The sequence below is a fragment of the Notolepis coatsorum genome (genome assembly GCF_963971535.1).
Source record: "Notolepis coatsorum genome assembly, chromosome: 13".
NCBI lineage: Eukaryota > Metazoa > Chordata > Actinopteri > Aulopiformes > Paralepididae > Notolepis > Notolepis coatsorum.
In genome coordinates, this window is record NC_140177.1 from 25433351 (window position 1) to 25505439 (window position 72089).

The following is a 72089-nucleotide window of genomic DNA, read 5'->3' on the forward strand; positions in this document are numbered from 1 at the left end:
ACTCAGGCCTACGCCTACATTACTGAAGACGCTTACAAATTTGATTATATAACAGAGTGCATGCAGTGTTTCCATTAGCCAACAATTTACAATGTCACTGTGAAATCCCTTTCATTTAGAGAAACGACAACTTTTCAAACACTTCCCGACAGTGATAATGGAGGCATCACACTAAATAACCCGCTGGCCAGTTATGATTTTCATTAGGCTATATGCACTGCTCGTCTTAATTCCTCCTCTCTCTCTTATCAACCACCTTCACTTTGGAAGCGAGATGATGTGCGCACAACAGTGGGCACTGAGCGAATTGGACCCTTTGGAAAGACTGCAGGTCATCTGCATCCATCTGTCATCGGTGTGAAACAGCTTTTATTAAACATTGTTTTGTGAGCGGTCATGTGGCGTAGCGGAGATTGTGCTCGTCACCAATGCAAGAGGCTGCGGAGTCAGCATTGCCTTGGCTTGGGCTGATCGCTATACTAACTCGTTTGGCTGAGTTAGGGGGAGGGGAGCCGTGGGTGGGTCCTGGGCGTTGTGGACAGCGACCCCTACAGTTCGGTCGGGGCGCCTGCTCAGCGAAGGTAGGATCTGGTGAGAGGTAGTGCGGCCTCCCACACGTTACACTCTCCCAGTGAGAATCTGCGCGGCCAGGCTGGCTGCTGGCTGGCTGCACATGTGTCGGAGGAAAGCATGCGACAGTCTCCGGCCTCTCGGACCAACAGTAGGGGAAAGTGCGCAACAACCAGGAAGGGGGTTGGGAATTGGCATAACGACTAACAGTGGGATGGGAGAAAAATCGGAAAAAAAGAAGGAGGGGGAAAAAGATAAAAAATAAAAATAAAAAATACATTGTTTTGTGGATGCGTGCGATCATGAAAAGGCACAGGGCTGCCGAAGGGCCGTGGCAAGCCCACATTATAATAGACACGCCTCCGGACGACGTGACGCACAGCCGACTAGGCGGTCCTTCAATGTGGCCAAGGACGCTTTTGGGTTCACACTGCCAACAGAACGTGGCCATATGTGACCCAGACCACCTCCCAATGTGGTCTGAGCTGTCGGACCTCAACGCCTCCTCAACTTGTCTTAGTGCCAGGTGTGAACTGGGCCTCTGAATCACTCGCCTTCCCTTTTGGTAATATGTCTGGCTTTAATCCAATTGCTGCATTTTGAAAACACATCCCCAAAACACTGGCTTTCCATAAATAGGCTACTCCTCAGGGTCCCGCAGGGGACATAGATCAGGAGGACATCTTACTGGGACAATATAGGATGCGACAGGCAGCCTACATACTATTTGACTTGGCAGTGTACCTGTTAGGCTAGGTCACGCAACAGTCGAGTATAAATGTACAGGACGGGCGCATGAGGGGGGGGTGGAACAGACAGGCATCAGCCAAATCTGTTCATTTGCAAGTGTAGTCTTTATTGTCTTTCTCTTCCACCCATTACTTGTGTATGAGCCCCGCTGGGACATGCTGTCAACACGAATGGTCTCTGATGGCATCAAGTCCCTGTCACAAGGCCACAGGAGTTCTGGGAGCCTGGGCCATGGCGGCTCTCTGTTGAGGAAGAGCTGTCATCACTGTCCCTTCTCCAACGGCGAACGGCGACCACCACCACAATCACCCCCCACCCCTTGAAATCCCATCCATCTGCCGCATCAGCGGGGCAGGGCAAGTGCAAGCGATGCACTTTCCTGCCCATTCACTGTCGTGCTTCCGCGCGCCCAGCTAGTGGCGGCGGGTGCTCCCCGTGTCAACAGCTCCACCTGCCACACAGTCTGCACGCTCAGAAAACCGGGCTTGTTTGCTCTCTCTCCGCTCAAAGCAAACCAGCGCAGTATCGTCACCCCGTCTAGGTACACAGTCGTGAAGCCTAGGTAATGCCCGTCACATCTCTGCACCTGTAAGTACACATGCGCACGCACGTTCCAAGTGCTCCGACTGCCAATGGGCTTGTACGACTTGTGTTTGAACTGCGGCTGGCGAAGGCTTGGACAGCGATCCCCCAGAGAGAGACGGGAGCTAAAAGAGATAAAAGACGGAGGGGGAAAGCTGTGGCATTGAAACGGCTCAGATGAGGAGAAACGAGCTAAAAGACGTGCAGTCATGAGGCCACTCTGACAACACTCCAGCACGGGGGGGGGGGGGGGATTGGCATTCGCCTGCTGAATTCTAAATACTCTCCATATCACAGATCTGCTGTTTTACTCTTGTAAGCTAAACTGTGCAGGCCTGATAGTGAGTGATGGCATTTCAAGGCCAGAGTGACGTTGGTTGCTGTGTTTCACATCGGAAGACAGAAACGCTGCCCATCATCAGTCCGTGTGGCACAACTGACATAAACTAGATACAATGCTCTTCAATACAACCGGGGGGCATTCGGGCCAAGCTCAAGTGTGAGGCCGGGCTTACCGCTTCTACAGTACCTCACACTCGTTTAGCCGGTAACCCACAATCGTTTAGCCGGTACGACTCTGGCAGCTAAGAGTAACAGTGTTCAAACACTCAAACAGTGTCGAACTTCAGTGCAACAGCCATGAGTTATAGTAGTATATTAGCCTAGTAGGTAGTAGAAGTATAGGCAAGGTAGATTACTTAGTAGCAAAGTGCATACTAGTAAAAGAGTACGGAGGTTAGTAGTTTTTTTCTCAGATATTGATTTCTCCCTTTATTTTGTAACGATTAAGTCCATCTTGGCAACACAGTGCACTGTTTGACCTTCACATAACATTCATGTGTCAACGTGGGCATGGCCTGCCTGGCTGCGTGCATATGCATGCGTGCGCATGCGCGCGTGTCTGCATGCGTGCGTGTGTGATATGTGTGTTCTGATTAGAAGAGGCCCAGAATAGAATGGGTTGACAATGACGAGCGAAACAAATGACGCTGTCCAGCGAGCCGCTGCTCCATTTGTCCCCATCCAGTGTTGTCTGAAATGAACGAGTATGTTATATGCTCACTTCTGCTGACCAGGCAGATGCACAGCCAAGGCAGTGGGCCCTGACACGCATGTTGCATGTTCCTGTCGTTTCCTGGTACAACACTAACAGTTGAGGTGACCCTCCTATCCATTAAAAGTCAACACCTTTCTCTGCACGGGACAATAGTGTGTGTGTGTGTGTGTGTGTGTGTGTGTGTGTGTGTGTGTGTGTGTGTGTGTGTGTGTGTGTGTGTGTGTGTGTGTGTGTGTGTGTGTGTGTGTGTGTGTGTGTGTGTGTGTGTGTGTGTGTGTGTGTGTGTGTGTGTGTGTGTGTGGTGTGGAAGCCCCTCCCACATCAACCAGTCAATGGGGCAGAAGTAGCCTTGTTTGAAGTGCAATCAATACAAAAGTAGGTCTGTGACATTATTGTAAGTTAATTTGTTAACACATTCCTGGCCAACCACGTATACGTTATTGGGCGCCATCCTTAAACGGCCAACCACGTATATATACGTGTTACCACTCGGTTTTGCTTTTATTCCATTTTAATATCCTACTCAATGTCACAGAGCTGTATGTGTATCTTTTGTGTTTGTTGATCAAACGTTTTAATCAGATGGCCAGTATGGCAAGAATGTGGGGCCATCTGGGACAATGTGAAATGATAAGATGACCGGGAAGATTTCTACATCTCACTGCAGATTCTGACTCGCATACGAATGAATGGTCAGCTAAATGCACAGTGTGTGAGTGATATTGCATAGGCTATATTAGTTATCAAGAGAGTTAGCCTTCATTTGTCACAGCTTTGTCTGAGCGGAAAAAGCAAGTCCATAACAAAACTAAATAAAATGTCAAGTATCAGTCTACAAGTATCTGCCAAAGGTATCCATCTACAAGTATCTGTCTACAAGTATCTGGCCTAGTTGTTGACACGTTTTTGGTCATAGGTCCTGGCGTCTCATGTGACAGTGGTTTAACAATTGGATTTTGAAGTTGAAGTTGACACTTTTATTTTATAAAGTTCATACTTTATACTTGCTATACTTATTTTATACTTATCTATTTTTGTCTAGCACAGTCTCTGGAGCGTAACAGAAAGAAGCATTTTGTATAAAAGTATTCTGTACTTCTGTATGACAACTAATAAAGAAACTTGAAACTTGAACAATTATTTTGGAATTTTGGAACATGTGTGCATGGATTTGGATTTCACTGAAACTAAAGTTCATGTACACCAGGGGTCTCAAACTCAATTTACCTGGGGGCCGCTGGAGGTAGAGTCTGGGTGAGGCTGGGCCGCATCAAATATTCCACAAAAAAAGGGTTTCAAGTATTCAAAAAAAAAGTACAACTGATCCAATCTTCTCAATCTTTAGCAATAACATTTCAGAACATGAACAGTTCTTCAGAACATGAACGGTTCTTCAGGCTTCTCAGTGGTGTCAGTGGACTCATCCACAGCTATGGAAATGCACTGTGCATTTTTTTTTATTCTATCACAAAGCTGTTTATAAAAAAAATAGGTAAAAACCATATTATGCGTTTTCATCATTAACACTTTGATCGCCATGGGTTAAATTCATAATTTACCATCCCTCGCCAGCTCTATTTGTCTATGGAGAAGTTCCCCTTCTTTGCAGGGCTATAACTTTTTAAATTCTATTGCTAAATTGCCATTATTATGGCCCATTCAATGTCCTATATGTATTGTTCAGGGTGTAGCAACGTTAAACTTTTTCATTCACATATTCATACTAAAATATGGTCTAAAGTATAAGTATGTTTTTATCGTTTTCTGCAGCTTTCTCCAGAACTTGATTTATAGCTCCAAATGCATTATATTGATGATGAAATACAGTTTGATAGCAATCGGCGCAAGATAAAAAATTTCAACTGGACGTGGTTCTAGAAGTTACTATGTGTCATCTGATGATGACCGGATGGGCGGGGGATCATTTCTAATTCCGTGGGCAGCGTTAGATGATTCATCCAGAGTGGGTCATATGTTCATCATAGCAGTTTATATGGAACACGTTAGAATATAACGCTGAATCTTACCGTGGCTTCCTCGCGCCGCTGGCAGATGAGCGTGGAACAGAATTTTTTCTATTATGGGATGGAGAAATGCCCGATCCATTTCCAGGTTGTATAATAGTATATACGTCCAAATCATGTTGTTTTTTCGAGTTATTTGCACCGATCGATGTTCACTGTGTCAAGACGGAGTCTCTCTAACGATAGCGAGTGCCCGGACCACATATGGATGAGCACTACCGGTTCAAAGGCTCATTTCCGGTTGGCGATCTGCCGATCGGCCACCAGATGGCGCTCTTGAACCGCTAGAGAGTTGAGTGGAGCTTTGCAGTGTGTCTCAGGGCTCCGGAGGGGAAATATGATTTCGGTCACAGATTTTTGAAATATTGACATCAAAGACGAGTTACGGCGTCTTCGGCAGAATGAGCATGGCTAGGAATGACGTCTTAACTCGTCCCCGGCGATCATAGTGTTAAATAAATGCCCCAAATTTTTTTATAGATTGGGGGCCCCACATTTTTTAATAGATTGGGGGCCCACAAATTGATTCTTTCATGGGGCCCAGAATCTCCAGCTACGCCCCTGGCTGGGACTTTTTCCGTCCATTCCCCTTTGAATTGCAGTCGACTTTTCTTTTACTGACCATCTTTGAAAATGCCATATTTTTCTGCTGGCTGCCTGCTGGCGAAAATAGGCTAATAGCTACATTTATCTCACAGAGATAAAACTGGGAGTGAGTTTACTGTAGATGCGCTGTCAACTCTGCTCCGACTTGAACTGAAAGAGAGACGACATGCAGTCCGTGAAGACCCGCCCTACTCCCCTACTCTGCCTCTGATTCGCAGACTGTGGGTGAGGGGGAAAAACGCTGACGGGACGCGTATGTGATTGGACCAGACTCGTACACAGACAGACGGTGGCAGTGCAGGCGGACAGCGCGCAGCACTGCTCGCAGAGGAGAGAGATAGCGAGGATGCATTTGCTTCCACTTTACTTGATATCATATCACTCCGGAATCACGTTTCAACCAAGTCACTAACATAACGTTGCTGTCATGAGCCTGCGCTATGCTAGCCTACAAGTGATCAAATAAATAAAACGTCCAACTCTCGCGCAACGACTCGGCAAACAGTAGTGCACGGGCCGCATTAACACTACACTTTGATGTCCAGTAGGGGGCCGCAAAATATCATCCCGCGGGCCGCAATTGGCCCGCGGGCCGTGAGTTTGAGACCCCTGATGTACACACACCGCAGAATTTGAATTGAACACATGGCAGCACTAAATTCAATTTAGTGAAATTCAAAGTCTCTTTATATTTTCTTTACTTTCAGAAGCTTTCGACCAGAGGACACCCTCCTGGCGAGTCGCCTGACATTCCCTGGGTTTAATTTCTACGTCTTTCAATTCAAATTCCAAGATCAACTTTATAGATTCAAATGTAATTAATTTCATTTGCCCAAATAGAATCTAAATCAACCTCCGCCTTGCTTTCTACGTGTGCCCTGGAGCTGGTCGGTGGGCATCAAGATGGAGAAGTACTGCCCATTCCTACAATGAGCCCCAAACGATCTACTTCATGTCCCCCCTTGTATTCATTACCGTGTCCCGGCACGTGCAACAGCAAGCTGAAGTTGGTTTGCAAGGCCACACCATCAACCCGCCCAGCCCCGACCTCTACGAGCTGCGCCATGCGGCTCTACCTCTCTGTCTTGTGTAGATTTCGGGGAGGGGTGCTCGACTACAACACTCTTCCCGAATCTGAACGTATCTGGATGCCTCCAAAACTGTTATGCTCATAACACACACATGCGCGTAACAAACCCTCACTAGAGGGTTTGATAGACAGCCGGCTCGTTCCAATCATTTGACTTGATAGTTTGTTTGATTGGATGCCGTTATTTTAGCTCCAGCCACTTACCGGAATTTTTTAATGTTCCGAAAATCTAAAATGTTGCCAAAAATCTGCCGCCTATTGATCCTTTAAGACCGCTTGCAGAGACTACCGGTAAGCACCGAGCTGGAAGTTTTCACTAAACGCACTAAAGACGCCGAGGGAACATAGCTACAACAAAGTGAAACGAAGTGTGTGGAGAGAGAGAGAGACGTCTGTGTCTACTGGGCCTGGATTTTGGGGGGTCGTTCTGTCAAAATGAAAACCAGACAGATCATATTAACCTTTGATTCAACCCTCCTCTGTCATCAGTAGCGTTAACATAATCACCCCCCCCCCCCACCAAAAAAAAAGAAGAGAAAAGAAAATCACACATGTGGGATGTCTAAGAATAGAGCTCTAGGAGTGGCTAGGGCCATTTTAGGGTCTGCCGTCTGTTTCCACTTTCCCCGGTGCAGAGATGCCCTGTAAAACATCAGTGTAAATGGTTTATAATGCCACCAGTGGACTCTGAAATGGGGGACCTGGTTTCAATCAGCAGTCAAATTGCTCCTGCACTGCCCTCCCAGACAGAGTACTAAATCACCCCTTCACTCCACGCTGACATTAAGAAACAGGCATTGTTAAAAAATAAGAATTCAATCCGCTGAGCGTGGCTACCGAGAGCAAGCACCCTGCTCTCGCGCTGCGGGACAAGCACGATAGCAATCCTACTGAGGAATCCTACCGGACAACCCAAGTGAGACGTCATCCTCAGGTCAGAGAGGAAGTCAGAGTGTCCTCTATGCACTTAACACAAGTCCCAGTGTGTCGCTCAAGTAGCTCAAGCCATGCAGTCTACCCCCCCACCGGCAACCATTTGATGTACATGTTGCTCAAGTCTGGCTTCTTTGTCACCCGTGCCCAAGAGCCCCATCAGAACCAGTTTGAACCAGTTCTCCTGGTTAAAAAGAGTTCTGGATTTCTCTGTGCCAACGCCCTGACAGCGGACCCAGTGAGGCATCTCGGAGCACTTATAATCCCAATAAACCCCAGAGACGTCCATCCCACCCACCACAGACCAACACACTATGGGCAAAACCTCTCATTAGAACTCCAGGGCCCTGAAATTACCCAGATTCTGCCCATATGGAAAGCATGAGAACGCGTCAGCTGGGAGAGGTTCACGCCGAGTGGTTTTTCAGCGTGTGGCCGCAGAGGGCTGAAGCTCTTAAACAGTGCCAATCAGCCGGTCCCCAATGCCAGGGAGCACCGGCGAATGAGGAAGCAAAGGCAGATGCTCTGGCTACCAGCCGCGACCCGCCAGGAAAAAGGCCTACACAAATATATAAACCAAGAACATGTGCATACTTCCAAACACGACTGATCCACCGCTAAAACTGTGGCAAAATCCCCGTAGTATTTTATAACCTATAACCTACTTTCCTCAGACTTGGACTTTGAAAAAGGTTTACATTGCGGCCAGTGAGATCTGTTGGACTGATAACCAAAAAGTGATGATGGGCTGCCATCGACTGCATAATGATGTCGAGGCAAGCAATATAGCAGCCTATACGTTCAGCAACAGCAAAGGATTCTACTCCTGCTCCTTTGGATTGTGATTTAATAAAATATGAACCGAGATATGAGATCTTCATGTCACACAGGTCTCTTTCTCTCTCTCTTTATGATGACACTGTCTGACACTGATGACACTGCATCAGGCTATTCAAACACTGCAGTATGCCAGTGGTGCTCAAACACCCCCAGAGGTCCTGGGAAGGGGGGGGGGGGGCACTAATATATTCATTAATATAATTTGACTAATTAACTCACTAGAAATTAGTACAGTGAGAGTATGTGTAAGAATGACTATTCTGCTCTCTCCTCTGTTATCTCTCCACCTACAGTATAGTCACTTGTGGAAATCTGGATTAAATCATATGTGACATCATCAAAGATCTCCTCAGATGGGTCCCTGGAACAGCATATTATCAAATAGGGGTCCGTGGCCAATCACGTATCAATGTGGGGGTCCTTGACATGAAAAGGTTTGAGAACCACTGCAGTAGGCCAATCACCCTGAATTAAAACAAAGTTTGCCTGAGGGAAGCAACAGTTGTGATTGGAGGATCAATGAGAAGAGGGCGGGGCTTGAGATTTGAGGTCCATTTCAATATCCAAGAATCTGGTACTCTTGTGCACTTGACTTGACTTACGTTTGGTTAAAGGATTTCTGTTCAAGCACGTCCAAGAGGGTCAGGTATGAGTCCAATGGAATGGATCCGTCGCAAACCACACCCTTTTCTTGACCCTCCAATCACAACTGTTCCTTCGAGGGCAGGGTGTGAGACGGGTCACTTCAGACACAGCAGCTTGAGAAGACAGCATGATATAGAAGATGGAAACTCAAATGTCATCATTACAGACAGATATTAATTTAACCTATATAACATTAGATGTAATCTCAATTGCTCCTCTCCCTATTTTGTTGCAAAAAATTTACGGTGACCTACCGTCAAGGCTAATACCTCACGTTATCTTGCTATGACTTTACAGGTGAGCTATCTAAATAGCCAGGGTTGAATAAATGTGTGTGTGTGTGTGTGTGTGTGTGTGTGTGTGTGTGTGTGTGTGTGTGTGTGTGTGTGTGTGTGTGTGTGTGTGTGTGTGTGTGGCTGTGTGCGTCTCTGTGTGTGAGTGTGTGTGTGCGTCTCTGTGTATGTGTGAGTGTGTGTGTGAGTGTGTGTGTAAACACAACTACACAATGAGTGGCAACATAAGCTACATGATGGACCCCTTGCTGCTTCAGCATCATAGCGCCAGAGAGGCAGCTCAACACAATCTCAAGTGATCAAATATGCAGAGCGAAGATACAGGAGACGCAGCAGATCGCCAATGTATTTTGGCATCGTTCCAAAGGCGAGTCAAGGAACGAGTCAGCAGCCTTATGAAATAGCCTAAACGTCCGTCTCCTAAACGCTTTTGAAAGGAAATGGCCGACACGCCCAGGCCATTAATCTAATTTTTCAGGTATGCCGTTATTCAGACGCCTTGCAGAGAGACTGTATGCTATATAGGGCAACAGAATATCACATTACCCAGATCAAGCACACAAAAAAGGCCCAGTCACTATATTGTGGGTGAATCGGGAGCGGAGGACAGCTATAGAAACCAAAACAATGCGATGAAAGCCCAAGACTCAAACGCATAAAGCCTCCTGATGCAATTCCAAGAAACTAACCCACCCTCGGCCATCCCATTAGTTAGTTGTTGACTCACTGTCAGGTTACTTCATATCACTCAGCATCAACACTTAAAACGTGTCATGTAGGGTATTGATGAGGTGGGAGGGAGGCTTCACAGTGTCCCAAAAAAAAACAGTGAACAGTGCTCCAACTGGCTGGGTAGCGCTTTATATCCATCCGCTCATAACAGTTCCCCAATTTGAGATCTGGTCAGACTCGAGGATGGAATTAGACTAGAGGCAATCAGGAAGAAGGAAAACAGCAAAAGAACAAATCTGTGCAGGATGTCACAAAAAACAGATATTCTCTTGATTATACTAATAAGAATAAATGCTTTTAGTTCAACTCCAGGCAGAAAATCCATGATTTCAAACCCTGTCTGCAACGCTACTAGATATGGGTAGATCGGAATAAAAGAAAACGTGACATGAGGTGCATTTGCAATGGCGTGTATGCGCAATTAGCCTACTCCAATAACTTTAGCTATTGAATAAAATGAACCAAAGCCTCTGTTCTTGCATTGTGTATTGGCACTTCACGCATGCATGCGTATAAACGCAAGCGTGAGCGACACACACACACACACACACACACATGAAAGGCTGCCACTATGAGAAATGGGCATTAATTAACGTGTAAGGACAAACATGAAGAGTAGATGAGATAATAATGAGTGACGAGCTCAGCAAAGACCAGTTAGCTCATATCGCAGTTTTTCCATATGACTGGAGGAAACTGCATACTCACTTTTCGAAGAGAAAATAAGCTATGCATAATATAAACATATCACATGCATTACCCCCCCCCCCTCAGATACAACATTGGCATTCATCAAATCTGCACAATGTTTTCAAATAATGGATAAAGAGGAATAATAATGTCTGTATTCATTTTGTTTAAGACATTTGTCTCTTTTGTTTTGCACTGCTTTTCACAAATGCCCGTCATTTGGCTTCTCGCACCACTGCATGCATTTCACAATGACTCCATCCAACACGGGGTACAGTACAGGTCTAATTTGATAATTACAGTTTCTCAAGTTGGAACTGGCAAATACAAATTCAAATTAAAACAGCAGACTGCATGCGTGGCTGTCTGATTAGCTAAAGCCCGATTTGGTCCGCTCCAGGTCGGCGTGAGTGAGCCATGCATGCAGAAGACCTGACCTTTATCAATATTTAGACGAATTAAAAACAACCCCCGCGACATGTCTCCCTTAATTATAACTCGCTACACAATTAGGCAGCTTCGTTAGCCGCAAGCATGCTATTAAAAAAAGCGCTGGCAAGTTCAAACAAAATAGCGAGAGAACGTTTGCGTTTCAAGTTCAATGGGGGACAACAAGCGAAGATAACACGGTGCACACTTACTGAATCTCCCCTTCGTCGCCGCTGTTGGCATTTCTCTTCTTCTTCTTCTTCTCGAGTCACTTAGTCCCTTCCTCAATATGTCGCGTGGAAATCCAAAAGAGTCAAAACCAGCCCACCTGGGAGAATTACTACTCGGGGAAAGGGTAGAAAAAGAGGAGCACGCGGTACTATCCCGGCGACCAGGCTCGTGGCTACAGTTCTATTCGTGGCAGCTCGCGCTGCTGTAACGACTAGTTAACGTCGGACTCGTAAGCGAACCGGGTTTTTTGTGTGTTGTTGTCCGAATAGCTCAAACGACTAAACGTTTTCAGTTAATTTCCTCCGACCACCCGTGTAAGTATAAAGTAATTCGAGTTTTCTTTCGACAACACACTCGCATTATTCTCCGAAAGCTGTAGAAGGTAAGGAGTTCTTTCTCTCCCCCCTGACAGTCATGCCTCTGCCCCTCTCTCTCTCTCCCTCTCTCGCGCACACACACACAGGTTGGTCAGTCACTGGGATTTTCGCATTCGCTCGGCTACATTCGCTGCTGTAGTCACTCTACTAATTACTGTTTTCAACTATTAAAACCTACCAGAATACATGTAATAAACACACTCATTTAATAAAATGGCGAGAGGGAATATTCGGGAGTGTTGCCCACGTTTTTGCATCGTTATTATCCGGACAATAGACACAATCCGAACAGAGTCTATATTAGAGAAGACTTCTCCTCTGTCTGTCACCACCAGTGCACCTTGTGGAGGTGCAGTGGTTTTTCCGATGTCGAGACAAGTGTAAGTAAATACAAGCCAACTTTCCCTGAAATGTGTTATTATTAGTTTATAGCGCTCGGTTGCCCCTGACAGCGGTCAGTTATTTCTCGATAACGGACCGCTGCTATGGGCAACGCGCAATAATGACCACGGGTAACACAGCGCTATTGACCAATCACAATCAAGTATTTTGGTCGCAGACAGTCACGAAAGCTAAGCTCAGCATATGCACAGCTGCACTCATCAGGTAATCATACCACACACCTGCCGGCTGCTGGCGATGACAGAGGAGCCACAGAACAACTGCGTCTGCATTTGATCTCGTCTTGTCGATGGTGTAAAATGAATTAGGTATATTGTTAGTAAGTTAGCCATGTAATAAGCAGGCATGCGTTGTTCATGGGACGGGGTAGCACGGTGTGCAAGCTCACTCGCTATTTGCATATCAATAGTGCCGGTCGTCAGGTGTGTTAAATACGTTCTCAGACACATTCACACCTAACTTGTTGTGAAGACGTGTTACATTCCATTCGTAGAGGCAATTAGGCACTGTCTTTAGTCTGTGCCCAAGCGAGGGGACATTAAATGCGCATTCGCGGGAGCGCGCGCACGCGCCGGGAGCGCGCGTGCACGTGGTGCGTGTCACCCCAGATGATTTCAATAACGCACCACTGGTAATAAGCAGGCATGCGTTCTTCATGGGATGGGGTTGCACTAACCCCAGATAAGTACTCGCTATTTGCATATCAATAGCGCCGGTCGTCAGGTGTGTTAAATACAAGTTCAAGTTCAAGTTCAAGTTCTTTAATAGTTGTCATACAGAAGTACAGAATACTTTCATACAAAATGCTTCTTACTGTTACGCTCCAGAGACTGTGCTAGACAAGATAGTATCAAATAACATAATAACATAATATAGCATGAATTTAGAAGAAGAAAATGAGGTCACAGTGTTCGGTATAGACATATGTACAATGTTCTGAGTTACCATATAATATACAATACACAATACTATGCAGTGTACTAATGTACAGTACTATCTAGTGCAAAGCAGAAATGGGATGAGGTACAATTTTAGGTACAATTTACAGTAAGGTGTACGAGTTGTAGTGCAATCCTTCATCCATAAATATAAAGTGTGGGGAGTGGGTGCTACAGTGTGTTTGTTTAAAGTGGGTGTGTGCTATAAGTGTGTGGAGTGGGTGCTACAGTGTGTTTGTTTAAAGTGAGTGTGTGCGTGTGGATGTGTGTGCTATGTGCGTTTGGTGGTTGTTGTTGTGTAGTGTTCATTCATTGTTCGTTTAGCAGCCTGATGGCCTGGGGATAGAAGCTTCTTCTGAGTCTTTCTGTGCTCGCCTTGAGACTCCTGTATCGCTTGCCTGACGGCAGCAGTTCAAAGAGGCAGTTGTTCGGGTGGCTGGAGTCTTTAATGATTCTCTTAGCCTTGCCCTTGCAACGCTTGTAGTAAATGTTCTGGAGGGTGGGGAGCCCCCCTCCAATTGTGCGTTCGGCTGAACGTGTCACTCTTTGTAGTCTGCTTTGGTCTTGTGCAGTGCTATTCCCAAACCAGGAGGTGATGTTGCCGGTCAAGATGCTCTCTATTGTACATGAGTAGAAGTTCTTAAGGATCTTCTGGCTGACTTGGAACTTCCTTAGGCGCCTGAGGAAGTAGAGGCGTTGTCGTGCCTTCTTCACAACACTGTTAATGTGTGTGGTCCATGTCAAGTCCTCGGATATGTAGGCTCCGAGGTACTTAAAGCTGTTGACTCTCTCAACCGGTGCCCCGTCGATGCTGAGGGGGCTGTAGTCCTTGACCCCCGACCTCCTGAAGTCCACAATCATCTCCTTTGTTTTGCTGACGTTCAGGGAGAGGCTGTTTTCCTGGCACCATCCCGCCAGGACCTTGACCTCTTCCAGGTAGGCCCTCTCGTCGTTGGCAGAGATCAGGCCCACCACCACTGTGTCGTCAGCAAATTTGACGATTGTATTGCTACTCCGCTGAGCCACACAGTCGTGTGTGTACAGGGAGTAGAGGAGGGGACTCAGAACACAGCCCTGGGGGGCCCCTATGTTGAGGGTGATGGATGAGGAGGTGCAGTTGCCTGCTCTCACCACCTGGGGTCTGCCAGTCAGGAAGTCCAAGACCCACTGGCAGAGGTCATAGCCCAAGCCCAGGTCCCTGAGCTTGGCTATGAGTATGGAGGGGACTATGGTATTGAATGCCGAGCTGTAGTCGATGAATAGCATTCTCACATAGTTCCCCTGCCTCTTGTCCAGGTGTGATGCTGCTGTGTGCAGCACATGGGATATGGCGTCCTCCGTGGACCTGTTGGGGCGGTATGCAAATTGCAGGGGGTCCATGTTGATGGCGAGGGAGGAGCAGATGTAGCCCTTTACTAGCTTCTCGAAGCACTTCATGGCTATGGAGGTGAGAGCTACAGGGCGGTAGTCGTTGAGGCAAGCAGGCTTGGATTTTTTGGGTACAGGGATAATAGTGGACTTCTTCAGGCAGGTGGGGATGACAGCCTGTTCTAAGGACAGGTTAAATATGTCAGTGAATACTGGGGCCAGTTGGTCGGCACAGACTTTTGGGACGCGGCCGGGGATGCCGTCTGGACCTGCTGCCTTCCTGATATTAACTTTTTTAAAGGTCCGCCTCACCTCATGCTCTGTTACCCTGAACACTGCGCCTCCATCAGCAGCCGACCCCCCCCCCCCCCCCATTGCCGAGGCTTGTGAGCTGGTGTTGTTATTACCAGCATCAAACCTCGCATAGAAGGTATTGAGGTCATTTGCTAAGGAGATGTCACTGTTCAGTTTGAGGGAGGCGCCTTTGTAGTCTGTCATCGTTTTGAGCCCCTGCCACATAGCTCTAGAGTCAGCTTGTTCAAACTGGAGTTCAATTTTATCCCTGTAGCGTCGTTTGGCCTCTGACACAGTCCTCCTTACGTTGTATCGCGCCACCTTGTGGTCATTCATGTTGCCTGCCTCTAGGCCGTCGTTGTATGCTTTGGTGCGCTCTCTCAGAGCTTCACGGACGGATTTGTCTACCCAGGGTTTTTGATTTGGGTAAACTTTCATTTTGGTAGTGGGGATTGTTTCTTTCACCCTAGTACAAACATAGTCCAGCACTGTCTCCGTGTAGGCATTAATGTTATCTGTGTCGCGGAACACATTCCAGTCTGTGTTGTGAAACACTGACCGGATCGTATCCTCTGACGTCACATCCCATTTCTGCACCTCTCGCGAGACCACGGGAGTACTTTTAATTCTCTGTCTGTACTTCGGTGTAAGAAAAATTGATGCGTGATCTGACTTACCGAAGCCACTATCAGAATGAGCCTTGTAGCCACCTTTAAATTGCGTGTAACAGTGATCTAGGATGTTACCGCCTCTGGTGTTGCAAGTCACATGCTGATAGAAGTCGGGCAATACCTTTCTCAGATTGGCGCTATTGAAATCTCCCAGAACTAAAATGGCGGCGTTAACATTCGCCTCTTGGATTCTATTTACCTCGTCGTGTAGTCTGGAGAGCGCAACCTTGTTGCTGGCTTCAGCTTGCGGTGGAATATACACTCCGACCAGGACGATCGCCGTTAACTCCCTCGGGAGGAAGAAAGGACGACACTTGATGGTTATATATTCCAGTTCTGGGGAGCAGTGGTTGGATAGTTCCTTCACGTTAGTTGGGTCACTCCAATTTTTGTTCAACATGAAGGCAATACCTCCTCCACGTTGTTTACCGGATTCTGCTGTTCTATCCTTGCGGTGAATGAAGAAATGATCGGCCGGTTGGATGGCGTGGTCTGGGACTTCTGGCGCCAGCCACGTCTCGATGAAGCAGAGAACGTTACAGTCCCTAACGTCTCTCTGGAATTGAATCCTTGCTCGGATGTCGTCTAGTTTATTGTCTATTGATTGTACATTGGCTAGCAATATACTGGGTAGTGGTGTCCTGTGCCGCCTGGTTCTCAGCCTGTTACGGACTCCAGCTCTCTTTCCTCGCCGTCTGGGTCCTTTGTCCCTGGGGGCGAGATCCGGTCCTGATGTCCTCAAGATCTCAACGGGCCATTGTTGCGGTTCAGAGAGCTGATCCAGAGAGTAATCCAGTCGGTAAGTTTCCCGTAATCCAATGTCTATAAGTGACTGACGGTCATACACATTAAATGCACCTACTGTTGGTACAGACAAAACTCTTAAAACTATAAATATTAACAAAAGTATGCACAGTCTCGACGGAGCGCACAGACAGGCGGCCGGACGTAGCGGCGCCATCTTGTTGTATAGTTCTCAGATACATTCACACCTAACTTGTTGTGAAGACATGTGTTACATTCCATTCGTAGAGGCAAAATAGGCACTGTCTTTAGTCTGTGCTCAAGTGAGGGGACATTAAATGCGCATTCGCGGGAGCGCGCGTGCACGCGCCGGGAGCGCGCGTGCACGTGGTGCGTGCAACCACAGATGATTTCAATAACGCACCACTGGTAATAACAAGCGGGATAATGTATACTCGGTCATTGTCGCAAAATAATTGACCTTCACTGCGTTTAGAACACCGCGGCGCCTCGGTGTTCTAAACTCTGTGTCGGTCAATTATTTTGCGACAATGACCTCGTAGCTATACTCATTATGTAAGGGATAATGTATAGCTACGAGGTCATTGTCGCAAAATAATTGACCGACACGTAGTTTAAAATACCGAGCCGCTTCGGCGAGGTGTTTTAAACGTCAGTGAAGGTCAATTATTTTGCGACAATGACCGAGTAAAGCTATACATTATCCCACTTATTACATGGCTAACTTACTAACAATATACCTAATTCATTTGACAAATCGCAGTTGTTCTGTGGCTCTGTCAGCCCAAATAAAGTGATTATTATTATCGCGGGCAGCCTCTGTTCTGGCTCCGCTGTAATCTACACACACTCCGCTGTCAGTGCAGCCGCGGCAGGTGTGTCTGATTTGCTGCACTGATGTGGGCTTGATTGCGAACAGCTGCGCACATCGGTCATTATTGTCCCACAGCGGTCATTATTGAAAAATAATGACCGCTGTCGGGGGGCTATTGACCAATCACAAGCAAGCATTTCGGCGAATGTGAAAACGCCATGTAATAACCCTTATTATATAGACTGCCTTGAAAAATAATGGCAGTGGATGTTGCCACTGATTTAATTAAAATCAATGCTACAGGCTGTAAGAATGTGACAACCAGTAGGCTATATAATTATTTTATTTTTTATTTTTTTTATTATCTTTCCCCCCCCCTCATTTTTCCGATTTTTCTCCCATCCCACTGTTAGTCGTTATGCCAATTCCCAACCCCCTTCCTGGTTGTTGCGCACTCCCCCCTACTGTTGGTCCGGGAGGCCGGAGACTGTCACATGCTTTCCTCCGACGCATGTGCAGCCAGCCGGCAGCCAGCCTGGCAGCGCAGATTCTCACCGGGAGAGTGTAACATGTGGAAGGTCACACTACCTCCCTCCAGATCCTACCCTCGCTGTGCAGGAGCCCCGACCGAACTGTAGGGGTCGCTGTCCAACGCCCAGGACCCACCCATCAGCTTTCCCACCCCTAACACTGCCAATTGTGTTAGTATGAACGACCAGCCAAGCTGATAGCAACGCCGAGAGCTGGATTCGAACCCAGCGTCTCCAGCGTTGATGGCGAGCGCCTTGCCCACTACACCACCTAGCCGCCCATATAATTTTGACTATATGGAAACTTCTTTTGCTATTATTAGCAAGCATTAGCGCTAACATCTGCTACCAAACAGCATAGGCCGCTGCTATGTCAGCTTCCAAATATTACAGCTAACCTAGCTAGTAATAAACAAAGGGAATTTTTTATTAACCTCTTAACTCATTCTGCGCCAACCACGTATTATTACGTCTTTGCTCGACAACCGTTGGGCGCCAAACACGTAATATTTCGTTTTTGGATCGTTTACTTTATTTTTATTTTAATATCAATATTACACTCACGGACCTATATGTTACCGCTGAAAGCCATACTAAGCGCCAAAAGTGCAGTACTGGCCAGATCCTGCTAGGTGGCAGTATCGCCCCCACCCTTTGAAACCCTGTTCCAGACCCTGTGTTACATTTAAACCCCTCCGGGCTTGTAAATGGAATATTCCTCCACTTCTACAAGGTCCATTTGCATGTCCTCCACGTGGACGGCTGTTCCATCTACCCGTCTCTCGAAGTCTGTAACCTGGGCATCACCCTCGACTCCACACTTTAATTTCACTCCCACATCAAATCCGTTACCAGGTCTGCCTTCTACCACCTCAAAAACATCTCCGTCTCCAACCCTCACTCTCAGATTCTGTGGCTGAGACCCTGATCCACTCATTTATCACCTCCCGGTTGGACTACTGCAACGGAGTCCTGTTCGGGGTACCCAGCAAAGCCCTGGACAGGCTCCAGTATATACAGAACTCAGCTGCCAGGGTTCTCACTCACACCAAGCCCTGGCATCACCCTCATCCACCTCCACTGGCTCCCAGTCAAATTCCACATCTCCTTCAAACTCCTGCTCCTCACCTACAAGTCCCTCCATGTCCTTGTCCCCCGATACCTGTCTGATCTTTTCCACCAGCACACTCCATCCCGGAACCTATGATCCTCTGATCTGGGTCTCCTCTCCATCCCTCGCACCAGGTTGTGGACTTTCGGTGACAGAGCCTTCAGCGTGGCGTCCCCTACCCTCTGGAACTCTCTCCCCCCTGAAATCCGCAACGCCCCAACCCTGGACACCTTCAAAACAGCTCTCATAACGCACCTTTTCCCATTTAGTTAGATTAGATTAGGTTTCATTATCCCTTTACCTGCCCTCACCCCCCTATTGCCCCCTTTCCCTAGCGCTCTTGACTGTGAAGCGACCTTGGGTTTCCTGAAAGATGCTATAAAAAATGTATTTATTATTATGCAACTCATCGGGAGCAGTTAGGGGTTAAGTGTCTAAAGCTACCTGGGAGGAGCGGGAATCGAACCGGGAACCTCCGGATTACCAGCCACTGTCGTGGGACATTTTTCATTCACATAATTGCAGAGTTTTGATGTTATGCCCTTTTACCAGCGCCGCCAGTGGCTAGTTCAGTCACAGTCAAAACCAAAAGTGGAAAGAATCACATTATTAAAACAAAATAGTCAACTTGTCACCCAGTAGTGGCCTGAAGTTATAGTTTCTCTGTTTCTAATGATTTACTTTGTTTTTGGGTCAACGTTTCTCCCGACTTTGGCACGTGAACACTAGCAGGTCTGATGAAAAACGTCACAAAATTGGCTAGTTCTGACCTTCCGAGTTCCAGAGGACCAAATTAATGTGGAATTAAAGCAGACATCAGGGACTACAGGAACGGATAGTGGCTGGCTGTAGGATGCGTTCTGCATTTGTTTGGAGTCACATTTATTGGATATACAAGTTTCCCACTAGGACGTACCACCTGAACGCTCTCCCAACGTTGGGAGTCTAAGTCGGAGAAATTGGGGATCTTGATGGTACACAAATTGCCAGAGTTGTGATGTCATTACCTTAACCAACTGCTGATTGGTTTAAAAGAAAAGAGAAAAGAAAAAGTGACAAAAAACAGCAACACTGTTAATTGACTGTAAGAAATGGTCAAAATAAGTCAAATGTTTCATTCACAACACATAGACAACTGCCCTGAAATCTCAGTACAAAAAAGAAATAAGCAGCCAGAACCAAACCAGAGCTCCATGACCTCCACGTGTGTTTGTTTTACTGACCATAAAGCATGAGAACTTACGGATGTCGGATTTCCAAGTGTTTGAGTGGGTGAAAAGTCCACCCGGCATCCATGTGAATGCAGCACGAGGTGATGACGGGGTTCCGCCTTCATCACAGCCTGGCAGTTACGAGTGCTTGAGCACTCAAGCAGCTCAACCTGCACCTGCAGGGCATTGACATGGCGACCCGAGGTGACAAGCGCCCGAACAATCGTTAGGGTTCTGACAGCCCTCACCCCCTGCTGCACCTCCTAACCGCGCTGTTATCATTCATTAATTTCACCAGAGCCCTTCCCCGATCTGCACCCTATCTTCACCTTCCTGATCACTCCCACCAAATTACATTATGGGTGGTTTTATTTATCCACGAATGTCCCTTGCGGTTTGACATTCAGTGCCTTGTATTAACACACGTGCGCACGCACACACACACATATACCCACACGAAACACACAAACACTCAAGGTGAAAGATGGATTGCTTTGTGACTCCACAACGAGGGGAAGAAAATTATGTCCCCATTAGGTTACAAATGATAACCTTGGTCAGTACACAGTGTTGTAGGCCTATGCGGGGATGTGATCCTCTCAGTCAACTGAGGAAGCCAGACCATGGCCATTTCATCCAGTGACAGCGAGGGCATTGTTTTGATACCATAACCATCGATACACAAGTGCCAGACAATGGGATCAGTGCATATGCTCAATAATACTATCATGTACTCCATCTCTGGTGGCCGAAATGAGACCTCCCTTTCTGCCACAGAGGCATCTCACATATACAAGACCAAACCTGTGAATGACCTTTGGCTGGTTGAAGGACACATGAAATATTAAGCTGCTACAGTGAGCTCCATAAGCATTTTTGGTAGTGCATGGCACCCCCCCCCCCCTCCGAAATACTTTGGGTGTTGAATCATACACTGACTTATATGGGATTTAGCTGAAGTACAGACGGACAGCTTTAAATTGAGGGAATTCTAATCCAAATGGGATTATAGTTAACCCTTTCCAGGTGTAAATTTTTTGGATATTTTTTTCTCAGTCTTACCCCTGAAACAGACTGGAAGCGGGAGCCACAAGCAAGAGGCATACTGTATGTTGGTGCTAAGGCAAACGCATCAAGCGTGGGGTATCTGAACGCATTCTGGAGGCGCTGCGAGTGAATCTCCCAGTGTATGGAGTCCACGTCCGGCAAGAAAATAGCCTCAACGCGCATTTTATCCTCCACGCCGGGTGCATCCAGTGTAGGCAGCAGCACCCATTAATTACCGTTGGCACTGAAGTGAAGCGACCGGGGTGCTGTTCAGCATGCATGTCCAGTCCATTCTGCTTCCAGTCTGTTTCAGGGGTTCAAATTCGACCAGTCTATAGATCTTTTCTAACTTGAATTCTTCAGAAAAGGGACCTTTTCATAGTTGGAATTAGGTTGCAAGGGAACCAAGTTTATTTCCTGTCAGCTATTAATTAGCAAACTGCCAAAGGAAATAAATGTGGGTTAATTTAGACTGTTTATGTTGTCGAGTTTGGAATGATCTGTAGCTTTCAATGGCCTGCTGTAGCCATTGTTAGATTGTTCACTTCTCAAAATTGTAATCTTGTTTTCATAAGATAAGAGTACAAAATAAATACATTAAAAAAATGTGTTACTATATTCTGTGTCCCGTTCCCCTTCCATACAACAGGTGTTTTTCTCCTTATTACCTAAATACAGATATTGCCCCCGAATATAAGACAATATTTCCTTATATTCGCATTTTAGAGATTGGAGGTGTCGCGGTAAAGAAAGTTCAACTTTGGAGCTATGGTACTATGACATGTCTGGTATCTATGGATTTCTGTCAACGTCTAGATTCATATGATACTGCCAGCTCCACACTAGCTTAGAAACTGAAATGCTACAACCTTCAGAAGACTAATGTTAATGACGGATGATCCACCACCGTTCTCAGAGGGTTAAAAGTAGGCCAATTTAACCTAGGACTGGGGAGGAGAATAATTCCAATTTTAAGATCATGGTGATGAATGAGGCAGAGGGAAAATCTATGATTCTATTTTTCACCCGGAGATGGTTAAATGATGTCAGAAATAGGCATACCAGTAGGATAAGGTTAATTATATTGTATTTAAACAACTGAAATTGATAATAAAATAATAATTGCATTTTATCTTATTTAAACAAGACAAGACAATTTATTTTTAAATAAATATCCGCATACCTTGTTTTAGTATCACTGTTACATTCTGGACGGATATAATTATATTCGTTATTAAAAAACAAGGTTTGACCTTCAAAAAGTATTTTTCAAAAGAAGTCTTGAGAAGAAGGGGTGTCATCTTGTGATCAGGGTTGTCGTATATTCTGGCCTATAATGATGGAAGATACACAGCGGGGTATTTTACATTAAAGTTCCCACAGTAATTAAGGTAATGAGGAGAACATGCCAACCTAGTTGTATCATTAACCAACATCCAGGCAAACACGTTAATGATTGCAGTTATGAGGTGTTATTTCAGCTGTGTGATGCCAAGAATGAATCTATCTACAATTATGATGTTTAGAACACAAAGGCAATAAATACTTAATAAACATGGTGCTCTTCTCATATAATCTTCTTTGATACATTGTACCAACATTTGGATCATTAGTCATAAACGGAGATCATTTCCTCACTCTGAAGAAGACACGTTTGTGTTGAAATGTTAGGGATTTCTTTGCACCCTATTCAAGACGTTTCTAAAGATCCGTGTCTCCATTACATTCCTTTTGGATGACTGTATGGTCCAACTCTGAGTAGCACTGGTCCTCGTCTGAACAGGTTTAGCGTGTGAACTCTCAAGTAATCATATACCTATAGGAACTACGTGACTCTCAAATCCCCATTTTCTACATGCTTAAGGTTACCTCTTAAGTTAATAATCAGTTAAACATAATATTTGTTCTGACCCTTTGCTGGCGGGTAGTTCCTCATTAGTTCCTAGGTACTTAAAGATTCAGTACAATGAAAATCGTGGTGTTCAATCTTGTTGCAAGATATGTTGATGTTAAATCACCCATAATGTTAGAACTGTTGTTCTGAAAATTATGACTAAAGCCCTTTGATCTCTATCCCCCTGGATACCAACCAACTCGAGCTATTTCAGATATCCAATCTACTTCCTTGAAGATATTGCATAATGTACTCAGGTTATCCTGATTGGTCCATCAGTCACATTTAGCAGAGTATGGTCCTTAACAATCAAGCATTGCTATAGTGTCTGGGTGGACAAGGCCACGCCCCCTCAGCCTACTGAGAGTTGGATGTGTTCAGAGAGGGTGACCTAAAACACTTATAACAAATCAAATGATACGTCTGAAGCTGACAAAGAACGATACTTTTTAACATTAACATTACACAATAAGCAATTCATGACTGCATAAAAAAAAGCATTGTACTGGATCTTTAATCATTATTACTGCCCCCTAAAGTAAAGTGTTACCAATATGGTTTCTGCTGCTTATAGAGACAATGAGAATAGAATATAATTACAATACAATAGGATGCTGACATTCACCTATTCCTGTGATCTTGGGACAGCTCAGTTGAAGTCTCTCCCAAAGCTCGGAACAGCGAAGAGCAAAGACCGTCGATATCAAAGAGACAAATCCCAGAGCTGCTTCACTGTCAGTGAATTGAGATGAGAGACGGACTTATGGACAGAGTGACGTGCCCGGGGTGATTTTACGGGGATATGGGCACATTTTCTGGTTCATGGCTGGTACCATTGCAATGAAATAAAACTTATTTGGATGTAAAAAGCTGAGACCAACATTGTTGCAGTCTACAAAGTTGGTCTGCAGAGACTGCACCAGTAGAAGATTTTGCCTCCTGATATCATCACAGTTTTAGAGCCTCTGTCTTAGACGTTCGTCGGAGCTGTTCAGTTAAATGTTGATTGATTGACAGTCCTAGGTAATTCAATTAAACTGATTATATTATAGGGTGGATTTCTTTCTTTCATTTTCGGTTCCTAAGCAGCTTGTTGCCGCGGAACAATATTGTCCATCAAATGGAAAAAGCGTTCTATTGCAACGCGATTATTTCAAGTAGCGAGTCCTTGCACGTTCAAAGGCTCCGGTGCCACAAGAAACATATTTTTCTAGGAAAGGATACTGAGGAATACAGTGACAAGAAAGTGAAGGCAAAAGGAGAGTGGAGGATTGGAATAGGATGAAGGATACATAAGCCCGCACTGAGTTTCTTTTCATTTAATTTCAAAACCTTTATTTATTCTCGAGTTGGCAACACTGAAAGGAGCCCTTTGGTTATTGGGAAAAAAACAAACAAATCAAAGGCAGAGAATTCCAGAAAAGGGTTGGGGGGGCGGGGGGTGGTGGAGGCGAGGGGGGGGGGGGCATATAGAGCAAGCCTGTGATGGAAAGAAAATCCTCCTCCTCCTTTGTCTCTGCGGTTAGAGTAGTTAGCCACTCAGCAGTAGAGGGGAGAAACATGGCTGCCAGCACGTTGGCAAGGCCCTTGAGGACAAGGATCGGAGTGAGAAGAGGAGGCGACGCAGCACAAATTGTTTTATATTCTGCAACGTGGAGGATTGTGCCGAGTGCTTAACGCCGCTTTAGCAGGAAGAGGAACACGGTGTGCACTGGTGAAGCTCTGCGCCAAACACTGATACGTTTCCACAAACCAGGATGACAGACGTTACACGCTACTAGTATTAGGGCGGTATGACCTGAAATCCATATCATGATATACAGTGCTATCACATTTACCATGGTATGATGAATTAAAGGTGCTGTAAGTGGTATTTGTTGTTGAGAAAGTGTTAAATAGCTCTACATTCCGACAGCCATCACTGATACAGAATGTTTGGTCAATAACATCTGTCCCTCCGCTCTGCAGTAAACATAAAATAATTTTGTCTTGTATCCTGTTCCCACTTTATCCAATAAAGAGAGAGAACCCTAGATATTTTTACTTATTTCAAAGACATATTTGCTTAAAACTAGTTTATATTTCTTATTTTTGTCAGACCATTTGTGCAGTGTGTGGTGTTCTTTCTCCTGATTGGATAAATTGGGAACAGAAAATGTATTTCCTGTTTACTGCGGAAGGACTGAGGGACCCATGTTACTGACCAGACACACTATATCAGGGGTTCCCAAACTTTTTCAGCTCGAGACCCAAAAGAGAAATTTGGTGTTTCCCCGGGACCCAAACTTACAAAAATACATCATGAATTGCCATAACATGGGCGGCTGGGTGGCGTAGCGGAGATTGCGCTCGTCACCAATGCAAGAGACTCCGGTCTCGACTCCCCGAGTCAGCGTTGCCTGCGGCTTGGGCCAGTCGTCATACTATCTCAATTGGCAGAGGTAGCGGGTGGAAAGTTGATGGGTGGGGATTGGACGTTGTGGACAGCGACTCCTACAGGTCGGTTGGGTGACGCCTGTTCAGCAGAGACAGGAAGTATCGCGGACTCTCAGTGGCGAGGAGTAACGCGTCAGCGCCTCCCACGCGTTACTCCTCGCCACTGAGAGTCTGCGCTGTCTGTGTACTGGAGGGGACACGTGATGCAAGGCTTCTATGCTCACTACAGCCGACCAGTGGGAGGCATAGTCTAGCAACGTTCAAGACAGGGGAGGGGAGAATTGGCAATACGAAATTGGGATGGGAGAAAAATAGAAAAATAAGGAGAAAAAGTGGATAAAAAAAATGAATTGCCATAACATACATTTATAAACTACTGATAAAGAACACAACAAACCATGCATTTCAAATGTATGACATGTATTTATTTAATTATAAAAGTACATCACAGCAATAATCAGAGTGTAATGTTAAGTTGCTCACCACCTCATAACATATACATAAAATGTTGTAACTCTTTTAAATTAACAAACATGTTCTACTCTCCTTTCTATTTCTCACCTTCTTCAACGCTCCATTTCTTACCCCCTCCCTCCGTCCCTCAACCTTAAACCCCAACATTGAGCAACATTCTGATTAATTTGTACTGATTTATTTAAAAATTCGACTGACCTGACATCATGCTAGAAGGGGTATAATATTTCATCTATGGCACAATGAAATCTAATGAGAGGTATGTGGCTGGTTGAAGTTTTCAACCAGCAGATCTATTCTGGGCTTGGTTTTTGAAAGTGCTATTCTGAGGTCATGCTGAGCATTTAGTCTGTTTCTGTATTTGTTTTTCATGTATGCTGGAGTAGAAAACCCAGATTCACATAAGTATGTGGTGCCAAACTGAATCAACACATCTACAGCTTAAAAAAATATATATATATATATTATTTTTATTTTTAACTTTTTATTTGCGACCCAATAAAAACAGGTCCGCGACCCATTTTGGGTCGCGACCCAGAGTTTGGGAAACGCTGCTCTATATAAGACGTGATGGCTGTCCGAATGTAGAGTTATTTTAACATTTGAACAAAAAAACTAAACACTTACAGTAGATTTAAATAATGCACTAATAACCACGCCCTCCACTACGTTGTCCCTACATCAACATTTGTAATGTTTTCCTTTCAACGTGTGATTGGCTGTTGAACATTGAGTTTAATTAAAGGCACACAAAATGAAACCACCTTTGCACTGGAGGAATGTATTTAACTAACATACCGATATGCGCAAAATTAGGTAGGTAAGAGATTCGCACCGTTGGTATCGGTAAATCTTCAGTTCATTGCCCCGGCCTTAATTTGTATGATAGTGTGGTGGAACCGGACTCATCAATTATGGTCGTAGACGGATCTTCATGATCAATATAGGTTTAATAGTAACACACAGTACAAAGTACATGTAGAATAATGAGCGTGGGCTAAGAGGAGTGCTCTCATCCTGGCCAGCTAGGAGAGCACTGAGGGAGAAACACTGAGCTTAATAGTAGAGGGGGTGGGGGCTTTAGCCCCCTTGGCTCTCATCAAGGTGTGAGATTGAATCTATTATTGGGACAAACAAAAGGGTTTCCTCTACAATAGCATATGGATTAATCATTACAATGCAACTGTACATATTGCACACACAAGGATAGTAAAAGCAAGGTCATGGTGTAGCACTGACCCGAAATTAAACACCGAAAACACCACGCCTTTGCCACATAACAGCTTGGGAATGGACCATTGGTTTTCATGTCTGTCTGTTGCCTGTTCCAGAGGCGAGTCAGCGTTGATGGATGTGATGGACGGGGCATCATCCCCTTGTTTCTTCCTGCCATCGTCGTCAGCGTTTCCCCCAGCAGATTGGGTTCCAGGAGTCATCTCTCATACACCAGCGCTGGGGGAATCTGCCATTTCAACCGCGCAGAGCGAGCCATCAGACAAATGGATATTAGCTGGTTAATTTTTAATTCCTTGGGATGCGAGGGAGCCATGTTTTTTCATGGCTGGAAGGAGCGCTAATGGCCCCGGGTTAGGTATCATGGGCGGATATCTGGGAACGGTCCCCTGGGAACGTCACGCGGGTCTCTCCATTGAACACCATTAAGGGTCCTGGAGAGCGGGGAGGCGAGAGACAGAAAGCCACTCGAAGACACACTGTCCGGCCATTGACCTTTTCGGAGGCGCGATGGAGGCCCTCGTTGAGGGGATATTGAGTGGATTCTGAGAGCAGTTCATTAAACCTGGGAGGGAGGAAAAACATTGGTGTACTGTAGATAATGTCTGTAGTCTATCCAAGTCAGCCAGAGAGACATGGATTTCTGTTTCCTCAACCAACACACCCATGTGCCGCTCAAGCCCACAGATTGAGATCAAACAGCGGGATCTGCAGTTCAAAGAGTTAGTCGGTTCATAGCGAGGCCGCTGTTGTCTTTGTTCTGCTGAGAACCGCAGGAGCCGCAAACCCGGCTCTGTTGCACGCCTCGGCATATTAGCAAAAAAGAAACGAGCGCGGGAGATCTCTCCGCTGTAATAGGCCAGCCATCTGAGTGAGATCTCTCCGCTGTAATAGGCCGGTCATCTGAGTGCGCATCAAGCCACTCTCTGGACATATAGATTCACGCACCCCCAGGCATGTTTTCTTTGACCAGCTAAAATGATTTCCTCGCTTTCAGGGCGAATGGCGGTGATGATTGTTTTTATTGACTCAGATGTTCCATTAGGCGAGTAGCTGCCTGTGGTAAATGGTTCCTGACAGCAGCTCAGCGCTGGACGATGATGCACCGTCGCCAGACCTCACATCAGGGTCATTAGCCGGGCTGCCACTAATGCCGTGTGCCCACGCGCACTTGACAGTGACGTGCGGTACGTGGACGAAATGTCGCTCTGTCTCCCGGTTGAGAGCGCCGGTGGATTACGACCAATGTGTTTGGGATTCAAAGGAGGCCGGGTGAGGAAATCAAGTGAAATGGGAGGAAACATGAAGCCGGGACGTGCGCCGGGTTCCTTATGCCTCGGCCGACACCAAGCACTTAGTCAAGAGCAGGGCCTTTTCCCAACCCTGTTTACGCGGAGGACTCTCAAATAAATAGGCTGACATATTGGGCCACATAACTCATTACCTAAGATTTTGTACCAGGGACCCCTAACTTTATTCCAACGTGTGATTACACCCACATGCAAAGTAGGAGGGGGTTTGTAATTACTCACGGCTGTGTGCACATGTGCTTTTGCATGCGTCTGTAACCACGGTAACTCACATGTTTTCTTTTGATTGACAAATAAATTGGTTGACAGTAGAGGTGCATCGATTCAGGAATCTCACGTTTCCATTTGATTTTTGATTCTTGGCGCCACGATTCATATTCATAATCGATTCTTGATTCAATACATGCATAGATTTGATTCTAGATTGCTTTTTTGAGGTACTTTCCCCATTGACTGTGGTAGACAGATAGGCCTCAAAGAAAGAAATCACAGAAAAGTAAGATCTTTGGAATTTGTGACTTTGTACGTGAATCGATTTCTCCCCCCCACCCATAGTTGAGTCAGCCAAAAAGCTGCTGTATTGAATTATTTTCAAATCAGTCAAAGGTTGACGGTGCAGATGAAGTTGGTGGAGGCCTATACTGTATCGCTTTAAAGACGAAGATTATGACTAACAAGCAGTGTTGGGTAAACTTTAAAACGACTTTGATATGTAAAAAGAAAATGTCAACTACATCCAAACTACATTGTGGAATAGTATCACAATCGGTGACACTGAGTAAATGGGTGTCTTTGATTTAGTGACCAGGGTAGGTAAAACCTGGGTATTTTACTACATGAACTACCAAAGTAGTTAACTACTGAGAAAGCTACAGAGTTGTAATGTAGTTAAACTACCACCAAACTACTGCGAAATGTAATGTTGTTAAACTAGTAATTTAACTACATGTAGTTAAAGGTGCTGTAAGTGGTATTTATTTTGTTAAAATAAGTGGTCTATATATTTAAATAATAGCTATATATTCCGACAGCTGTCAGTAACATAGGTCTCCCAGTCCCTCCTGCTCTGCAGTAAACAGGAAATACATGTTCCCACTTTATCCAATCAGGAGAGAGAACTCCATGCATTGCAAAAATTGTCTGACAAAAATAACAAATAAAAACTAGTTTTAAACAAATATGTGCTTGAAAAATAATCTCTTGGTGCACTAAGCAAATTTAGTTTGGCAAGATTTCTTGAAATAAGTAAAACTATCTAGGGTTCTCTCTCCTGATGGGGGATGAAGTGGGAATGGGATACCAGAACATTTATTTTGTGTTTACTGCAGAGCGGAGGGACTGGGAGACCCATGTTACTGACCAAACACTCTATAACAGTGATGCCTGACAGAATGTAGAGCTATTTAGCACTTATTTTAACTAAATAATACCACTTACAGCACCTTTAAATACTCCCCAACACTGCTAACAAGATTTCTGACTGGGGGACACGAGCAAGGTTGATGCAAGGTCTGTTTGGACTACAGTGTTATAATGAGTCTCAGGTCTTGGGTGTTGGGTGTTGGGAATGCTAGGCTTGAGTACTTGTTGTGGAGTGTCCAGTGGTGAATGGGGCTGGGTAGAAACTTCTCCAGGGAGATGTACTTGGAGGAGGCTAGGCAAACAGGGTAATATATAGGAAGAGGGATATCAGCCGGCAAAAGGAATAGGAGGTGACGTCCTGACTGAAAACTCAATGCACGTCATTCACGTCATTAGAGAAACTGACATGTGCAATAACAATCAACTGTTTGAATCTCAGGAATGTCAATTTCAATATTGTAAATTAAATATCTTCTCAATTTGATGACAAAACTAGCCAAATCGTTGTTTGTAAGTCATCAAAAAAAGGTGAAATACGTCATCAGTATGTACCCAAAATATCCCTTTAAAAAAAGATCCGCTCATTCCGAGTCTAAAACGTCAATATGTAGATCCTAAACATTGCAAATATGTTGCTCAAATCGAATAAGCCTCCTCTACTTTGACTGGTATAAGCCATTTTAAGTCTCACTCCATTCATTCCGTGTAGTTCCAGGTCTGCTTATTTCCCCAGAGCTGGTGATGGAAGTAGCTTAGGGAGTTTCACCTCTCGGTTCCTCCCAGAGACTTTCACGTCTGGGTTTCTCCCCGTCTCTGGGCTAGGTCCATTATTTCAGAGAGAGAGGGTAGGGTAGTCGCTGCTAAATTCCATTTTTAGGGCAGGCTAAGCTGGCTACTTGGAGGAGCCAGGAAAACAAGAGGCTGGGGACAGGTTCATTTGAGGCGCCTGTTATGCTGGGGGGTGGTAGTGTCCAGACTTAGGATGGAGTTTTCATATGCTTAATAAATGTACAATGCTGATATACATTTAAGAATGAGTAATTCGCTTTTGGTTTTTAAGAAAGTGGTTTGTATAGCTATGTTTGAAGATTAGAAATGTGAATAATTCTTTTTTTGTCATTTTCTTTTAGAATACTGTTTTGTAGTCTTAATTTTGTTAAGAATATAGTACAGGCATAAGCATTCTTCTTCAGTCTGTACCTTTTCAGTCACTGCCAAATCAAAGATTGTTGAATCATTGTGCATATTGTATTGTGTGTGATGACTGAATAAAACTACTACTACTACTACTACTACTACTACTACTACTACTACTACTACTACTACTACTACTACTACTACTACTACTACTACTACTACTACTACTACTACTACTACTACTACTACTATATTGCAAGCTTGTGTAAAATGCACCCCAGTTTGTAAATGGTGCATTTTATATGACGCTTTTGTTAAGGTTCAAAGTTGGACCCCAAAGCAGAGACGGACACGCTGAGTAGAAAAGTAAATCAAGGGTTTTATTAACCACAAATAATTGTCCAAGAAATTACAAGAAAACAGCCGGGGCGCTGCTGAGTGACACACCAAAATCTACACTGAGAAAAGAGAATAACACAAGGAGTCAAAAACTTACAAAAATTCACCAGAAATATGGAAAGTTCAGCACTCCACTGGAGTGGAGATCAAACCAGGGTTTTATTGTCTGGGAGTTTGGATGAGATGAGTGAAAGCCGGTGTGCCACCTTGTCAGCCACGCCCCCCTGTCATGCTGTAGGAGAGGAGCTAACAGATGAGGGAGGGGGAAGCCGGGGGGGGGGGGAACGCACACACTACACACTAAAACACAAAGGAACAAAACTACAATCATCACAGCTTTTATAATAATAATAATTCATTTATTTTATAGCGCTTCTCAATGACCCGAAGTCGCTGACAAAAGGCAAAAAAGAAACAAAGAAACATAGAACCACAGGGAAACGGGGAAAATATGAATACACAAGAACATACAGCCACGAGTAACAGACAACAAATACAGGAGCCATTAGGGGAGGCAGTCGGGAAGTAAGGGAAACCGAGGGGGGGGCAGGAGAGGAGAGAAGGTAGGGAAGAGGAAAAGGGGCTGATGGGTTGGAGGATGGTGATTATGGGTAGAGAAGGTTAAATGCTAGGGAGAACACGTGAGAAGGCCAGATCACCAAAGCTTTTTAGTTTGGATGACGGGACAATGAGGAAAGCAGTGGAAGAGGACCGGAGGGATCGGGTGGGGCGGTAAGGGAGAAGGAGGTCAGTCAGGTAGGGGATCCAGGAGCACTTTACAATTTTTTCCCCTCACAGTCACCCATTCACTCACTGACGGCAGAGGCGACCATGCAAGGTGCCAACCTACACATCGGGAGCAATCCAAACCGGGAACCTTCCGACTACCAGACGACCTCTCTACCTCCTGAGCCACTGTCGCCCTCAGATTGTCTCTGAACGTCATAAAAAGAAAACCAAATTCATACACACTTTATCATGGCTAACTGTTAACAACAAACAAAACAACAATGAAATAAACTCTTCTTCATTTAGCCCGGGCTCCTAGAACCCACTCAACCACTCAGTACGGGAGTACTCCCTGCGGGAGCATCTGGTCTAGAGACTTGAATTACAACACAAACCGTGCATCTTTGCTAGCTTGCGAGTGATGTTTACGACGACGACGATTGACTGGGATGGAACACTCCACCGGCAGCCCCTCTGTGTTCCCCCACCGCTGCAGGAACAAAGTAACATTCTCAAATACCACCAATGAAATCTAGTAGTAAAAACGACCGGAAATCTAATGATGTGAGAAGGTTGCAAAGCGGTCCATTGTGCATGAGCTACACGTGACGGATGGATACCGAGCGCTGCCGGAGGAGGAGGCCCCCTGCTGAGGCGCTGCTCTGGACCGCGGCGTGGAGCCATTTGTTCCCTCTCTGCAAACAACAACAGACACAATGGAAAACCAGAAGAGACGATAGGTAGAGGATACGGCCACCAACGTTAACGAACCGTCAGGGCCACAAATAAATGGTAAAGATGGTAAATGGTGCATTTATATAGCAGCTTTTATCCAAAGTGCTTTACAATTTGTTCCTCACATTTTACTCATTCACACACCGACGGCGGAGGCGACCATGCAAGGTGCCGACCTGCTCATCAGGAGCAGTTAGGGGTTAAGTTTCTTGCTCGAGGACACTTTGACACGCTGCCCAAGAGGAGCAGGAATCGAACCGGGAACCTACGGATTACCAGACGACTGCTCTACCACTAATATGAATACCAGGCTGATTTCAGATTCAGACAACTTTATTGATCCCGCGTGGGGCAATTCATATTTGCAGCTTCACCAACAAGCAACAAAGACAAACAAACAACAAAACATCTCAACGACAGCACGGCAAATAAAAAGAGAAACACTCCATGTGATACACAATCCAGCAGTAAAAGTAAAAGTAAAAACGGACAACATTTTTAGATATCCTTCTAACTGTCATTATAAAACAATTAGAGGAACAAGTACGTCAATTGTTATCCTTTATTCATTCGATCGAATGCACTGACTAATATTGTTTAATAGTCCCCAGTCGATTAAAAACCAAGGACACAACAGTGTCGTAGACTGTGGTGAATTGCCTGGTGTGTTCCGTCTGGAGACTGGAGCTCCGTCTGGGTCTCTGTTTTCGAACCAGACGGCTTTTGTCATAAGAGTGCAGTTCAGTCACGACTATTCACATATTCAGTTTGGAAGTTTTAATGAATAAATGCAGCAGCAGAGCATAACAAGAGCAACACGGCGGAAGCAATGGGCGGCACGGAACGGGTCAGACGTCTCCGTTTAAGAAGGCCGCTCTATTATTGAGGAGTGAATGCGATTGGTTGAGCATGAGAACGCTGTGTTGCCAGCAATAGTTCCTTGACCGAGCTCGCTCTGCACATTTCACACACTCACTCATGCAAACCGCATTGGGGCACCATGTCACTGAAATCATACACGCACAAAACATTCAACTTTCCAAACACCCATCTCGAGATTCATTTTTGCCTTGTAAGGTTTTGCATTGTTCCCCCTTTTCCTGATCCTACAATCACAACAGACGGGAATCATTCCGCGTGCACCTCATCAGCGCACCAAAAGAACACATCAGAACAATGGGAAGACTATAATATCTTCAATGTTTTCCTTATAAATCATCCAATCTTCAGCAATATTTGATCGATTCTTCCCTGCGTCCCACGCACTCTGTTCTTTTTTAGTTATCTTCAGAACAGATGGAAGGAAGGAAGGACAGAGATGAATTGGATTAGATTCAAATTTAAAAACAGTAAAGTGCAATAGTAATGTACAATGTACAGGTGATTAACCCTTGTGCGCTGCTTATTTATTTATCTTACTGTATTTTGGTGTTAACAAAAACTCTGGGTCCGAATGGACCCGGTGTGTAACTCAGTACCAACCACCCCAAAAAATAAGGATTATTATCCAGTTTTGTTTTGTACTTCATTACTAACTTATTAGCTCATCATAACCAGTACCCATATCAAACATTATTTTATATGGCCCCCAGACACAATATACATATTTTTCAGGATTATATTCACTCATGCTGTTCCCCATATTGAAAAAAATGGGTAAATAAAATATGTATGCAATCTGACTATAACTGTTATGGTTTGTAACAGACCCCAATCGCACAACACAAGACAGGTATGAGAGTAAGCCAAAAACAGGGCATTTATTCAATACAAACAAAAAGCGGCACTGTCCCTTTAAGGGAGAACACAAAAACACTGGAACAAAGAAAGAGGGAAAAATGTGGCACTGTGCCTTTAAGAGGCGAGCAGGCTAAGGGGAAAGGCTAAGGGACAGGGCCAGGGCAAAAGGTCAGGGCAGGAAACGGGGCAATGGAGAGGGGGAACAGGGACAGAGGCCCGGGGAGGCGGGCTGGGGACAGGGACAGAGAAACAGGGTTAAGGCCTTGGACAGGGCGAGGGCCAGAGCTGCTTACAGGGATGGCAGGGTTCCGACGGCGGAGGCCTGGCAAGGAGATCCTCCTTGGAAGCGATGCGCGCCGGCTTGAGGTCTGGAGTGGGAGCGCGCCGGCTTGGGCGTCTGGAGTTGGAGCGCGCCGGCTTGAAGAGACGCATCCTCCCGTGGTATAGGAAGCGATGCGCGCCGGCTTGGGCGTCTGGAGTAGGAGCGCGCCGGCTTGGAGAGACGCATCCTCCCGTGGTATAGGAAGCGATGCGCGCCGGCTTGAGGTCTGGAGTGGGAGCGCGCCGGCTTGGGCGTCTGGAGTAGGAGCGCGCCGGCTTGAAGAGACGCATCCTCCCGTGGTATAGGAAGCGATGCGCGCCGGCTTGGGCGTCTGGAGTTGGAGCGCGCCGGCTTGGAGAGACGCATCCTCCCGTGGTATAGGAAGCGATGCGCGCCGGCTTGAGGTCTGGAGTGGGAGCGCGCCGGCTTGGGCGTCTGGAGTAGGAGCGCGCCGGCTTGAAGAGACGCATAGGAAGCGATGCGCGCCGGCTTGGGCATCTGGAGTAGGAGCGCGCCGGCTTGGAGAGACGCATCCTCCCGTGGTATAGGAAGCGATGCGCGCCGGCTTGCCGTCTGGAGTGGGAACACACGAAAACCTCCCGTAGAGGATTAGAGAGCGCAGACGGTGTCCCACTCCAGGCAAACGGCGACAGGTGGTGATGGCTGGCACCTCGTCTCACGCCGGAGACGCAGAAGGTGATGGTAACGTCCAGGACTCCATGAACACTGAACACAGAAAAGGATAAAGAGTCCAGAACAAAGAACCAGCATACAGAACGACCCGACGAGGACTCGAGGGGAGGTCCAGGTATTTAAAGCCCTCTGGGGCGCTAATCATAACTTATCACAGCTGTGAAAGGTAGTCCAAGGGTGGGGGCTGGTGAAGAGCAGAGGAGAGTAAAACATCACGAGGGTGGGGGCTGGTGAGGTGAGGAGACAGGGAAGTAAAGGTCCAGGGAAAGGCGAAACCTCACAATAACAGGCTAATATATGAAGACACTTTATTGAGTAAACTGCTTTGTGCGTATTATGGAAATAAATCAAGGAACAAAACAACTCCACCTCCCTATCACTCTCTTCCTCCTCTCCCTCTCCATCTCCATATCGGTCTCTTCCTCCTCTCCCTTTCCACCTCCATATCACTCTCTTCCTCCCCTCCCTCCAAACCTCCCTATCACTATTTTCCTCCTCTCCCTATCACTCTTCCTCCTCCACCTCCCTATCACTCTGTTCCTCTTCCTCTCCACCTCCCTATCACTCTCTTCCTCCTTTCCCTCTCCACCTCCCTATAACTCTTCCTCCTCTCCCTCTCCACCTCCCTATCACTCTGTTCCTCCTCTCCCTCAATCACTCTCGTCCTCCTCTTCCTCTCCACCTCCCTATCACTCTGTTCCTCCTCTCCACCTCCCTATCACTCTGTTCCTCCTCTACCTCCCTATCACTCTGTTCCTCCTCTCCCTATCACTCTGTTCCTCCTCTCCCTCGCCATCTCCCTATCACTCTGCTCCACCTCTCCCTCTACCTCCCTATCGCTCTGTTCCCTTTCCCTCTCCACCTCCCTATCACTCTGTTCCTCCTCTCCACCCCCCTCTCTCGCTCCTGCCCTTGTTCCCATGAAGGGGGGGGAGTCTGGTCAAATATGAACCTTGATTGAGCCACATGTGATCCACAGAGCTAGCCGTAGCATTTCTATGAAGCCAACTGATGTCTATAGCCATTTATCTATACCGGGTGGACCCGAACATCACAGATGTGAACAACTTTCTAGAAGAGATTCAGAATTGGCTAAATGGTAAACATGAGTGTTTTTTAGCCGCCATGAGCACATACTCAAAGCCTTGTTCCGTGAAAAAAAACTAGATGGCAATTATTGCATTTTAGATTCTTGAAACGGGTCCGTTCGGACCCTAGCACCACACAAGAGTTAAACTGGAGTATATATAAATGAGTACTACTGAGTAATAATGCAATCAGATGTAGTGTTATAGTAATATTATGTACAGTGATACACAGGTATAAAAACACTATGATAGTAAGCCATACTGGCCAGTGGTATATACAGATATATATAGATATAGTATTATGTAAAAGGATATATGCATGTATATTCATTTCACACAGATGTGGATACATATAGATACAGTAAATATAAATATGTATATGGTATGCATATTCTACATGCTATCATACAGAGTTATATGGGTAGACTATAGTTTGATATAGGTAGTCTAGTATATGATTACAGTGTAAGGCAGTAGACGGGTATAAATTGAGTGTAGGCAATGGGGTTCAGAGTTTATACAGTATGGGGGCGGGGCTGTCATCGTGGTTCAGAAAGATGACAGCTGAGGGGAAGAAGCTGTTCCTGAGCCTGCTTGACTTGGAACAGAGATTCCTACAGCGCCTCCCTGAGGGAAGGAGGCCAAACAGTCCACAATTGGGACGAGAGCTGTCAATGTCCTTGAACACTTGTAAATGGTAAATGGTGCATTTATATAGCAGCTATTATCCAAAGCGCTTTACAATTTTTTGTCCTCACATTCACCCATTCACTCACACATTAATTCACACACCGACGGCAGAGGCAACCACGCAAGGTGCCAACCTGCTCATCGGGAGCAATTAGGGGTTAAGTGTCTTGCTCAAGGACACTTCGACACGCTGCCCGAGAGGAGCGGGAATCGAACCAGGAACCTTTCAATTACCAGACGACTGCTCTACCTCCTGAGCCACTGTCGCCCTCACCGACAAAGATAACGAGGGACCTGTAGAGGCGACCACGGAACAATGGCTCTCAATCAAACCGTGTGTGTACGCGCACGACGGAACACGAGCCGACAAGCGCGGGGGAAACCGGGTGTTAACGCACACTGTCGGCTTCACACTGTCGTGACAGGCGTCACAGTGTCACCTGTGAATGAAAGTGCACAACAGTGTGCAGATGTTAGATGTCATAATAGCGAATGTCTCTCCGTGCCAGGGTCACTCTCCGGTCCGCTGGGGAAACACGAGTCTACAGGTGTGTGACACCTTGTTGTTGATGTTTTTTTCCCCCTCCGTCGTCGTCGCACATCAACGTGCACGTCACGCTCGCTCGCTCTAACACGGTGTCACCCCCGAGGACGCACTGACGACGCCCACCCACCACCTGTGTCAGCATCAGATGAAGCCGTGGCATTATGGGTCCGTGATTAGCCCCCCTTTATAATCTCCTTCCTCCCTGTCCTTTCTCCACACGTCATTAGAGTAATATGGCAGGCTCTATTACCCCTCAGTACCCCTCTATCATACACCCCACCCCGCCACGCTCCCCAGGCAACCCCTCAGAGGGTTGGCGTCGATGGGCGGGGGTGGTGGCTGGGGATGGGCCCACAGCTTTAATTTCACGCTTTGTTAATGTCTCCCTCGTCCCCGGTGCTCGTCCTGCCCGCTGCCCTCCGCGGCAGCCTCTGTCAGGGTCACATCCACCCTGCCTGCCCTCTGGCTGCCTCTCGGACAGCACCCGGGGGGGGGGGGGGGGGGGGCAAGGCTGCTCCCTCTCTCTCCACTTGGCTAATTCCTTCACTCTCTCTCCTCCCTGTTGCTCGATATCTCTCTTATTCTCCTCCCAACCCCCCATCCCTCTCTCTCTCCCTTCCCCTCTCTCTCACTCTCACTTACCCTTAAATTGTGTTCTCTGCCCATTGCACACTCTTTTCTCTGTTTCACTCTTCCCCCCCCCCCCCCCCCCCCCCCCATGGCCTCCTTCTCACCCTCCCACACCCGCATTGATTATCTCGTCCCATAGCTCTGTCTCTCTCACTCACTGCTTCCTTGTCTGATAAACAGCTCTTTCTCCACTGCCCACTCACTCTCTCTCTCACTCTGGCCATTCACTTGTATCCCTTCTCTCTGCTTCAGTCGCTTCCCTCCCCTCTCTCTCTCTCTCTCTCTCTCTCTCTCTCTCTCTCTCTCTCTCTCTCTCTCTCTCTCTCTCTCTCTCTCTCTCTCTCTCTCTCTCTCTCTCTGTCTCAGTCGCTTCCCTCATCTCTCTCTCTTCTCTCTCTGTGTCTCATTTTCTTTTCCCTCTCTTAATGCTCTTCTTCTCCATTCTCTCGATGTGGATGAACACATCTCATTGCCCCTCTCTCCTCATCTCCTCTGTAATGTCCTCTCCTCTCATGTTGGACCGTCTATATGTGCTACCAGGGTAAGGAGGCTGCGGGTCATTGTCCCGTCGTCCGGTGTCTTGGAGTCAACAAACCATCGTCGGTCGTTTGCCAAAAAACACATTTGAGGTTGCGACGAGTCGACGACACTTATTCAGTACAACAATGGAAGTCCAGAGGTACACCTAGTCAGTGATTCTGAACACACAAGAGGAGATATGAGCAGCAGCTGCCCCAAAGAGTGAAGATTGATTTGCTTTGATTGGGAAAAGTATTATTATAGGCTGATATTGAATATTTACATTTAGTCATTTAGCTTTTATTGAAAGCGGCTTACAAGTTCTGTACAACAAGTCAGGAAGCTGCTGAGTGTATTGTTGACAGAATCCGGCTATAGGGCGACAATAATGTGGTCAAGAGGCATGGTTTCTATCTTTGGTGTGGTTTATTTATTCACATGGCAGAGCAGCAGTTCTATAGTTCTCCTCTCACTGAGAGGCTGGGGGAAAGAGAAAGAATGGGAGGAGACATCTCTATTTATACTCGCCACCTGGTGGTGTTCCTGAGTGGCTCCGCCTAGAGCGCCCTCTAGTGGAAACAGTTATATATATGCAGTTAGACAGTTACTAACAATCCTACACAGAACCTCTGACTTCAACACTCCCACTTAGGGTTTGTATTAGCATACTGGATAACTTCGAATTCTTTTTTACAAAGGAAATAATATAATTCAAAACATCAACAAAGTATGGCGGTCAATATTTACACATTACACATGACCCTTGCAAATCCCTTCAATTTGTATTTGGAACATGTTTTCTCATAGTGTCTGCTACCCTGTCGTCCGTTGGACAGTAAACCAATGTCATTCCTTTTTATCTGATGACAGATCTGATGAGATGATATTTTCTATATTGACATGTTTACATCTATGTCGACACACTGGGTTCCTAGCAATCACAATGGTTCCCTGGTTGCCCTTATAAACAACAGCCTTCATATATACACAGTGTCCATCATTTTTAAATGATGTTGACAAAACGCCCCTCATCTTCAAAAACCACCATATTTGGTATAGAGGATACATTCCAATTACCTATTACATATTAACCCATTCTCTGCCGGAGCTTATATCCATCCTTGTAGCCTCTCTGCCAGCACTATTTGTCAATGGAGAAGTTCACCTTCTTTGCAGGGCTATAACTTTTTAAATTGTATTGCTAAATTGACATTACTATGGCCCATTCAACATCAATTATCTATAGTTCAGGATGTAGGAACGTTTTACTTTTTCATTCACACATACTAAAATACCGTCCAGAGTATAAATATGTTTTTATTGTTTTCTGCTGTATTTCATAGAACGTGAGATATAGCCATAAATGCATATATTAGATGATCAAATGCAGTTTGATACCAATCAACGTTATATTAAGAATTTCAACTGTACATGATCCTAAACGTCATGACTGGTCATCTGCTGGTGACCGGAGGGGGGGGGGGGGGGGGGGGGGTCGTTTATAATTCAATGACCGACGTTTAATGATTCATGTAGTATGGGTGATATATAGATCAGAGCAGTTTGTATGGATAATAATAATCAAAAACGCTGACACTCACGGCAGCTTCCTCTTACCGTTGGGCGATCACACTGGCGCAAACAGATCCCAGTTATGTGATGTTGATCTAGGTGATCCAGTTCCGGTTTGTATAATACTAATATACGTCCAATCATGTTGTTCATTGAGTTATGGCAACGGATCGATATCCACAGTGTCTGGATAGAGTCCCGCGAGCGATAGCGATAGCCGGACGGACTAAGCAATTCCGGTTTTGGCAACTCGCCGATCGACCACCAGGTGGTGGTATTGAAGCGTTGCAGAGTTGAGCGGAGTCCTACAACACCAGCCAAGACTCCGTGGGTGAAATGTGAATACCATGACGAAAATATGAAATATTGATCTCAAAGACGCCTTTAGGCGTCATTGGCAGATTACGCATGGCGGAGAATGACGTGTAAACACGTCATCGGCGGAGAATGGGTTAAGCAATATACTCATAATCTTATCTCCATCACTTCTAGCAGTTGTTCTGGATAAATACACTCCTGTATGGTCATAGCTAGAGCCGTATATTCGGCTTCACAAGTTGATAGTGCCACTGTGGGCTGCTTCTTTGTTTTCCACGAAACCAGTGAGCTGTCTGTATTCAAACTCACACAATATCCTGTACCTTTAAGATAACAAAAAGACATGTTTGGCTGTAATCCAAATGCTCCTCTGTGGGGTCAGCAAAATGCTGTGACAGTCTACTCACTACAAACCATTGGTCAGGGTGGGTACACATTGTTAAATAAATGAGGCTACCCACAGCTTCTCTGTACATTTTTACATTTGTCAGTTTCTGAGCATCCTCCCGATAGTCTAGTTTTTGAACACTTGGTGTTTCCCTTGATCTACATTCTTACATGTCTAAACGTTTCAGGGTCTTTCCCACATGGTTAAATCATTGAGAACATGGTAAGTCATCCACCTTTGTATTTAAACATGGGATCCATTTTTATATTTAAACATGGTAAATCATCCACCTCTGTACTTAAACATGGAATTAAACATAGGATCCATTTCAGTATTTAGACATGGATTCTACTCCTCCTGTTCTGAAGGATCAGATTAAACCGAATATATATATTTATTTATATATATATATTTAATTGTATTTGTATATCCCCTGATATCCCTTGTATATTCCTTGTACAATATGCATTGAATATCCCTTCTAGTCTACTGAACATCCCATAATAGTCTCCATTCTACCATTGGACGAGACCTTGGTGCCAGGTCGCCATACCCCTCAGACCAGGTTCAATCGTACCGCTCAACATGTATGGACAAGTCCTAGTTCCGCGTAGGAATATGTCTACCGCACCACTAATGGTACTATTTGTTCATAGTGCGTATATATACTGCGCTATTAAAGTAGAGCCTTCTTTTAGTCCAGTTCCTTACCCTCCAACAGAGTGACAGACGCAAAAGCCTCCCCGCGAACCACGTGTGGGCAGTAAGGCCAATTCGGCCCAGTATCGGCATTGAGACATCATGTATATTAATATTTGAATAGTCATATTTGGCACTATATCGTCGAGTTGGACGTATTCTATTAAGCTAATAATAGTCTATTCATATGTAGTGCCTCGTGCGGTAAGAGTTCTATAGTAATCAGCACCCCCATCGTTTCGGGCATCAGTTGGACGCTTATCCAGGGTGGTTGACCCCACGTGAAGCTGCACCCGAGGAGCTCCAGGCCAAAGAGCGAGTGGACCAGTATATTGGATTATTCTACCGACGATGGCTAGCCTTCCCCGGCTTGGATTATGCTTTGAGTACTTTGATTATTCTATGGATAAAGGCCAACACTGCAGTGTGTTGGAAATACCCCCCCCGGAGAGGACGACAGGTGAGAAGACGCTCTACACGACGAGGTCGCCTCACCTCTCTCCATCGTGGACCGGAGGACGCCGGCCACAGAGAGTCCAACTGCTTTCATCTGTGGATCGAGGATCGCTGGGCACCGGGTCGCACGACTGTGGGCTCTCCCAGGATACCCTCGGCCAGACGGGATACAGCCAGACTCTACCCCCCCCCTCCAGCTGTCCTACAAGCAGTCGGAACCTTCCCCTAGTGTATCCAGCTATATAATCATTCAAGTATCATTGCTATTGTTCCCTAAATATTCCAGGTTGTATATTTGCTTCCTGCGCAATCAGAAATTGGACATTCGATATTGATCTACCTACGAATACTCATTTGCCATAAAAGTGCATACTATTTCAAATCATAAATGTAATTAAGTGATCGTTGTACATACCTTTTGCTATGTATTATTATTAAACGCAGACTTTCGACTTGGTACATTTGTGTTGGATCCGTTTCATCAGGTGGGAGTGTTTATCATAATTATTTATACCTAGTACTGGGTGGCCAGAGTCTAAAGTACAAGAGGTAGTGGTAGTAAGTATCATATCTAACAATACAGTCAGGGAATTGTACCCCTCAGTTACAATTGGTCCTTCGAACCGGATGGTAATCAGTGTAATATTAATATAGTGTTATTAATATTAAAATGGCCTATGATGAACACTCCACGAAACGATCCTCCTAACCAACAACGCCCGCGGCGCAAACGTCAGCTCCCTCAGTACCTAGAGGCTTACGCTGTCAGTCAACAACCTAGTCTTCTACCGACAGTAAACGCGGTAAAACTAGAAAGTAAAATTATGTCTAACCCTAACGACCAGGCTACCCCGACCATAGAGACCCCTATGGGTTCTAACGTAACTGACCCAGCTCACGGTGGGGACCAGGGGGAACCAGACATGACTTTACACCCCGCCAATACCGAAGAAGTAGTCCCCGACGAGTCCCGGGAAGAAGACAACACTACCGAGAGAGAACTCGGCACGGAAGAAGATGAGGAGAGCACCGTGGAGATAGAGCTCCAAGACTCCGCACGGAGTACCCCAAGGGACGGCTCCCCTATACAACCGTCTTCTCCCAGCGAGGCAGAGAGGACACTACAGCAGGCATTCCTCGTCAGCCTGAAAGCCTCTATTGAACGCGATAGACTCCAGGGTGAACGCGATCGATTGCAGATACAGCAACGGAGCGAAGAAGAGCACATACGCCTGGAAATAAGACGCATTCAGATGGAAGAGAATATGGCAAGAGACCGGGCCGACGCCCAGCGCGCCGCCACCGGTGCCCAGAGGGAATCGGATCTCACCAAGCGCGAAGCCGAGCGCGACAGAGCACAAGCGCAACTAATAGAACAGCTGATCAGAAGGACAACACCCCCTCCCTCCACCAGAGGCTCCAGGAACTCGTCTAGACATCACTCCAGGGCGGCATCCCCTAGCCGAGTAAGCGACCCTGAACTTGACCAACAGACGAGGTTTATACCCCCCGCAGACCCCCTTCCCCAACTGGTCCAGGCGAGACCCAGCCACCGGGAAGGAGCAGCATACACTGCGGAGAGGCTAAATCAGAGACTACAAGCCCTGGATGACCTAACGGAAGACGAAGAGGAAGAGGAGGAGAACCACGCCCGACGACAGCACAGTACTCTACCGGACCAGGAGGTCCAGTACAGCCCAGGCTATACCCCGCGGAGCTGCGCTACAGACCCCCGACGCTATTCACGGGTGAGCACGACGCACGACCCGCACCGAGGAACAGCACCTGGACCAGCGGGCCATGGTACACAGCCGGTACCAGCCCACGCCAAGGAGCAGGAGGAGACTCGCCTAGGAGGCCTCTCCCCCAACGCTCGCCGATGTATCAACAATCCGCGTCATACATTGGCACACCTATGGTACCAGACTTCACCCAGGAGAACCGGGCCCAGTATACGGAGCTCCGCATGTGTCTGGAGACAATGTTGGTGGATGTCATTGATGAACGCCATAAATACGCGATACTACTGAAGCATTTAAAGGTACCCCGCGCGCACAACATAGCGCTCGCCTACGCCACTTCCACGACCCCATACACCGCAGCGCTGGTAGCGTTGGACCAGAGATATGGACGTATATGGGATTACGTGATCCAGGAGATCAGGCACATCGACCGCCTACCCCCAGCAACAGACAATCGAGCACTGGACGACCTGTCCATCAGAGTGCAGTCCCTGGTAGGGATGCTGGGAGCGCAGAGGGAAAAGGGTAGGCATGAACTATACGCCAACTCAAATGTAGAGAGGATCTTGGAGAAGCTACCGCCCGCCCGACAGGAGCGCTTTAGGCGGCAGAGAGACCACCGAGACCCTAATGGCCCCGAACCGAACCTCCTCGATCTAGCCGACTTCCTGGCGAGAGAAGTCAGCAGCTTACGGCTAGATACATTCGGACGGAGCACCCCTGGCTCCAGAGAAGGAACCAGGAGACTAAATGATGGAAGAAGATCGGTGACTGTCATGCACCAATCGGAGTCAGTGCCAAGCAGTAGGAGCCACAGTACCCCCTCAAGAAAGGAGAAGTGGAAGATAGTGTGCCCCTACTGTGAGAAAGAACACTGGCTGTCACAATGTGACTCATTCCCCAAGATGAATGCGGAGGAAGCGAGTCAATGGATAAAGTCCAACAGACGCTGTTTTCGCTGTGCGCGATCACACATGGCAGCCGAATGCCGCTTAAAGAAAAAGTGCAGTCGGTGCGATGGAGCCCATCTGGACATACTCCACGACAGTAACAGACGGCGGCCTCCACCCGCACCATCAAGCAGCAAAGCAAGCGTCATGTACATCGACCCCGCCAGCAGCAGCGGAGCCAGAGTGCTCTTAAAGGTAGTCCGTGTGACATTGAGCTACCAGAATAAAGTCATGGACACTTACGCCGTCCTTGATGACGGGTCAGAGAAGACCCTTCTGCTCGCGTCCGCTGCGGCCCAGCTAGGGCTGCGGGGGAGCGAAAACCAAATGACAATTCGGACAATAAGAAGAGATTTGAAAACGATAAAGGGCGAGAATGTCTCATTCTCTATCGCAGCAAGCGGCCAGCCCGAGCGACGGTACAGGATTACAGACGCTTTCACCAGCCAAGAAATAGGACTCTCGCGGTACACATACCCCGTAGCCAAGCTGATGGAGAAATATGTACATCTACGCAAGCTACCGATCCCACTCATAGACGGTGCTACCCCGACACTGTTGATAGGCTCCGACCATGCAGACCTCATTGTCCCGATAGACCGGGTTCATACCGGACCCAGAGGCTGTCCTGCAGCAGTCGAGACCCGCCTAGGATGGACTCTCCAAGGCCCACTCGCCAAATCTCTCAACCGAACCACAGCCACTAGCTGTCTCCACTCCCGAGTCACAGAGGGAGACACCGCACTCCTGCAGCATGTAGAGAGGCTATGGACCTTAGAACAAATGCCCTTTAAGAACGAAAAGAAAGACATTCGCTCTAAAGACGACATCTACGCCATTAACCTCCTCGAGACGGGAACAAAGAGAGTCCCAGTCAGCGGCGTGTTGAGATACGCCACGCCACTCCTGCGGCGGGAAGGGATGCCTACCTTTCACGCAAAGAAAGACGCCACAGAGCGGTACCTATTAAACACAGAGCGGCGCTTAGCCAAGGACCCCGCCCAAGAAAGTGTATACCGCGCTGAGATTGAGAAGCTCATCACAGCGGGACACGTCACAAAGATTGACATTAAAGAGGCCGACCAGACGACTGAATCGTGGTACGTGCCCCACCACAAGGTTCATCACAACGGCAAAGACCGCATCGTGTTTAACTGCAGCTACCAGATCGGATCCCAAAATCTGAATAAAGAGCTATTGCCCGGTCCTACACTCGGCCCCTCCCTACTAGGCGTACTACTCCGCTTCCGCCAGGACAAGGTGGCTATCAGCGGGGATATCAAAGGGATGTTCCTGCAGGTGAGATTAGTAGAGGAGGACAAGCCCCTGTTGCGGTTCCTATGGAGAGAGAGGCCAGGAGATGAGCACCCAGCCATCTACCAATGGGAAGTCCTCCCTTTCGGAACTACATGCAGCCCATGCTGTGCTACATTTGCACTACAGAGACATGTCGCAGAGGACCCAGCAGCGGACGAAGAGGTCCAACACAGTGTGAAGAACAGCTTCTACGTAGATAACTGTCTACAAAGCGTTTCGACCCAGGAAGAAGCCGAGGCTCTCCTACATAAACTCCGCGCCTCTCTAATCAAAGTGGCTTTGATCTCAGGCAGTGGGCCAGCAGCGATCCGCACGTACTGCGCAGCCTCTCCTCCGAGGACAAGGCAGCGAGCAGCGAGACCTGGATGGCCACAATCCCAGGAGAAGCCCAAGAGATGACACTAGGACTAGTGTGGCGCTTCAAAACAGATTTGCCCCACTATAGACACAAACCCCTGACCACGGAGCAGGGAAGGTCGACGGCAATACCGACCACCAGACGGAGTGTGTACAGAACACTCGCCCGACAATATGACCCGTTAGGATGTATACTACCGTACACCACCAGGGCAAAGATGATTGTACGAGCATTGTGGGACAAGGACCAGGGCTGGGACGATCCCATTCCCGCACACCTTGCATCCACCTGGAGAGAGTGGGAGATGGAACTCCACTCACTCCCAGGCGTTAATATACGCCGAAGCTACTTCCCACCCACGGTGAGGCCAGAGACATGTAAAATGGATTTACACGTCTTCAGTGACGCCTCCGAGGTCGCCTACGGATCAGTAGCCTACTTGCGGGCCCAAGAAGAGGGGGGAGAGATCTACACAGCATTCATCCTCGCCCGCTCGAGAATAGCCCCACGCAAGCAACAGTCTATCCCACGTCTAGAGCTCTGCGCAGCCCTCGCAGGAGCGCATCTAGCCACGCTCATCCAACGTGAGCTCACCATTCCGGTGCATAGAACAATCCTGTGGTCAGATTCCACGACAGTACTCGCCTGGATCAAATCGGATTCATGCAAATACAAAGTCTTCGTGGGAGTCAGAGTCACTGAGATTCAAGAGTTAACCGGAGAGTTAACCGGAGAAGCAAACTGGCGCTATGTTGATACAAAACACAACCCAGCTGACGTCATCACCCGGGGAATGTCCCTAGATGACTTAACCCGTCATAACATCTACAGTGACGGACCAGCATTCCTCAAGCTCCCGGAAGGAGATTGGCCCACGCCCACCCCGAGGGAAGCAAGTGACGAGGAGGCTGAGAATAAGAAACCCATGTTCTGTGGATTGAGCACTGTTGTCTCCGCAGACCCCAACATAGACGATTGCATTACCATAGAGAGTGCGCAGCAACGGACATTCCTGCGGCACCACCCAGAGATTAAGTCCCCCGCTGATATGTCAGCAGCTGACTACGAGGAAGCAGAACTGCTTCTACTGCAACGAGCCCAGAGAGACTCGTTCCCCGATGAACTAGACTGTCTACAGGGAGGAAAGCCCGTCCCATCAGACAGCAGATTGATTCATCTGGCCCCCGAGAGTGACACACATACCCTCATCAGAGTGGGTGGTCGCCTGCGGAGAGCCCCCAATTTACCGGATGACATTAAGTACCCGATCGTATTGAACAGCCGACACAAGGTCACAGAGCTGATTATAAAGAAATACGACGAGGATGTACACCACGCAGGAGCAGAGAGAGTCTTCGCGGAAATCAGACGTCGTTACTGGATACTTCAAGGAAGAGAGGCGGTGCGACGCTTCCAGCGAACCTGTCTAGACTGCCGAAAGTGGCGCGCGCAGCCCAGCATACCACGGATGGCTGACCTACCTCCATGTCGCCTCCGACTCGGCGACAAGCCATTCCACTCAACAGGCATGGACTGTTTTGGCCCGCTGCACATAAAGAAAGGAAGAGGCACCGAGAAGCGGTGGGGTATTGTATTCAAATGCATGACCACCAGAGCGATACATATCGAGCTCCTTCCGACCATGAGCGCAGACTCATTCCTTATGGCCTTCCGAAGATTCACATCACGGAAAGGAAAACCGTCTACATTATTGTCCGATCACGGGACAAACTTCAAAGGCGGAGAAAGAGAGCTGAGGGAGAGCTTCCAAGCTATGGGCCCAGAACTTAAGACCCACCTCGCTCCAGCCCAGATTGACTTCCAATTCAACCCCCCAAACGCACCCCACTTCGGTGGAACTTGGGAACGAGAAGTACGTTCTATAAAGACAGCCCTGTACGCAGTACTTGGGGCCCAGACTGTGGCGGAAGAAGTCCTAATGACAGTCCTCACGGAGATTGAGGGAGTATTGAACTCAAAGCCCCTCGGTTACGTCTCCAGTGATGTAGCAGATGTCGACCCAGTCACCCCCAACACCCTCCTGATGGGGCGGCTAGATCCCACGTTACCCCAGACAATGTACCGGCCTGAAGAAGCGAACGGCCGACGAATGTGGAGGTACAGCCAAGTATTAGCCGACAAGTTTTGGAGCAGTTTCCTACTGCACTACCTACCGTCTCTACAGACCCGCCAGAAGTGGGTAAAAGAGAGAGACAATTTGACGGAAAGAACAGTCGTCATGATTATTGACCAGTCACTACCCAGAGCTATGTGGCCGGCTGGCCGCGTAAGCAAAGTGATCACCGGTGCCGATGGCAAGGTCCGAGCAGCTGAAGTACTCGTCCAGGGGCGCATTTACACCCGTCCTGTGGCGAGGCTCATAGAACTGCCCCGACTCCCAGACACAATCGATGATGACCATGACCCTATGACTTTGTGAGTTGACTGACCCTTACAGCGAACCCTTGAGTGGTAGACAGTGCGGTTAATCTGTCTCTGCTTAACTAATTGGGTTGGGACCAATTAGGGTGCGGCTGTTCTGAAGGATCAGATTAAACCGAATATATATATTTATTTATATATATTTAATTGTATTTGTATATCCCCTGATATCCCTTGTATATTCCTTGTACAATATGCATTGAATATCCCTTCTAGTCTACTGAACATCCCATAATAGTCTCCATTCTACCATTGGACGAGACCTTGGTGCCAGGTCGCCATACCCCTCAGACCAGGTTCAATCGTACCGCTCAACATGTATGGACAAGTCCTAGTTCCGCGTAGGAATATGTCTACCGCACCACTAATGGTACTATTTGTTCATAGTGCGTATATATACTGCGCTATTAAAGTAGAGCCTTCTTTTAGTCCAGTTCCTTACCCTCCAACAGAGTGACAGACGCAAAAGCCTCCCCGCGAACCACGTGTCGGCAGTAAGGCCAATTCGGCCCAGTATCGGCATTGAGACATCGTGTATATTAATATTTGAATAGTCATATTTGGCACTATATCGTCGAGTTGGACGTATTCTATTAAGCTAATAATAGTCTATTCATATGTAGTGCCTCGTGCGGTAAGAGTTCTATAGTAATCAGCACCCCCATCGTTTCGGGCATCAGTTGGACGCTTATCCAGGGTGGTTGACCCCACGTGAAGCTGCACCCGAGGAGCTCCAGGCCAAAGAGCGAGTGGACCTGTATATTGGATTATTCTACCGACGACGGCTAGCCTTCCCCGGCTTGGATTATGCTTTGAGTACTTTGATTATTCTATGGATAAAGGCCAACACTGCGGTGTGTTGGAAATACCCCCCCCGGAGAGGACGACGGGTGAGAAGACGCTCTACACGACGAGGTCGCCTCACGTCTCTCCATCGTGGACCGGAGGACGCCGGCCACAGAGAGTCCAACTGCTTTCATCTGTGGATCGAGGATCGCTGGGCACCGGGTCGCACGACTGTGGGCTCTCCCAGGATACCCTCGGCCAGACGGGATACAGCCAGACTCTACCCCCCCCCTCCAGCTGTCCTACAAGCAGTCGGAACCTTCCCCTAGTGTATCCAGCTATATAATCATTCAAGTATCATTGCTATTGTTCCCTAAATATTCCAGGTTGTATATTTGCTTCCTGCGCAATCAGAGATTGGACATTCGATATTGATCTACCTACGAATACTCATTTGCCATAAAAGTGCATACTATTTCAAATCATAAATGTAATTAAGTGATCGTTGTACATACCTTTTGCTATGTATTATTATTAAACGCAGACTTTCGACTTGGTACATTTGTGTTGGATCCGTTTCATCAGGTGGGAGTGTTTATCATAATTATTTATACCTAGTACTGGGTGGCCAGAGTCTAAAGTACAAGAGGTAGTGGTAGTAAGTATCATATCTAACAATACAGTCAGGGAATTGTACCCCTCAGTTACACCTCCCGTATTTAAACCTAGAGTATCATCCTCCTGCATCTAAGCAGTGTAGCCACCCTCCTTCAGTATTTAAACATGGAGTACCCTCCTTCAGCATTTAAGCAATTTTCTACGAACCATACTTTGTATTTGTCGTGGCCTTCAATACCCTCCTGGATTGAATACACCCATTTCCCTCCCACTGTCTGTCTGCCCTCTGGTAACTTGGTTGAATACACCCATTTCCCCCCCACTGTCTGTCTGCCCTCTTCGGGGGGCAATGTGACCTCTTTAACGGTCGGGGTTACTACCCTGTAGCAGTAATCAACGGGGGTAGGTGTACTGTCCTCCTCGTCACTCCCTTTCCGGTCATAGTCTGTCAGATACTTTGGGGGTTTGTGTTCTCTTGAGGGATACCTCCCACTGCTTGGGGCACTTGATGTCACCATCGCCCTCTGGGGGTGGCTGACTGCCTGCCTGCACAACCGTACTAAGTACACTGGGCTGATGTGTCTTTGTTTCTGCACACCTTACTCTGGAGTCCAGCTCTGGCTCCTCTGTCTGTGTCTCGCTCTCACATGTTGCCTTTGTGACAAACTTGACTAGCATGTGTTTCTGCACTCTCCCGTTACCGGGATGGTAAACTAGGAAAGCGGGGCTTCCCTTGTCGTGTCCTACAAAAAGTCCTTTTACACATCTGGACTCGGGCTTTCCCCTGTCCTGCAGGTACGCATAACACACTGATCCAAATCGGTGCATTCTGGCTAGATTACACTTCTTTTTTCCTGTCAGTGCTGTATACGGGGTGGTGCCAGAGTGCTTATTAAAGCACCTGTTTCTGGTGTAAGCGGCTTCTTGCACCGCATAATGCCATAGGCTCTTAGGTAAGTTACTATCTACTAGCTTACACCTAGCCTTTTCGAAAAGGGTGCACCATTCCCTCTCTGCCACTCCGTTCTGGTGTGGGGGATATGGACGTGACGTACCGTGTCTTATCTTGTACCTTCTCAACAGTGATTGGAACTCTCTGTTTGTGAACTCTGTTTCGTTGTCGGACCTCAAGCATCCTACGTTACCATAAGGGGCTACGTCTGCCAGGAATTTCTCCGTGGCCTGGAGTGTGTCACTCTTTGCTTTGAGAAAGTAAACAAACACTGCCCCTGTGCACACATCTGTAAAAGACTGTACATATCTAAAGCCTCCTATGGACTCATTGCTTACTGGGCCAGCTAGGTCCGTGTCAACTAATGCAAGTGGTAACCTTACTTTTTCTGTGGGATTTCTGTTTCTCGGTTGAGTAAACTTCCCCGTTTTGCACACTGCACAATTTTTGTCAGGTCTACGCTTTTCACCTTCAATGTGCATGCCTTCTGTCACTGCTTGCAGTTTCAGTAAATCCTCGTAATTACAATGACCCATAATCTCGTGCCATGTCTGAATATCGTGACTGGCCGTCACGCTACACATATCATTATTATCATTACACTTGTCGTTGTCATTACACTCCGTTTGCAGATAATATATTCTCTGGTACATCTTTATGTCAAACCGTGTACCGTCAGGTTCTACAAGAAAATTTGTATCTTTATCGAAGAATACCTTGGCACCGCTTGCAGTAGCAGCTATTACAGAGAATAGTCCTTGTGAGAACGATGGTACGTAAAGAGCGCTCTTTAACGTCACCGTACGCCGGCGCCCCTTACTGTCCGTGAGGCATACCTGTGCGTCTCCTCTCTCTTGCGCCAATCCGTGGGTGCGTCTCCCGTCTGCCAGCTCCATGCTGTGCCTCTCCGGGTGGAAAGTGTCGTCAAAGTTCTTGAACCGACTCCTGTTGTTGATGACATGGGACGACGCACCTGTGTCCACGATCAGTCCCCTCCTCTGGGCCCGCTGCAGCTGGCGCCGTCCGCGCCCCGAAATCGCAGTCTTCTTGTCCCGTTATTCTCCGGGCGTCGTCTCGATCCGTCTCACGTCGACCGTCGCCGCCCTCGTGTCCGCTGCCGTCATCCAGTCCACAGCCGTCATCTTGTCCGTAGCCGCCATCTTGTCCATGCGCGTATCGCGCGCTCTGGTCGTGTTTCTTCATGCACGCTCTGTCTGTGTGCCCCGTGGATTTGCAGAAGCTACACCAGACAGTCTTTGTACAGTCGCTTCTCCGATGGCCTTTCTCTCCACATCGCCAACACGCCAGTTCCGCCGTGGTCCTGGTCCTCTCCCTTGGCGTCGCTCCCTTTAGCACCCTCTCTCCCGCCTCCGCGGCGGCTGGGTGGGTATTTTCTGAGGCCTCGAAGTTTCTTAGCTTGGCCTTGAACTGTCCCAGCGTCATGTCCGTTGAACCGTGTGTTACCAGGAGTGTTTGTACAGCTCCGGTAGTCCTCTCATCATCATCGCCATCATTAGCCCATCGGTTGGTGCTTCTCTGGCACTCCTCAATGGCGTCGTGATCTGCTCCACTCTGTTGACGTATTCGGTCACAGTCTCGGTGTGCCCCTTCCTCAGGGCCGTTAGTGCTATGTAGAGGGCCACGACTCGGGGTCTTCCTCGCCCGATGTAATGCTCTCTCAACACCTCCAGGCTTTCTCAGCCTTTGTCTTTAGTGTCGCGGAATATCAGCCCCAAGCTGGTGTCATCGAGCAGTGGCGCTAACTCACAGTACGTGTCTGCGTTACGCTGGTCGTCCAGGGCTTGCTCTTCCGCCGTCAGGTCTCCCGTGGGGGCTGCCAGGATCGTCTCCTTCAGTCCTGCACCGTGCATGCAGCATAGCATGCGCTCTTCCCAGAGCTCGTAGTCCTCTGCTTTTCCATTGAATGAGGGCCATTTGCCCCTTCCCTTGTTTTCCATCCTCTTCGTTGGTGGTAGGCGTAGCTTTAGCTCTTGTTGGCCTAGCGTCTAGCCACGCGGTGCTCCCGGCACTAACCTAGCCTATACTTTAGCTAAGCTTGCTACCCTTATTATTTCGCCCCGGCGTTATCTGGGCCCATAACCTGTTGACATAATCCGGCTATAGAGTGACAATAATGTGGTCAAGAGGCATGGTTTCTATCTTTGGTGTGGTTTATTTATTCACATGGCAGAGCAGCAGTTCTATAGTTCTCCTCTCACTGAGAGGCTGGGGGAAAGAGAAAGAATGGGAGGAGACATCTCTATTTATACTCGCCACCTGGTGGTGTTCCTGAGTGGCTCCGCCTAGAGCGCCCTCTAGTGGAAACAGTTATATATATGCAGTTAGACAGTTACTAACAATCCTACACAGAACCTCTGACTTCAACATGTATAATAGTAAAAGAAGATTAGTCGTTTTTCTTCTTCTTCATTTCAGAAGAAGTGTGTTTTTAGTCTAATTGGATGGGTTTCAGCTGTCCTGACTCCTGACTGGTGGGAAGTTCATTCCACCATTGAATATGTACTGTTTTTGTCTGATTAAGTTTGAGCAAGATCTAAAAAAATTATTACATTGTTGAGTCTAGGAATGTAAACTAATTTCTGATTGGTATGTTGTCAATTAACTCATTGACCGCCACGCTGTTTTCCCATCTCTACTCAATGGTGCCAGCGTTATTGACCATTTTCGCGATGTTTGCGTTTTACCTCGAAACTGCGATCGTTACCAAAAGCATGTTTTAGGTTCGGTAAAATACGACACTGTGATCGATACAAAAGCATGTTTTAGGTTAAAAAAAATACCAGCAGGTTACCTAAAATAGACCGTACCTTAGTCAAGAGGTACTCCAAAATTTATAAATCCCAGTCGTCCCATCGCGATCGCAATTACTTGTGTATATTGGGCATGGCTATCATTAGGGGTGGGGGAAAAATCGATACGTAGTAGTATCGCGATACTTTGCGTGGCGATACTGTATAGAGATTTTATTATTCATAAAAATAAAATAAAAAGTTATGAAGTTGCATTGTTCATTTCAATACCTGTAATAGTACAGTAGTCCACACACACATGTGCATTCAGTTAAGTTGGAATATGACTGTAATACAAACAGTTCAGTTTGTCAGGTACATGCAACACAGATTACAGTGTTTACATCTGTGCTTGAGAAAATACCATGTTCTGCAATAAAAATTATTGAAGTGAGATGAACAGACTGAACTTTATTTTATTAGATAAAACATGTTGACAAAGTTTTACTTTGCAGATGAAAAAAGGTAATAAATAAAATTTGATAAAAATATATATAAACAAAATTGCAATATTAATATCGCAATACTCAGCGTACCGCGATATATTTAGTATCGCGATACTATCGTATCATGACGCAAGTATCGCGATAGTATCGTATCGTGAGGTCTCTGGCGATTCCCACCCCTATAGCTATCATACGGGAAACAATAGGTTTGAGGCATCAAATCTCCGACCGATTGCTATGTCTTGATTCACTTTGAGGGGGAAGCAGCCGGAGGTACCTTTAGTACTGAAAGACAACTGATATCCCCAGTTCAAAAGGTAGGCGATACTGTCACCTGGTGGGATTCGATCGTCATTGCAATTTTAACGTAGGCAGCGTGCCAGGGAGACACAGGCAGCTCCGAGCAAGTGTTTAGAATGGGGATCAAAGGAAAAAGATCAAAGGATCTAAAAATGAGAGAACTCGTTTTTGGCGCTGAGCAGTTGCCGACGAAACACGAGAATACTAGTTTTTGGCGGCCAACGAGTTAAGTAGCCATTTTACATGTGGTGGCCATTTTACACCATTGTTCTTTTGTCACGTGACCCGATGAATGCGTTGATTTCAACTGTATCGACAAGAGAACATCCATTAGAGTAGCTGAATCTTTCTCTCTCCTTACTTGGCAAAATCTCACATTTGAACCACAGTTCCAGAATGCCGTCGTAGGCATGATCTTCTTGAACCCTGTGTTTGTAGACTATTATTATTACTATAGTCGTGGTTGGCCATGAATGAGTTAACCAGAGCAGCATAACTGGACCACATACCACTTTAACACCAGCTTTAACCAGAGCAGCATAACTGGACCACATACCACTTTAACATCACCTTTAATCAGAGCAGCATAATGACCACATACCACTTTAATATCACCTTTAATCAGAGCAGCATAATGACCACATGCCACTTTAACATCACCTTTAATCAGGGCAGCATAGCTAGACCACATACCACTTTAACATAACCTTTAATCAGAGCAGCATAACTGGACCACATACCACTTTAACATCACCTTTAATCAGAGCAGCGTAGCTAGACCACACACCACTTTAACATAACCTATAGAGGTCAGTGGTTTGAGGACTGAACGCTCCCAAGCACTGGAATACACAAACATGTAGAATGCAGACTTTTATTTTTGACACTTAAGTACATTCAATATCAAATAGGCCTACTTCTCCACTTTTACTTAAGTAGAATTTCGAATGGAGGACTTAGATTTTTACCAGAGTACTATTCTATTCTATCTGGGTATTTCTACTTTTACGTAAAGGAACTGTGTACTTCTTCCTCCACTGCTTTTAGCAAACCGTTCCGGAGACTATTGTAACACATGGGGGGGCCTAGCCTCAGCCAGATATGTGGGTAAGACAAAAGGGACCAGGGAATGGAATGGAGGCCCCATGACAAGAGAATAGAAGGACACTCTTTGGTCTGAGGAGAGTCGTGTTTCCTTGACAAGGAGCGGGTAACAGAATCTCTTTGTGAGTGAAGTCATGGGGGTCTCCTGTGGGATGGCATTGATCTGAGGCGAGGGCAGTCTGACTGAGGGGAGAGGGGAGTGCCTATCGGATTCTGCTCACACACACACACACACACACACACACACACACACACACACACACACACACACACACACACACACACACACACACACACACACACACACACACACACACACACACACACTAGCGCTCAATACCACACACACACACCCACACACAGACATAAACATACATACATATGCATGGAGCCAGACACACATAATTCAATGTGAAAATAGTCTGGTAAAGTCTAATCAGTAGCTTTACTCTATCAGAACCTATTCGCAGTAATTGTCATTAATTTACTTAAACAGATACGCATTTAATCATACATAAAACGTATTTCTTTATATAATGTTCATTATATTTGCTCATCGTCGTGTGTTTGTAAATTAAATTTCAAAATGCAACTGACAATGTGAACCGTCATTAAATGGTTAGGCGACTCCAGCCAAACCATTAACATTGCCCTGATTGTTTGTCTTGAATTTGACTTGCCTCCTGGGTGCTAAATCATGACAAATGATGTGACACGCCTGCGGAATACAAGCCACAGCTATTGTTTTAGTTTCTCCTGTGCTGCCTGTTGCTAAGAGACCAGCATTAATCAACGTCTCTAGTTCTTTTTTCTGTTGCACACAGTTGTATTTCTCTTTCCACACATAGGCCTATTCTGCCCTGCAGAAGCTAACCGCAGTAGCTACAATTTTCTTTCCAAATTGAGTTATAAGTGAAATTGAATTCTCAATATCTGTTTTATCTTGTGACAAAGTTTCAGAGTTCAGTCTTGCTCTGTTTTTTTTAGAGAAAAAGTGGTTTAAAGAATTGCAGTAACTGCAAAAATCACCTTGATAGTCAAAGAACTTTAAAGCCTATTTTTCTGAGCTTCACTGTTTTCGTGGTTACTGCGGTAATAATAGCTCCTGCAGGGCAGTAGAGTTCAATGTGTTTTTTGAAATCTTTAACTGTTAAAATGGAGTGGGAAGCTGCTGTATAATGAACAAAACAACGATTGTTTGAAGCCTTTAAATATGCACCCTTTATAGTGTTTTTTAGGCTTTCAAACACAAATAGTCTGGATATGAATGGAGACCACTTGGGGGGGATTTGTCTGGTAATCATAAGGTTCCCGGTTCGATTCTGGCTTCTCCCGGCAGCGTGTCCTCGAGCAAGAAACTTAACGGCTCCTTAACACCTTGCACTGTTGCCTGAATATATGAGAGAACGGGTGAATGTGAGGCACACGTTGTAAAGCGCTTTGGATAAGAAGCGCTAGATAAATGCAGTCCATTTACCACTTCAGCCATCAGTGGTATGTTTACAAAATCCTGTCACATATAGGAGGGGGGAGGCGCCACGTCATGCTTTACATATAGGAGGGGGGAGGCGCCACGTCATGCTTTACATATAGGAGGGGGGAGGCGCCACGTCATGCTTTACATATAGGAGGGGGGAGGCGCCACGTCATGCTTTACATATAGGAGGGGGGAGGCGCCACGTCATGCTTTACATATAGGAGGGGGGAGGCGCCACGTCATGCTTTACATATAGGAGGGGGGAGGCGTCACGTCATGCTTTACATATAGGAGGGGGGAGGCGCCACGTCATGCTTTACATATAGGAGGGGGGAGGCGTCACGTCATGCTTTTTTTGTGTGGAAGAGGTGTGGTCTGTGACCCCAGTAAAACAAAACAAACGTCATCCAAACAGCCTACAATCTTTTTTCTTTTTTCTTTTATAAATCAACACGCAATAATGTTACCATTAGGCCAAGCACTGAGAAATATACAAATATACACAAAGGTAAATGGATGGTAATCAATAGCCAGCTGCTATACATTAGGGGTGGGGGAAAAAATCGATACGTAGTAGTATCGCGATACTTTGCATGGCGATACTGTATCGATACAGGGATGCCAAGTATCAATATTTAATTATTCATAAATTTTTTTGTATTTTTTTTTTGTATAAGGAAGTTGCATTGTTCATTTCAATACCTGTAATAGTACAGTTGTCCACACACACACACATGTGCATTCAGTTAAGTTGGAATATGACTGTAATACAAACAGTTCAGTTTGTCAGGTACATGCAACACAGATTACAGTGTTGTGTGTCTGCTTGAGAAAATACCATGTTCTGCAATAAAAATTATTGAAGTGAGATGAACAGACTGAACTTTATTTTATTAGATAAAACATGTTGACAAAGTTTTACTTTGCAGTTGAAAAAGGTAATAAAAAAAATTTGAAGAAAAAAATAACGCAATATTAATATCACAATACTCAGCGTATCGCGATATATTTAGTATCGCGATACTATCGTATCGCAATAGTATCGTATCGTGAGGTCTCTGGTGATTCCCACCCCTACTATACATACAGTAGCACAATAGAGCCTTAACAATAGAGAAGTGGCTGATCAATAACAACATTGAAATTGTAAGGACTCATTTGGACCACAGTACGAGGCCATTGTGTTTTAAGTGACACATCTATCCACCACAGTCTGCTTGCAACCGTCTGCAATCAGAGTCCCCTCCACGGAACACTGCTGTCTTTTACAGTTAACCGTTACACACGCCAGATATCATACACGTGGGGTCCAGTACTCTTGACACGCTGATGTAAAGAGAGATGGCAGCCTCCAAGCTCTCAGGTACTTTATCTCGAGAATCTTTGAGGAGATGCAGTATTCTTTTTCCAGAGCACTTTGAGGCGCCGCACAGTTTAGCTTTTTTTATTTATTATTTATTTCATTTTCATTATTTTTTTTCTTCTTTTTTTTTTTACTATTTATACTGATACAGCCAGAGATAGTCAGGCAGGGTAAAATATATGGCATTATGAAGTATGGCCTTGTCCACAGTGAGGAGGTAGTCAAGGGTTTTTTTGTGATGAGATGGGGACTGGGCCAAGGTGACCCTTCGGTAATATATGGGCTGTGGCTGCCAAGGCCTCCTAGGAAGACATTTGTCATCAGGGCCCCCAGTGTAAGGTTACTGCAAATCAGGTTATCAGTCTACTCTTTTTTGGCAGGAATAGCACGAAAACACAGATTATCGTCTGAATATAGCTCACTGTTCCAGTAACAGACAAACACACACACACAGACACACACACGGAGACGCATTGCTTTACTGTCATCCGTAGCCGCGGAGGACGTTATGACATCTGCCTTCTCAGAGAGTTACACTGTGATTTTCCAATACCATGCAAATTAAGGGAAATCAATAGTTTTGCCGTCAGGAATACAGACGGGTTTCATCTTCGTTAGACACGGATCTGCATGTACAGTAGCCACCGCAGAGCGTAGCTGTCACATACAGTACGGTCACATTCATCCGCGTGTCATCAATCCTTCAGCAGGAAGCTCTCCGGCTGCAAGTTGCACGGATGAGCAGGAGTGGATGCAGATCAGCTAGCGTAGCTGTTGTGCCAGAAACACCTCTTCAGGAGTTTCACGCTAGGCTAGCAGTCCGTATCCGCTTCCATTCGAACTAGGCTAGATTGCAGCCGGATAGCTTTCTACTGAACACACGGAGAGGAAATTGGTGAAGACTGTAAGCTAATATCCCATAATGTTGGCGTGTTCCTTTAATCCTAACCCTAATATTAAACCTGCACTATGTAATTCTATCATAAGAAAACATTGCTTCTTTAGCAAGCTAAATCGAGCTAAAAACACACTTCTTCAATCAATATCTGAAATGAAAAAATTAAAACACTAACCCTCTTACTGTCCTATATACTACCATGCACTCCTCCTACTACGATTGATTGATTGAAAACTTTAACAGATTGCAGAATGGGTACAGTACAGTACAACAATACACACAATTGTTAAGGGGATGCAGACCAGAGAAAGACTTTCGTCTTGTTTACATCAGGGTCCCCCATTTTCAATTCATAATGACATTTATGACATACATGACATACAGATATCTGTATACAGATATAAAAATCTAATCTAATCTAATCATGACATTTATGACATACATGACATACAGATATACAGTAGTTACATTTGTGACATACAAGATATGCAAATATACAGTACTGTTAAACAGAGATCCTAACAGTAAATAATGCATACAAGGGGGAGGAAACTGTACATTAGGAGGGGGTGGGTGGGAGGTGGGTTCGGACATGTATGGGGGCCAGTTTCGAATTGCAGCCTCCCATAGGTGCTCTTTGAGAGCGTTTAAAAAAAAAGTATTATCTTTATTAGCTTTTTCCTGGTCGCGCAGGACCCGACAGCTTTTTCTTGGCCACGCAGGACCGACAGAGGAGAGAGGGAGAAACGGGAGGAGAAGAAGGGAAGACATGTGGCATATGGTCACCGGGTGTGGGAAACGAACCCGGGACGACCGCTTCGCGACTCAGCGCACTATGTGGTGTGCTACTGGAGCGCCCTTTGAGAGCGGTTCTGAAGGTGGGTAGGGATTCACACTTTTTTTTACGGCTGTGGGTAGGGCGTTCCACATTGATGTGGCATAATTGCGAAACGTGTTTAGTCCCTTGTTTGAGCCGAATCTGGGTTTAACATGATTTGTGGAACTCCCTCTGGTGTTGTGGTCGTGGTATTCACTGATCTTTGGGAAGTACCTCGACATGTACATGGGTACCTTAGTGGTGTAGTGCAGGGGTTCCCAAACTTTTTAGGCCACAACCCCCAAATAACGGCGTCAGAGAGCCGCAACCCCCACTATTATAGGAGGTAAAAAATAAATAAAAATAATAATAATAATTTTTTTTTATTTAATTTTTTTTATAAATGGAAATGTATGGTTGAAACATGCAAACGTTCAAACGCACACACACTAATAAGCATTGGAGGCTTTTAACCAGGGCCAGACTGGGGAAATCATTCAGGCCAGGAAATATAGTACAAAATATAGCCCCAGTCAGGCCACTTTTTAAGCAGGGGGTCTGGGGGTCCCCCACCAGGAAATTTTTTGTTACAAAGACTTAATTTCCTGCATTCTGGTGCAGGAATTCTTTTATTTGTACCCTTTAAATGCCAGTGTTTGTGATGTCATCACAAATTATTGTTAAAAAACAGGCTAGCATATGTATGATTACTAGCAACAACACAGATTTTTATGGATTTTCAGTTTTTTTGTAATTGATAAAAAATACAATCTTGTTCAACTTCAGCCCTGATCATAACACCACATATTAATTTTATAATTCTAACCCTTTAAATGCCAGTGTGTGTGATGGCATATATTTGCAATATATCAAATGCAAAGTAGATTTTTCTTGGGGGGATTATTACAGGCTAGCATGTGTCAATGATTAGCAGGGTCCCGCCTCCACCAATCACATGCGGCTCCCTTGTGTGTGTGTGAGAGCAAGAGAGAGAGAGAGAGATAGTTCTCCAACTTGTGTGAGTTGCAGTGATCTCCTGGTTGTTCCCCACCTAGGTTATCTAACTATTGCGCTGGTGCAACTAGAAACACTGGCCTGGCCTGCTTCTAAGTTCAGTGGCCTGACTGCATGAAACAAAATAATGTAATATATTTTTTTTGGATATATATATATATATATTTTTCAAATCATCTGGCGACCCCCCCACGGCGGCTCGACTTTGGGAACCCCTGGTATAGTGTATCTTGTAGACCAGGCCCATTGCAAGTTGCTGTACTCTGTCGTCTACTCTAAGCCATCCTAGGTTGTCAAAATGGGCTGGGGTGAGGTGTTTTTTAGGAGTAAGGTCAAGCAGTAGTCTGACCAGTTTGTTTTGTGATGTTTGTAATCTTGTTTTTAGTGCTTTTGAGGTGCTTTGGTTAAGCATAGTCGTAATAGTCTTATGTCTATGCGCTCAATACTGCAGCACCCAAGTTTCAGGACTGTTTGATCATTGTTACTCAGCTGAAAGAGTTGTACCCTTCCTGCTGACTTGTCGTACAGTACTTGTAAGTCACTTTGGATAAAAGCGTCAGCTAAATGTAAATGTAAGTGTAGAGTTGGGCTGACATACAGTAGCTGCAGTAGCCTGCTAGAACATATCTGGGCAGCAGATAATGTCATACAATTTCCCCAAACACTTTTAGCTGAAACTCGTAACATGTAATCACACACCTACTTGATTATTATTTTATTTGTTATATACTGTATAATCTGGTAAGAAACACAAAAAGGAAAACTCACTCCAGCTTTGTAGAAATCCACTTTCATAGCTCTGTCTGTTGTTAAAACATTTACTTCCTGTTCTTCTTCGTGTTCTACTTTTGTTTGACGAAGCTGCTGTGGAGAATTATACGGCCGTTTCCATTGCAGCGCATTTGATGAAAATTCATCATAGAAGAAGATGATAGTGGAGGCAAACTTTTTAACAACAGACAGAGCTATACAAGTGGATTTTTACAAAGCTGGGGTGAGTTTTCCTTTTCATGTTTCTTACCAGGCTTGGTTTTAAAACAATCAAGCAGGTGTGCTAGACCAGGGGTTCCCAAACTTTTCAGGCCGGGACCCAGAAAATAAGGCGTCAGAGAGCCGCGGCCCAATGCACATCGTCAGGCTTTTTTTTTTTTTTTTTGCCAGGCGACCGATTTTTTAAGCCAAATATCACTTCAATCCTATTAAGTTAGTTCAAGTTAGTTATTCATTTATATGTGCTATATTTATGAGAGGGCTAACTTGTTGCAAAATAATAATGATAATAATAATAGCCTCATTAAAATACTATTGTTGCTTCGGTTGTTTTCAGCGTTTTATGTGCATAATCTGTAATTTAGTTTGAAATGTTCGTTGAAATAAGTAGATTTTTCGTTTTTGTTTATTTATTAAGTTAATATAAAACCATATAGTCACATTTTAGAATACAATAGAATAGAATTTTTTAATACAACTAGAAACACTGTCCTGGCCTGCTTCTAAGTTCAGTGGCCTGACAAAAAAATAAAAATAAAAACAAATTGATTTTCTATTTTTTATTTCTATTTTTTTATATCATCTCGTGGCCCTCCCGTGGCTGCTCGCGGCCCACCTTTGGGTCGCGACCCCGACTTTGGGAACCACTGTGCTAGACAGTAGACACTAGCATGCTGGGACACTGTTGCTAGGCGGAACAAGAGAAAACCCTCCCAACAACGATGCATGAAACAAAGTGAAATTGCATGTATGACCTCTAATGGTCGGGCAGGACAGTGCTGCAAAATCCGTAAAAGGCTATTGTCTCATTTCTAGAGTATGAAATGTGAATGACACAAATGTAAAACAGTGCCCAAAGTTAGCAGACATGTCTTTTTGTTTGTTTATCCTACCTACCATGTTTAAATAAGATGCATTTACCTTTAACATGGGGTGACAGTGGCTCAGGTGGTAGAGCGGTCGTCTGGTAATCGAAGGTTCCCGGTTTGATTCCCGCTCCTCCCAGGCACTGTGTCGAAGTGAGCAAGACCCCTAATTGCTCCTGATGAGCAGGTTGGCACCTTTCATGGTTGCCTCCACCATGTGTGAATGGGTGAGTGAATGGGTGAATGTGAGGAACAAAATTGTAAAGCGCTTTGGATAAAAGCTGCTATATAACTAACTCTTAATCTAACCCTGACCCCATAAATAACCCTTTTCTAAAGAGGTCGAGAACCATCATTCACATACATGCTTACACTACATATGGCAATGATTGGATCATGTTCATCCAGTTTTGTGTTTGTAATATCAACATCATCATTTGGCGTCTCCATTTTCTAGAGTGGAAAATCACAGAAAACATTTCAGAACACGGGTGATATATGATACAAGGTCTCACGGTTCATGACCTCAGATGACTTCAAACGCACGGCGTTCTGCTCCTTAATAATTGCATCCCCCGAGAGCTCCAACTTCACTATGCTCTGCGAGGAACTTTCCCCCGCAGCTAATTTGGAAAAACCCACTTCTATTCCACCCTCTTGAATCCCCCTCGCCCTTCAAATGAACCGGGAAGGTTACCGGAGTGCCGGCGAGTTTATCTCTGTCCCCGCAGCGCGCAGCCACACAGGATAAACATTCCCTACAAAGGCAGAATTATGGTTTCATAACCCTGGTATACGTAAGATGTTTATTGAATAATGAATAAGTGAAGCCGGCGAGTGTTTCCGCCCCGCACCACCTTGTTGCTATAATAGTGAGGCTGCCACTCCAGAGAGCACAACCTCTCCTCCGCACTGGCAGCCGGGCGTGTAGGCGGGGGTGACAAATGTACAGCATTATGTGAGTAGAAGCGGCAAGCTATACGCAACATGTGAGGGGATACGAATTGGCAACGTGAGCTCTCTCTCTCTCTCTCCCTCTCCCTCTCTCCCTCCCACATTGCCCCCTGTGATGTACCCCCAACCCACAGGTTTAATTGAGTTTCCTGGAAAATATCCATCTCTTTGCCGGCTTCCGTGTCGGCGGAGCAGGGGTTAATGTCGGGGTCAGGCGCCTCTCTACAAGGTTATGGATCTATTATGTTCCGTATCTATAGTGTGTGTGTGTGTACCCAGAGTTAATAACTAGTCGTTTTGTACACTGGACGGTAGTGCAGATATTGATAAGCTATGATTACTGTGAAGAGGCTGAAACATTGCGGTCGGCCTTTACGGATTCAAAGTTTGAAAGATAACATCGCGCGGGTAAATCTCTCTTTAGTGTTGTCGAATTGTATCACAGAGCTTATTGCATTCCGCAGATAACCGCTTGTTTTTAATCCAACCACTTTGGAGAAACTGAGAGGCTGTGTAGGGGAGGGGAGGGGAGGGGGGGTTGTGGGGGTGGCGCAGTGTGCAATTAAGTATAAACAGTGACAAATAGTTTAGTCATACGATCCAGCGTCGTCAAGAGCAGCTCCGGCCTCCCAGCAGGCGGGCCACACTGACTGATGATGGCAGAGAGGGCACTCGGGCACCGTCTCCCGAGGGATGCGAGCCGTGGCTAAATAAGGAAATAAGCCTCCCGACAGGCCAGGACTGGCCCTTCAGCAGCGAGGTAAAGAAACTAAATAAAGACAAAGGCTGTCAAGAGGCTTTGTGATCAGCAGCTGACAACACAATCGGTCGACAGTTTGGTGTGCTGGAGTGTCTGAGCTATAGGTCATAGGCTGGGCAGGTGTGGTAATGTGTGCATGTGTGTATGTGTGTGTGTAGATCCTTCACTAGAGGGATGAGGTGTTGATCTTTTGTCATTGTTTACAGTAGGTGGTGCTCTGGCTGGGGAGCTCTTGTCTTAGGATCTACACAGACACACACACATTATCCACACGTTGAATTGTTCGGCTCACATCGTTCCCGGAAATGTGAGAAGCGGATCAGCAGTCAAGCGCAGAGTCAAGAGTGTGTTATTCTCAGGTTGGCTTGTTGGATGAGTCATTAGCAGCTTTTCAAATAAACAGGTGGACGAGAAGGAGAACAAACAGGAAAAACAACAACTTATTTTAGCTCTTGACAGCAATTGACTTCCTGTACCTTTTTGATCTGTGATACCAAGGAGCTACTGAGAAACACAGATGCTCTTGATGTTAAAACAAGAGTCTGACATCAAGTGATCATAATATAGTCAAATATTTCAAAACGCACCGCATCTAATCACACCATTATCCTACTTCAGCAAACACAGAGCGACAATTACACAGTGTATTGCATTCGACAAATATTTCAAGCTTCTATACTTGTTACACCTTAATGGGTAATTCCAGGATTTTTAAACCTGGACCCAATTTTCCCATAATTTGGGGTTTAAATGAGTAGTAGGGACAAAGATATATTATAACTATTTATTACAAATATATATTACAACTGCCCTACACTGTAATTATTGTAATCATAATAATCACAACTACCTACCTCATACCATAGTCTACCCATATAACTGTATAACATGTACAATAGTGCTATATATACCGTATATATACATTTATATTTTCCACACATACATATGTCTGAATATACCTGCATATAACCCATATAACTGTATTATAGCATGTACATTAATGCTGTATATAGGCCTACTGTATACATTATTTATTCTTACCGTATATATATCTTTCCACATCTGTCTGTACATACAGTGTCTTTATACCTGTATCACTGTACATTAATACTACAACGCTGTACATACATCTGATTAGCACTATTTTGCACTTTACTGTTACATTTGGATGCCAAACTTCTTTTTGTTGTGCTGTGTAATGACAATACATTTGAATCTAATCTAATCAAGTGTTTGTAATGGGTCCAGTATTGGGCAAGAGCGCTTCAGCCAGCAGCCGCAAAACGGCTGCAATGTAATCATTTGGGGCAATTGAGCATTTTTCAAAAGTAAAAATGCTTGTTTTTGCCACTGACAGGCTCAGGCTGTTATTAGAATAGAATAGAATCTTTATTGTCATTGTTGGTACAACGGAATTTAGTTTGGAACATCACCACTGGCATACAAACATAAAATATAGCATGTGCAAAATAATAATGTCAATAATAATAATAATAATAATAATAATAATAATAATAATAATAATAATAATAATAATATAATAATAAAGTATCAATGTCCTCAATAATAATAATAATATACCATCAATGTCCCAAGTGCATTTAGTGCTAGTGCAATAAATAAATATTTCAGTGATAGTCCAGTGAGTTAATGGAAGGAGGGGGGGGGGGCGTTGACTTGCAATTGATGAAATAGTTTATAGTGCAGCAATGCAAGTCCGGTTCACAGTTATTGTTGTAATAATGGAGAAGTGGGAGTTATGTCACCGGGGGTTGGGGACGGGGGGTGCGAGGGGCAAGTTGATGTTGATCGTTTAGCAGCCTGACAGCCCGTGGATAGAGGCTGTTGGTCAGTCTGCTAGTTCCGGACTGGATGGATCTATACCTTCGACCAGAGGGCAGCAGTTGAAAAAGATGGTGTGCTGGGTGGTACTGGTCCTGTAAGATGTTATTTACACGACGTAGGCAGCGGGAGGTGAAGACTGTGGAGATATCTGGGAGTGTCTCATAAGTGTCTGAACCGTCTTCTACCCAAAACCGTCTCGCTCAAACGTCTCAGCCGTTGTTGAAAGAGTACGGTGGAAACTTGAGTGAGAGTTGGTGAGTTTGTTGTGTGTGGAGTGCAGAAAGCGTAGCATTATCTGAATTGTACCAACAGAATGTCGAGCCACAGTTTTCATAGACTACCTTTGTTGGATAGGAACGCGCTGAAAGGGTAGCTATTAAATGGATGAAAACACTTCGGTCTGTAGTGATTATTTTGACCCTGATGACTACTGCCAGTACAATAGAAGAAATCCTATACCAAAGCACCTTTTCCTACTGAAAAATGCTGTTCCAAGAGACATACCAGCTGCAGACAGAGTGGAGGTAATTATTTCATAGCTAGTTATTGTGTTGGCATCAGTACATATGAAAACATGGCAGGATAACAGCAAAACAACAATCACTCTATAAGACAGTAGTATGTACAAAATATCAACTGAGTCATGACAGATAACATGATAAGATGATATTTCAACCCCCATACAATACATGGTCTGTTCTACTAACAAATAGAAAGACTCAGTGAATAATTATCTCCAGCATTGCCAAGCCGTTGCTCTTTGACTGTGTAATATGTACTGTCACATTTACATCACATTTACATTTACATTTACATCACATTTACATTTAGTCACTACAAGTCAGCAGGAAGGGTACAACTCTGGCAGCTAAGGGTAAGCTACATTGTTTGTCAAACAGAGTTGAACTTGAGTGCTCCAGTCTTAAGTGCATAGTAGTATAAACATATTAGCATAGTACGTAGTAAATATAGGCACAGTAGATTACTTGGTTAGCAAAGTGCATAATAGTAAAAGACAGTATGAAGGTCATTTTCAGATATTAGGATACTATATGGCAAGTCTGACTTGGAAGACAGGGAAATAGTTGTATACTGACCTGTTTTTCTACCTTTCTAGGACATGTATGAAAGGAAATCTTAGTCTGAGCTGTAAAATATGAATGTTGTATGAGGTAATTTGTCATGTGTGGTTTTGGAACATGCACCAGCGTGAGATGTCAGGAGGTGTACCATTGTTCCACGCTGGAGTACGCTCAGAAGAGGCTGCACTTCAGACATGACTTCCGTGAGGGCTCGTGCCCAGCTGGCAATCATGGATCATGATGCCAACATGGCAGACCACAGGCAACAACAAGGTGTGATCAATTACTTGAAATGTCTTTAGATCCGGCACAGTTTAAATGGTTGTGTTTTGGTGTTATTGTTTACCAGATGGCAAAATATTCTGTGTAGAGCTCAGCACCACGTTTCATGAGATGTATAGTGACATTAGGGAGTTGAGAAATTATATTAGATTAGATTCAAATGTATTATCATTATACAGCAAGTACAGCACAATGAAAAGAAGGTTGGCATCCAACCAGAGTGCAAATGTAACAGTAAAGTGCAATAGTAATATATACAATGTAAAGAGTTGTAGTATTAATATGTACAGTGATACAGGTATAAAGATAATACGGTAGGTGTCATACTGGCCAGCAGCATAACATACGGTTATCCTATAACCATAGTTATATGAGTATAGCGAGCGCTCTGCACTCTGGTGGAACCCTATCCCTTATCAATCTAATACTGAATAAATTTCTTCACATGTACACACCCATCCGCATGGCCACACCCACATCCGCTCCTCTACATAAGCGGGGACGTGGCCATACTAACAGCTCCTTTCCAAGTCTTTCACCACCGAAGGCGAAGACCACTGGGTCTTCAGTGAGTCAGTGCAGATCGCTCGCTATACTCATATAACTATGGTTATAGGATAACCGTATGTTCTATATCGTATAGCTTACGCTCTGCACTCTGGTGGAACACAGGAGCTGAGCAGAGCAGAAGCTCGACAAATGTATCCGCTGAGGCCCCCCACAACCATCAGAACCAGGGAGGACCCGAGCCCCCGGACCCCCCTAGAGGGGGACGGGAGGGAATCGGATCCGACTGTGCGAAGCAACTCAAACGCACAGGGTGAGCAGATCGTGGGACTTACCTTCACACAGAAGGACCCGCGACTACTCAGGCGCGTATCCCACATGCCACTAGGGAATGAAAGATTTTTTTTTAACTGTTACAGCCCCTAACATCACGGGGTCAAAGGTCAAGAACCCAACCCTGTGGCAAGGCCATAGCAGCGGAGCGCGGAGGAGGACCCAGCCCCAGGAACAGCCTGAGGGTCAGGACCCCCCGGAAAGGGGGCCAGGTGAGGCCAACGATGCCGTAGCATCGAGACCCCACCAGACAGTCACTAGTGACACCACCCCCCACATCACTAGCGTATTGGACAGGGCCCAATCCAAGAGCAGGCCCTTCCCCCCTACAGCACGCCGCCCTGAAGCACTCTACAGAGGCTACACCCCCACAACACTGTGGGGCCAGTCGGCACACCCGGGAGACAACCCCCGAAGAGGTTGATCCCACAATTCTGGCAACAGGTCAAGAGCGTAACTCGACCTGTGCCCGGAGCACTGCTGACTAGACAGGCGCCTAAGGGGTCTACTGTGAACAGCACCCCGGCGGAAGGGGCGTTCGGTATGCTGTGCACCATGTCGCAGCCTTGCAGCAGGGGCACACTCGCAGGAAGATGGGGTCAAGCCCGGCCTAAACCCGAGAGTCGACTCCGCTACCAACACACCGGGGAACCAACCACCCCCCTATGTTTTTTTCTACAGGAGGCGGTTGTTCCCTTAACCCCCCCAAGAAAAAACTCTGAAACACAACTGCGTGTATACATCGGCTATACAGGCAGTACAAGTGTTTCAGTTTTCAAGAAGGGGTTAACCCAGGCCAACAGGTCGACGAGAACGAGTCCGGACCTGGGCCCGGCAGACCGGGACGTATACAGGGATGCCAGAGGGGTACAATAGAACCACCTCGACAGCCCCCTCCCAGCCCCGCCAAGCAGGGGAAGGGAGGGGCGAAAAAGAATGGAGAAGGACCAGGCTCCTTAGCACAGCGCAAGGTACAACACAATATGGACCAAGCAACTGCGAATGATAACTCGTAGTGACGTAATCACGAACACACCTCCATAACATCAAACCCTGCGACGCCCGGGCCAACCCGGCATTTTCCCCCTAAAAAAAGCACAAAGTCCTTCAGGGTACCGGAACAGCAGATCTGCGCCTCGGCGGACAACGGGTTAACTGACCTGGTCCGGCGCAACCAGAACCAGTCCCGTGTCCTAATCACGCCACCATCTCCAGTCCTAAGAGGGGGGTAGGTACGCGTGTCGATCTAAAACATCACAGAGGGCGCCACCAAGACGGTCAGAACATGAACGCACCGTGCCCGGTATAAAGAGAGGAGCCAGGGAACCCCCAGAGAGACCTCCCACGTGAGTAATAATTGAAAAGATATATGTAAACATTGAGCCACGTGACCAAAAGCTCAACACATATGCAATAGAGAGCAGAGCAGAAAACAAAGTTTCCAACGCACCGCATAACTCAATCTTGACAATGACAGCGGCCCACAACATGGAGCCTGAAAAAAAACTCACGGAAGCCTCACGACCAACACGTCCAGTGACGTATTCTATGGCCGGGGAAATTCCATGACCCACCTGCCCAAATATGGCGTGGGACCAGGGAACTCCCTCCTCTCCCCACCCTGTGACGCGCTGACCCAACAGCGTGACAGGAAGACCGAAGAACAGGATGTCCAACCCCCTGGCTAATCAGAAAAAGGGGGGGAGGGGTTTATCAGTTCACCCCCTTATGACCCCATACCCTGGATACGATGAAAACAAACAAGCAGCGATGATACTGTACCAGTTTACCTAGCATGCTACATGAAAAGCGTATATCCACTAGGATAAGCTCAACCATTTTCACGCCAGCCACAGATGATAAACTCGTTTGCGAAAAACGGGTTTTTATACAAGGCTTTAGGTGTGCGAACACGTCACCCGTGTTTATATACTTCACCAAGTAAAGAGGAAACACAGACGTTTAAAGAGAGGGTCAAAAGACCTCGGTACAAGCTACATATGTGATTACTTCTGTAGGCTAACACTCTAACCTGGTTGTGGACTCGATGCCATGTTTCCAAAACGTAACAGAATACACACAGCCCCCTCAGATAAAAAAGGTAAAGTTCACTCTTACTACTGCAAGAAGAACACAGTCTTCTTCATGATGAGGGAAGACCAGTCTTTCGACCGAGTGCTAGCCACAGGCCTTGCTAAGCACACATATATATAGCGACCAGAAAACAATTTCCAAGAAAACTGTCCTACTCCCTAAGCAAACACACAACCCCACAGCTAGGTGAGGGTTTATACATCGTATCCCCAATATATAGTGAATAAACACACATTTTGTAACAAAAAACAGTCCCTCACCAGGAGGGACTTTTTATTTAATAACAAAATCATATGTTGGGGGGGGGGGTAAACAGGGGAGTCACTAGCGGCGCCTGCCGCGTGCAGAGCGGTGCTTGCCCCCACGGCGAGCCGGCCCGGAGGAACGGTTCTGGGGAGCCTGGTCACGACGATCCCTACCATTACCTCCGGGTGTGGTAATAATAATAATAATAATAATTCATTTAATTTATATAGCGCTTCTCAATAACCCGAAGTCGCTGACAGTAGTCGGGAGCAGGGGTACAAACAAAGAAACGAAAGCAAAGAAACAAAAACAAAAACAACAAAGAAACAAAAACAAAAGGAACATGAGACCATGGGGGGAACAGG